The sequence below is a fragment of the Haematobia irritans genome, chromosome 3, assembly GCF_050003625.1.
Source record: "Haematobia irritans isolate KBUSLIRL chromosome 3, ASM5000362v1, whole genome shotgun sequence".
Classification (NCBI taxonomy): domain Eukaryota; kingdom Metazoa; phylum Arthropoda; class Insecta; order Diptera; family Muscidae; genus Haematobia; species Haematobia irritans.
In genome coordinates, this window is record NC_134399.1 from 190,069,451 (window position 1) to 190,141,539 (window position 72,089).

Genomic DNA, 72,089 nt, shown 5'->3' on the forward strand with positions numbered 1-72,089 from the left:
TGTATGAAATGCTCCAATTAGTAATAAATATTTACTGCTGCGATTACTTATGACACTGTACCACTTTGAATTTCATTTTGTTATACCCTCCATCATAGGATGGGGGTATATTAACTTTGTCATTCCGTTTGTAACACATCGAAATATTGCTCTAAGACCCCATAAAGTATATATATTCTGGGTCGTGGAGCCTCTAAGAGAAGCATATTTAATCCGATCCGGCTGAAATTTGGTGCATGGTGTTAGTATATGGTCTCTAACAATCATGCAAAAATTGGTCGACATCGGTCCATAATTATATATAACCCCCATATAAACCGATCCCCAGATTTGGCTTGCGAAGCCTCAAAGAGAAGCAAATTCCATCCGATCCGGCTGAAATTTGGTACATGATGTTTGTATATGGTCTCTAACAACCATGCAAAAATTGGTCCACATCGGTCCATAATTATATATAGCCCCCATATAAACCGATCCCCAGATTTGGCTTGTGGAGCCTCTAAGAGAAGCATATTTCATCCGATCCGGCTGAATTTTGGTACATGGAGTTGGTATATGGTTTCTAACAATCATGCAAAAATTGGTCCACATCGGTCCATAATTATATATAGCCCCCATATAAACCGGTCTCCAGATTTGGCTTGCGAAGCCTCAAAGAGAAGCAAATTGCATCCGATCCGGCTGAAATTTGGTATATGGTCTCTAGCAACCGTGCAAAAATTGGTCCACATCGGTCCATAATTATATATAGCGCACATATAAACCGATCCCCAGATTTGGGGTGCGGAGCCTCTAAGAGAAGCAAATTTCATCCGATCCGGCTGAAATTTGGTACATGGTATTGGTATATGGTCTCTAGCAACCGTGCAAAAATTGGTCCATATCGGTCCATAATTATATATAGCCCCCATATAAAACGTTATCCAGATTTGACCTCTGGAGCCTCTTGGAGGAGCAAAATTCATCCGATCCGGTTCAAATTAGGAACGTGGTGTTAGTATATGGTCGCTAACAACAATACCAAAATTGGTCCAATCACACAAAAATTGGTCCATATCGGTTCATAATCATGGTTGCCACTAGAGCCAAAAATAATCTACCAAAATTTTATTTTTATAGAAAAGTTTGTCAAAATTTTATTTCTAGAGAAAATTTTGTTAAAATTTTATTCGGTTCATAATAAAATTTTCATCATTGTCAAAATTTTATTTCTATAGAAAATTTTGTTCAAATTTTATTCGGTTCATAATTATGGTTGCCACTCGAGCCAAAAATAATCTACCAAGATTTTATTTCTATAGAAAATTTTGTCAAAAGTTTATTTCTATAGAAAATTTTGTTAAAATTTTGTTTCTGTAGACATTTTTGTCAAAATTTTCTTTCTATAGAAAATTTTGTGAAAATTTTTATTTCTATAGAAAATTTTATTTCTATAAAAAATTTTGTTAAAATTTTATTTCTGTAGAAAATTTTGTCAAAATTTTATGTCTACTTTGTCAAACTGAATTATATACGTATTGGATCGATCTTTTTTGATTTAATATATACCACGTATGGACTTACATACAATTTAGAAGATGGTGTTAGGAGGTTTTAAAATACCTTGCCATCGGCAAGCGTTACCGCAACTTAAGTAATTCGATTGTGGGTGGCAGTGTTTAGAAGAATATTCTACGCAATCCATGATGGAGGGTACATAAGCTTCGGCCTGACCGAACTTACGGCCGTATATACTTGTTTTTTTAATTTGTACATTTTTTAAATTAAATTGTTGGAACCATAACAGAACGTTTTAGCACACTCAACCACAAACGTCATTGAACATGAAGCATCGGAACGTCAATTAAAATATTTGTGATATGATCGTAATATCACACCAAGGCATAATATTCTAACTACTTCTCGAGACGTCCTTTGTTATTATGAATAAAAAGTGAAGAACAACGGCTCAAATCTGACCGGCGGTGAATTTTTTTATCAAATATTTTTCTAAAACATTATTTTGTTGTATTAAACCTATTTTGTTTTGTTATTTTCGGCCCATATTTTTGTATAAATATTTTTTTCCATTTAATCTCATCAGAAAATTGCAAATTTCGTAATATGCAAAATCTTCTCAAAAGAACTTCAACTTAAAAAGGTTCGAATCTCCGCGGGAGTTAATTTTTTCAATTTTATTTTCATTGTTTAGTTTACTTCTTTATTGATTTTTTATTCTTTTTGCCACATTTAATAGTTCAAAATTTAATTTTACAAAAGACATTCATCGAATGTGGAGAAAAATCGGTTTAGGATCCCGGGATGCACTTAAAAAGAAATGTTTGTGGAATAGCAACAACACTCGTAGTATTTCTTATGTATTTAATATTTCTGGCTTTCTGTCCGTCCGTCTTTAGATAGATTTATTGTTTGCAAAAAAAAATCCCAGCAAAAAGCATGTTTAATTTTCAGCAGTTTTGTAAGGGAAGTCAAAGTCAATTAGCGCTTACCTCTGTGAGGAATTCACTGATGAATTTATAAGGAAATGTCCCACTTAAATGCGCTTCTTCTTTGTATGAAATATAGCTCTTACAGAAGCAGTATATTTACATAACGAAATCATTGCAACTTTAGTGCGCTTAAGAATGCACATAATTACTTCAAATCTTGGATCCGTTATAGAGCTAAATAATACCAGATAGCGGTAATATACTGCCTTTAAAAATTATGAAATGAACACACATTTGTAACAGTCTTCCTTTTTATAATTATACTAACTGGACCCGGTCCTCGTTGATGGCCGCAAGAGTTATTCTTGCCTTGAATTAAATTAAACAATTTACAAAACAAGAGAACTCAAAATGAGTTGAATCGTCGCAAAGCACGTCTTTATACTTCAAACACAACTGATTTATTTTTATCCCTTCGCACAAAATCTTTCGTTCGTAAGAAGTCGTGATAAAAAAAAACATAAAAGCTATTGCTTACAGAAGTGCAACTTGATAAGCGAAAGAGGAAGCATCCGCTTACTCTAGTGCAACGAAATTGCGCTAATTTCAGCACTTCCATATTTTAACAAATTTTTGTTGGGTGTTCAATAAAAAATTATTAAGTGCGTCGCCCGCTATAAACGAAGATCTTGCTTACACCTTTAGAAGAAGTAGCGCTGAATTCTGCACTTACAACTTTGCAGAACAGTAGTTCCTACGGTATGAAAACTAATATTTAAGTGCTTCCAATTTTATAATTATTTTTTGCTGGGTTTGACTGTGTATTTTTTGTGGACCAAAGCACCAAAATATAGTATACTAACAGGTTGGCTGATAAGTCCCCGGTCTGACACATAGATGGCGTCGCTAGTATTAAATGCATATTATTTTTATATAGTATATAGTTAAATGAATGATTCGTGTCAAAATTTGACGTCTGTAAGCCAATTAGTTTGTGAGATAGAGCGTCTTTTGTGGAGCAACTTTGAAAAAAATGGAAAAAAGGAATTTCGTGTTTTAATAAAATACTGTTTTCTGAAGGGAAAAAATACGGTGGAAGCAAAAACTAGGCTTGATAATGAGTTTCCGGACTCTGCCCCGGGGAAATCAATAATAATTGATTGGTATGCAAAATTCAAGCATGGTGAAATGAGCACGGAGGACGGTGAACGCAGTGGACGCCCGAAAGAGATGGTTACCGACGAAAACAAAAAAAAATCCACAAAATGATTTTGAATGAAGTTGATCGAGATAGCAGAGGCCTTAAAGATATCAAAGGAACGTGTTGGTCATATCATTCATCAATATTTGGATATGCGGAAGCTCTGTGCAAAATGGGTGCCGCGCGAGCTCACATTTGACCAAAATCAACAACGTGTTGATGATTCTGAGCGGTGTTTGCAGCTGTTAACTCGTAATACACCCGAATTTTTTGCGTCGATATGTGACAATGCATGAAACATGGCTCCATCACTACACTCCTGAGTCCAATCGACAGTCGGCTGAGTGGACAGCGACCGGTGAACCGTCTCCGAAGCGTGGAAAGACTCAAAAGTACGCGGGCAAAGTAATGACCTCTGTTTTTTGGGATGCGCATGGAATAATTTTTATCGATTATCTTGAGAAGGGAAAAACCATCAACAGTGACTATTATATGGCGTTATTGCAGCGTTTGAAGGTCGAAATTGCGGCCCATATGAAGAAGAAAAAAGTGTTGTTCCACCAAGACAACGCACCGTGCCACAAGTCATTGAGAACGATGGCAAAAATTCATGAATTGGGCATCGAATTGCTTCCCCACCCACCGTACTCTCCAGATCTGGCCCCCAGCGACTTTTTCTTGTTCTCAGACCTCAAAAGGATGCTCGCAGGGAAAAATTTTGGCTGCAATGAAGAGGTGATCGCTGAAATTGAGGCCTATTTGGAGGCAAAACCGAAAGAGTACTACCAAAATGGTATCAAAAAATTGGAAGGTCGTTATAATCGTTGTATCGCTCTTGAAGGGAACTATGTTGAATAATAAAAACGAATTTTGACAAAAAAAATGTGTTTTTCTTTGTCAGACCGGGGACTTATCAGCACGGTTGGTCTGTCGCAAACTGTGACTTTTGCGACATACATTTGCGACGGTATAATACGTATGTCGCAAAAGTCGTAAACCTACTGTAGAAAACCAAATTTTGAATAGAAGAAATCCTGAACATTTTTTAATGTAGTTTGACAGCATTCGCTGTGAGTTTCTGCAGAAATTTGTGAAAGTTTTCCCATGGTCAAGCCTATTTTCTTAGGTGGTATCGAAATTCCCGTTGGTGAGTGTGGAAAATACCTTGGGGTTATATTGGACAGGAGACTGAACTTAAAGCTAAGAAAGGACGAGAAAATCCACGGTTACCCTGTACTCGTGCAAAAGGCAATAGGGAAAATGTGGGGACTAAAACCGAAAATTGTGAACATTCCTAAGAATTGAAACTTCTTCGCACATACCATCGTCTTGGATATCATCGAATTCGCTGCCCAGCTGACGCGACTGAAGTATTTTCAGTTTGCGACTTTTGTTACTTTTTCTACATTTACGACGTGTATGTGACGTTTACGACGTTTACAACTTTGCGACAGTCGCAAACCTAAAAAAGTTTGATACAGACCAGCTCTGCTTATCAGCCAACCTGTTATACCCAATGATATGCAAAACAAATAGCACTACTACCCAACATGCAATATATTTTGATTCTTTAAACTCGGTAATCTCTTCATTAATATGTCAATTTAATTTCCAAAAAATACTAGGGTTCTGTCACAGATACTCGTATGTAGCCACCCTTCTTAGATAGGGGATTTAATTTTAAACGATTTTTATATAAAAACAAATAATACATTCCCATTTATGTATACACTCTCACAAAAAATCGCTTCTGTAACATATACTCCCAAACATATTTTGCTTCAAGCATATACATTTTTGGGTATTGCCCAAACATTTATATGTTTGATCTCTTGCAATATATAATATGTTTGAAAGCATATTAGTCTAAACAATATATGTTTGGGTAGTCTAAGTTCAAAACATTTTGTATTTTTTCATCCAAATTCAATAATGTTGTCTTCCAAAAAACAATATGTTAATATGTGAACATATAATATGTTTGGAAGCATTTTGCACCCAAAAATATTATATGCTTAAAAAAATTCTCCCAAACAATATTGTGCTCAAAATTTTATTTATTTATTTATATATTTACAATCATAATGAATTACGAAAATAAACAGGTGCTATATATATATAACAAAATGGGTTTTCGACCTGAATGCTCAAAATTTTGTTTCTGCCTAATTGTATATTCCCCCACATCTTTCTCACTTCCACGAGATTTTTTAGTTCTTAGCACCTTTTTCTGTAATACAAACATTGCAGAAGAAATTATTCAATTTTATGATTTTTTTTATTTTAATTTTACCTTTTGCCGGACGGGGATTCGAACAGCGGACCACACAGTTTGTAAGGATCAAAGAAGTAGCTGATCAATTGCCCAAGGAAAAATAAAATGTTAATTTTGTAATAACAAGCAACAACCACCAACTTAATTCAATATCGCTCCCTGTTAAATAGCGCTCCAAGCTACTAAACACATATATGTTTATAGGCTATTTCTAAATTAATATATGTTTGCATCCAAGCATATTATATTTACAAACATTTTATGTCCCAAACATAATACGTTCTAACATATTAACATATATGTCCCAAACATGTTATGCTAGTTTATGAACATTATATGCTTGCACTCAAAAATATTGTGTTTAAAAATTTGTGTTCCAAACATATAATGTTTATAGCCAAACATATGAAAAACAGTCTTTTTCATCCGTGTATGTACACAGCACAAATGTATAAACAATTTTTTCAGTTAAGAACTTAATTGCATTTGAAAAACATTAAAAAGATAACTTATTTCATTAATTTTTTAATCAAAATGAAAATCAATCACAAGAATTAGTTGAATCAATGAAATTTGTAATTGGAACGAATAATTTTTTAATTGGCTTTGGTAATTGATATTATCATTTCCGTGATTAAAAAAAATCCAATTAAGATTTAATTGGTTCAATTAATTTCGTAATTTTTTTTCTGTGTATATATCAACAGTAATTTGTTTTGTAGTGTTTTTATATTGCTTCTAACCTATACAGTGTAAACCACATGCATGGATACTGGCAATTGTACATCAACATTAAGTATCTCGAAGTGATTTTTTTACGATTTTAGATGCCAAGGTCACACGTTTGCATAAATCATTTTAAATGGCAAAAAAGTAGAAAAAATAAAATATTAGTACGTTTGGGTTTTATAATAAATAGAAATATACATAACCAACAATATGGGATTTAGTTTTTTTTTATATGTGTTAGTTCTAAATGGTTCCTATATTGCTTGTGACAATTTGCTAAATGTTAATCCCATAAACCAATATTTTTGCATAACATACAGTTTTACGAAAGGTAAATACCATATAATAATAAATTCAAATTTTAATGTTTCAACATACATTGGAGGTCTATATTAAAAGTTGTTCAAAACAGGGGTACAAAAGTCGACATGTCGAAAAATCGATTCTGTAAAAATATCGAGTTGTCATCATTGAATTCGACTAATCGACTTTTGATGTTGTCCAACATCGATTAATCGATTGTTAATGAAAAAGTCGATATTAGGTTAAAAGGGGAATATAAAGCAAATATTCCTATGGGAACTCTGATAGTATATGCACCGACAAAACTATTGACTAAATTACAGGACACACAATTTACATTTACATTATTATTTATTTGAATTAAAAAAAAATTAATTAAAGTTCATAATCAAATTTTTCCTTAAAATAAAAACCTATATTTGATTAAAAAAGTAAATTTTAAATTACCTTCAATATTTAATCCTTGGATTAAAGAAAAAGCTTCAAATATAAAACAAGATGTATTGGGAGATTTGAAATTAATAAAAAGATAATTTGATTAGTTAATTTTGCTAATAAAAATTCGATAGATGAGATCTGTATCCTAATTTTAATTTCTTGAGTCCATATTTAAGGCTACATAGCTTCATAAAAAATGCCTTTATTTTAAAGAAGAGGCATCTTTAGCATAAAGGAACGTCAAAATCTTTGGACCGTTGTATACTTTTTTGAATGTGTAGACGAAATAATTTCAAACACTATTTTTAGAGGTATACTTTAGAAGCTAATAAAAAGGATTAAAGACAATCGTTGTATCGTTTGTCCCAAACTCGAGCTGTTTTGCTTTTATAGAATCTAATTTACGTTAATATGCAATTTTGTTCGTCAAAAATTTCGTTCCGGATGGAAGTATTTGTTCATAAGGTCTATGTGCCGACATACACTGAATACACGGACGAAAAAGACTGTTTTTTATATGTTTGGGTGTAAATTTTATATGTTAGGAACTCAATTTTTTTAACACAATATTTGTAAGTGCAAGCTTATAATGTTCATAAACTAGTATAACATGTTTGGGACATGCATGTTAATATGTTAGAACATATTATGTTTGGGACATAAAATGTTTGCAAATATAATATGCTTAGATGCAAACATATATTAATTTGGAAATAGCCTATAAACATATTACAGGTTGGCTGATAAGTCCCCGGTCTAACAAAGAACAACACATTTTTTTGTCAAAATTCGTTTTTATTATTCAACATAGTTCCCTTCAAGAGCGATACAACGATTATAACGACCTTCCAATTTTTATAACGACCTTCCAATACCATTTTGGTAGTACTCCTTCGGTTTTGCCTACAAATTGGGCCTGAGTTTCGGCGATCACCTCTTCAACGCAGCCAAATTTTTCCCTGCGAGCATGCTTTTGAGGTCTGAGAACAAGAAAAAGTCACTGGGGGCCAGATCTGGAGAATACGGTGGGTGTGGAAGCAATTCGAGGCCCAATTCATGAATTTTTGCCAACGTTCTCAATGACTTGTGGCACGGTGCGTTGCCTTGGTGGAACAACACTCTTTTCTACTTCATATGGGGCCGTTTTGCCGCGATTTCGACCTTCAAACGCTCCAATAACGCCATATAATAGTCACTGTTGATGGGTTTTTCCCTTCTCAAGATAATCTAACAAAATTATTCCATGCGCATCCCAAAAGACAGAGGCCATTACTTTGCCAGCGGACTTTTGAGTCTTTCCACGCTTCGGAGACGGTTCACCGGTCGCTGTCCACTCAGCCGACTGTCGATTGGACTCAGGAGTGTAGTGATGGAGCCACGTTTCATCCATTGTCACATATCGACGGAAAAACTCGGGTGTATTACGAGTTAAAAGCTGCAAACACCGCTCAGAATCATCAACATGTTGTTCCTTTTGGTCAAATGTGAGCTCGCGCGGCACCCATCTTGCACAGAGCTTCCGCATATTCAAATATTGATGAATGATATGACCAACACGTTCCTTTGATATCTTTAAGGCCTCTGATATCTCGATCAACCTAATTTTACGGTCATTCATGATCATTTTGTGGATTTTCTTTGGTTATTTCGTCGGTAACCACCTCTTTCGGGTGTCCACTGCGTTCACCGTCCTCCGTGCTCATTTCACCAAGCTTGAATTTTGCATACCAATCAATTATTGTTGATTTCCCTGGGACAGAGTCCGGAAACTCATTATCAAGCCAAGTTTTTGTTTCCACCGTATTTTTTCCCTTCAGAAAACAGTATTTTATCAAAACACGAAATTCCTTTTTTTCCAATTCCTTACAGACGTCAAATTTTGACACGAATCATTTGAAGGTTGGTAGTATATAAATATAATATGCATTTAATACTAGCGACGCCATCTATGTGTCAGACCGGGGTCTTATTATCATCCAACCTGTTATGTGTTTAGAGAGAGAGACCTAGAAAGTATGCTGCAAGTAAAATAATGGAAGTAACCAATTGGCGCCTGAAAAATATATCCACACAAAGAAAATTTCATTAAATTTTTTTTCTATCAGTGTATGCCCTAAGGTGAAACATAATATGTTTGAACAATACAAACAATATTTTGTTTGGACCAATCCTTAAAATATATATGCTTGAAGCAAAATGTGTTTGGGGTATATGTTACAGAAGCGATTTTTTTTTGAGGGTGTACGAATGAGTATAATTATCCTGTTTAACAGCAGTTCAAAAATTATTAAAAAATCGATTCATAGGGTCAAAAAATTATCATTTGAAAATGTCGTATACTCAAAAAATCGAGTTTTTCAATTTTTGAAAAAGTCGAAAACTCAACCAGGTTTAACCGTACCTCAAAAATTTTAAAAATTAGAAACGTCGTTTTTTTCACATTGCGAAAAAGTTGAAAACTCGACTATTCAAGATTTTAAAAAGTCTGTCGACTCATTTTTGAAAGAGTTAAGTACTCATTATTTTGATTTTTCTGAAATTCTAAAAAGTCAAAGACTCCAAAAGTCGACTTTTTCACATTTTAAAAATGTTGAAAAGGTGGCCTTTTGTTTCTGATCATAATCACTCGATCAAAGGTCGAAGGGTCAAAAAATAATCATTTGAAAATGTCGTATAGTCGAAAAGTCGAGTTTTCAAATTTATGAAAAAGTCGAAAACTCAACCAGGTTTAACTGTAGCTGAAAAATTTTAAAAAGTACAAACGTCGTTTTTTTCACATTGCGAAAAAGTTGAAAACTCGACTATTCAAAATTTTAAAAAGTCTGTCGACTCATTTTTAACAGAGTTAAATACTCATTAATTTGATTTTTCTGAAATTCTAAAAAGTCAAAGACTCCAAAAGTCGATTTTTTTACATTTTAAAAATGTTGAAAAGTTGGCCTTTTGTTTCTGATCATAATCACTCGATTAATACTGAAAGACCCAAAAATACGAACATACTATTCAAAAAAACTTGCACGGTTCCAAAGAGTGTGTCTTTGAAGCGGATAAATGAAGTAAGGACATAATTCCCTTTTAAATTTGAATTTTGAAATCCTTGATGCTACCCGCAGAGAGGTAATAGATTACAAAATGTAAGTTTTGGATGGGGAGAAAACCAAAAATTTGCCGCAAAAATGTTGTTTACTCACCAAACATACAATTTTCGTCGGAATCTGATACACAATGTCTGTGAAAATAACATGATAACGCGTTCAATGTCAAAAAAAAAAAATCCTATAGGAGCTGATTATATTCATTTTTCCCGCATTTTTTCTTCAGAGTCCTTTAAAAAAGTTTTAACGATAACATAAACTTCCAAATTCAGACTAGACTTCAAATTATGCTATGTTTCAAGTTAAAAACGTCTTTAACCCTAGACAGTCATCCTTCGTCAAAATGACGACGCGTAATTTAATTTTCGATTTAAAATGCATTTTAGTCTATTGGGAAATTGTAAATTTAAGTTATTCTAATTCGACAGTTTTTTGAAGTTTTGTTTTATACTAATTAAAAACAAATTGAATAAGAAAATAAATTCAAGTTTGGTTCACTTTTTCGCTCACGATGTTGACGAAGGATGACGTTAGTGTACAAAAAATAAGGATGACTGTCCAGGGTTAAAATAAAGTGTTGAAAACATTTCCTATTTCTGAAGGCTTTTTAGTCAAGATACAAAAATTTAACATCTTATAAAAAATTTAATTTATTTTGAAGAATTTTTTTTAGAAATATTAAAGTCAAGTTGATTTTAGTCACACAAAATTTTCTTTCGTGTAAAGATACCCATTTTTAAGTCGAAGCACTTAACTATAAAAACAAAGCGAATTCATAGAAAAGTGTATCGACTTTTGGAAAGGGAAAACGTATTTATATCAGTGAAATGCGTCGTCAGTGAAATGTATGTCCCAGGGAAAAAGACCTTTGTGGATTTTTCGCCTGCTCGGCATTATGTCTTCATCCACATGTTATTATAAAATTGCTCATATTTCACATAAAAACTATTTTGGATATACCAGCCTAAGAATGCTCATTATACTTTTTTAAGAGCACCATCCATTTTTGTTTGTTTGAACACATCTACACAGATGAAAAGATAATACGTTGCGCACGCGCTTCAGATTTTCATCTTTAAATCGTCGCCTAGATATGTTACAGTGTAAACGAGACCTCATCTCAAATGTGTTATCTTTTTCGGGGTAATTTAATATTGGCTTTACTCCAATGACTGCTTACTCTATGTCTTTGAAAATTTTAAATGTTTATTTATTTACACAAAAATCTGGTTTTATATACATCTACGAATATACAAATAACAAAAATACGAAACAAAAAAGAAACTCAAATACATTAACGCGAATGGTAATTAAACACTCTGCCAAGATGAATTTACATACAAGTTTTTGTTTTAATGAATTTGTTTTGTTGATTTTTGTTTGGAAATATTTTTTTTGTTTTTTGGTTTTGGCTTGATCAACACATTACCAATGTTTATGAAATTGATGAGAATATTTAGATAGAGACAAGGATAGATCAATGATTCGCCTTGCAAATCGAAAGATGAACAGAAATGACAACAAATTTAATTTCTATCAATTTTTATACCCCCCACCATAGGATGGAGGAATATTAACTTTGTCATTCCGTTTGTAACACATCGAAATATTGCTCTAAGACCCCATAAAGTATATATACTCTGAGTCGTGGTGAAATTCTGAGTCGATCTGAGCATGTCCGTCCGTCCGTCCGTCTGTTGAAATCACGCTAACTTCCGAACGAAACAAGCTATGGACTTGAAACTTGGCACAAGTAGTTATTATTGATGTAGGTCGGATGGTATTGCAAATGGGCCATTTCGGTCAACTTTTACGTATAGCCCCCATATAAACGTACCCCCAAATTTGGCTCGCGATTGCTTTAAGAGAAGCAAATTTCATCCGATCCGGCTGAAATTTGGTACATGGTGTTAGCATATGGTCTCTAACAACCATGCAAAAATTTGTCCACATCGGTCCATAATTATATATAGCCCCCTTATAAACCGATCCCCCGATTTGGCTTGCGGAGCCTCTAAGAGAAGCAAATTTCATCCGATCTGGCTGAAATTTGGTACATGGTGTTAGTATATGGTCTCTAATGACCATGCATAAATTGCTCCACATCGGTCCATAATTATATACATATAGCCCCTATATAAACCGATCACCAGATTTGACCTCCGGCGCCTCTTGGAAGACCAAAACTCATCTGATTCAGTTGAAATTTGGTACGTGGTGTTAATATATGGCCTCAAACACCCATGTAAACATTGGTCGAAATCGGTCCATAATTATATATAGGCCCCATATAAACCGATCCCCAGATTTTACCTCCGGAGCCCCTTGGAAGAGCAAAATTCATCCGATTCAGTTGAAATTTGGTACGTGATGTTAGTATATGGTATCCAACAACCATGCAGGAATTGGTTCATATCACTCCATAATTATATATAGTCCCCATATAAACCGACCTCCGGTACCTTTTGGAGAAGCAAAATTCATCCGATCTGGTTGAAATTTGGTACGTGGTGGTAGTATGTGATTTTTAACAACCATGCCAAAAGTGGTCCATATCAGTCCATAATCATATATAGCCCCCATATAAACCGATCCCCAGATTTGGTTTCGGAGCCTCTTGGAGGAGCAAATTTCATCCGAGTCAGTTTAAATTTGGTACATTGTGCTGGTATATGGCCGTTAACAACCATGCCAAACTAGGTCCATATCGGTCATTGTTATATATAGCCCTTAGATAAATCGATCCCCAATCACACAAAAATTGGTCCATATCAAGTTCATAATTGTCTATAGCCCACATACAAGCGACCCCCATATTTCAATTCTGACTCTATACGTATCGTGCAAAAAGTCCATATCGATTCGTAATTATTTGTAGACATACCTATACATAACTTGTTTGTCTAATATATACCACGTATGGACTAACTCACAATTTAGAAAACGATGTTAAGAAGTTTTAAGAGACCACAACCCAAGTAATTCGATTGTGGATGACAGTCTTTCGTAGAAGTTTCTACGCAATCCATGGTGGAGGGTACATAAGATTCGGCCTGGTCGAACTTACGGCCGTATATACTTGTTTTTTTTTTCAAAAATTTATTTCTACAGAAAATTTTGTCAAAAATTTATTTCTATTTCGTCAAATTTTTGTTTCTACAGAAAATTTTGTCCAAATTTTAATTCTATAGAAAATGTTGTCCAAATTTTTATTTCTATTGAAAATGTTGTCTAAATTTTATTTCTATAGACAATTTTGTCAAAATTTTATTTCTATAGAAATTTTTGTCAACATTTTATTTCTATAGAAAATATCGCAAAAATTTATTTTTGTAAAATTTTTTTTCTATAGAAAATTTGGTCAAAATTTTATTTTTATAGAAAATTTTGTCAAAATTTTATTTCTTGGGTCGAAAACCTTTGTTGTTAGTACCTATCTCATTTAATATCATAATTTATTATGGTTTTAAATTCTTTTATAAATAAATTTATTTAATAAATAAATTTTATTTCTAAATAATTTATTTCTATTTCGTAATTTTATTCCTATAGAAATTTTTGTAAAAATTTTATTTCTATAGAAAATTTTGTCAAAGTTTATTTTTATAGAAAATTATGTCAAAGTTTATTTTTATAGCAAATTTTTTCAAAACTTTATTTCTATAGAAAATTTTGTCATAATTTTATTTCTATAGAAAATGTTGTCAAAATTTTATTTCTATATATAATTTTGTCAAGATTTTATTTCTAATTTTATTTCTATAGAAAATTTTGTCAAAATTTTATTTCTATAGAATATTTTGTCAAAATTTTATTTCTATAGAAAATTTTGTCAAAATTTTATTTCTATTGAAAATTTTGTCAAAATTTTATTTCTATAGAAAATTTTGTCAAAATTTTATTTCTATAGAAACTTTTGTCAAAATTTTATTTTTATAGAAAATTTTGTCAAAATTTTATTTCTTAGGTCGAAAACCTTTGGTGTTAGTACCTATCTCATTTAATATCATAATTTATTATGGTTTTAAATTCTTTAATAAAAATAATTTATGTATTAAATAAATAATTTTATTTCTATAGAAAATTTTGTCAAAATTTTATTTCTATAGAAAATTTTGTCAAAATTTTAATTCTATAGAAAATTTTGTCCAAAATTTTATTTCTAAAGAAAATTTTGTCAAAATTTTATTTCTATAGAAAATTTTGTCAAAATGTTATTTCTATAGAAAAATTTGGCAAAATTTTATTTGTATTGAAAATTTTGTAAAAATTTTATTTCTATAGAAAATTTTGTCAAAATTTATATATATATATATATATATATATATATATATATATATAGAAAATTTTGTCAAAATTTTAATTCTATAGAATTAAATTGTCAAAATTTTAATTCTATGAAAATTTTTTGAAATTTTATTTTTATAGAAAATTTTGTCAAAATATTATTTTTATAGACAATTTTGTCAAAATTTTATTTTTATAGAAAATTTTGTAAAAATTTTATTTCTTAGGTCGAAAACCTTTGTTCTTAGTACCCATTTCATTTAATATCATAATTTATTATGGTTTTAAATTCTTTAGTAAATAAATTTATTTAATAAATAAATAATTTTATTTCTATAGAAAATTTTGTCAAAATTAATTTTGTCAATATATTATTTCTATAGAAAATTTTGTCAAAATTTTATTTCTATTGAAAATTTTGTAAAAATTTTATGTCTATAGAAAATTTTGTCAAAATTTTATTTCTATAGAAAATTTTGTCAAAATTTTATTTCTATAGAAGCTTTTGTCAAAATTTTATTTTTATAGAAAATTTTGTCAAAATTTTATTTCTTAGGTCGAAAACTTTTGTGTTAGTACCTATCTCATTTAATATCAAAATTTATTATGGTTTTAAATTCTTTAATAAAAATAATTTATGTATATATATAGAAAATTTTGTCAAAATTTTAATTCTATAGAATTAAATTGTCAAAATTTTATTTCTATGAAAATTTTTTGAAATTTTATTTTTATAGAAAATTTTGTCAAAATATTATTTTTATAGACAATTTTGTCAAAATTTTATTTTTATAGAAAATTTTGTAAAAATTTTATTTCTTAGGTCGAAAACCTATGTTCTTAGTACCCATTTCATTTAATATCATAATTTATTATGGTTTTAAATTCTTTAGTAAATAAATTTATTTAATAAATAAATAATTTTATTTCTTTAGAAAATTTTGTCAAAATTAATTTTGTCAATATATTATTTCTATAGAAAATTTTATAAACATTTTATTTCTATAGAAAATTTTATCAAAATTTTATTTCTATAGAAAAGTTTGTCCAAATTTTTATTTCTATAGAAAATGTTGTCCAAATTTTATTTCTATTAAAATTTTTGTCCAAATTTTATTTCTATAGAACATTTTGTCAAAATTTTTGTTTCTATAGAAAACTTGTCAAAATTTTACTTCTATAGAAAATATTGTAAAAATTTTATTTCTATAGACAATTTTGTCAAAATTTTATTTCTATAGAAAATTTTATTAAAATTTCATTTCTATAGAAAATTCTATCAAAATTTTATTTCTATAGAAAATTTTGTCAAAATTTTTATTTCTATAGAAAATTTTGTCCAAATTTTATTTCTATTAAAATTTTTGTCCAAATTTTATTTCTATAGAAAATTTTATCAAAATTTTATTTCTATATAAAATTTTGTCAAAATGTTATTTCTATAGACAATTTGGTCAACATTTTATTGCTATAGAAAATTTTATCAAAATTTTATTTCTATAGAAAATTTTATCAACATTTTATTTCTATAGACAATTTTATCAACATTTTATTTCTATAGAAGATTTTATCAAAATTTTATTTCTATAGAAAATTTTGTCAAAATTGTATTTCTGTAGAAAATTATGTCAAAATTTTATTTCTAATCTATGATGGGTGGCTTATGTTCTTTTTCAATTGAAAATTTGGGCACTGCTCACAAGGTTATTTTTAAATATTGACAATACCATATAACTTTGTTGATGTCACCACAAATATGAGTTAATAAATAAAAAGATATACACCAAAATTAATTACACAAGAACATTAATGCTTACCCTTTTTGCCATTAATTGAAGATGAGATGTCATTGAAAAAATAATAAAACTTTGTATTTGTTTGTTTTTTTTTTTTTTTTATATTAGTTCGTCTTTCTTTTTATTATTGTTTGATGTTGTGTTTATTTAAATGTTCGTTTTGTATTTAAAAATTACAAAGTTTTGTTTTCTGTTCTAAACTCGCACTTAACTAAGAAAAAATAAAACTAAAACAAAGGAAGGGCACAAAATAAGACTTAAAAATAATATTTAAATAAAATTTAAAATTTGTTTATTAAGCAGTAAATAAAGCAGCATAAATGAAATTGCTTGTGTGTCATCGGAGTCTTAAAATAAAAGAAACTAAAGGGGGGAATAATAAAAAGTTGGGTGGATATGTATATACTTGATTTTGAAGAAATATTCTTTTAAAATATTACAAAAAAAAAAACATACAGAAGCTGTAATAAGCAATTTCACAATATAAGGCTAAGCGATATTCATGCTTGAAATTATAACCCTGAATTGGAAAATTGATAATTGCAGTTTCTCTATCCTCATCGAAAAAAATCGAAAATTATTAAATATATAATAAAATAAATTTATATATATATATAAAAAAAACTATAAATGATTTTTAGTACAAAAAATAAAAGATAATTGAACCAAAAAAATTTTCTAAAAATTCGTGCTTATATTCTACAAGAAATTATAGATATCTAAAAATATATTTATATATGTATATAAGATAAACTAAATATTAAATGCTCTCTTTAAAATAGCAACTAATGAACTTAAAGGCCTTTGAAAAGAAAACCTTTGTGTTTACTTTTAAATAAAAAACAAACATTTACTATTTAATGCTTGTTTTGCGCTTTTGTTTTTTTTCGTATTTTTTTATTAAAATTTTAAAAATTCTATAATAAAAATTTAAAAAAAAAATCTAATATAAAATTGCTAAAATTATTTGATTGCTTAATCAATGATCACAACTCTTATTACAAATATAATTGTATTGTATATAGTAGATAGTAGTATGTATATATTTATAATTTATTGTATTATTTTCATCAACTTCTTTTTTCTATATATATATATATATAAAGATTTTCAAAAAAAAAATGTCTTTTGCTTTAGCAGATACGTTTGTTACATTCACGCATGCTTTCTCTTGCATTAAAATGATATCCTTCCTCAATACTTGTAGGATTGCTTGTATATATTTAGTTGTAATAATTGGCGTTTACGGTTTTCTTTCAAAAAAAGAAATTTTTTCTATTTCGTGTATATTTTCTTGGAATTTCGTTTACTTAAATTCGAGTAAACCTTTAGAAAATTTCACTTTAAAATCGGCTTATCAAAAATATTTCTCTTTTAGATAATTTATTTGTTTTATGGTTATATCAATAGTTCTGATGGCATTTTGATGATAATATCTCTATGGATTATACCACTCATTATGGTAGAAACTCTGGAGGCAGGCAGCTCACATAAAATCTGCAAATAAAAGAGAATATATTCGTTATTGCTTTTCGTTTCATCAATTTAGCAAAATTACTTATATAAATTTATTATAGTCTGCTATGAATACAATTGTAGAAATCGTCCTTGTTTGTCAGAAACAAATCGTAAATCTATATTGATTTTTAATTATCCTTAAATTTGAGTTAACGATGTTGACCAAAATAGAAGAAGTTTGATAGGCCGCAGTGGTACAATGTCTCCAACAAAATTTACCTTATAGAAGTAAAGTACGGTTGTAGGTTTACATAATAATGGAATCTAATATGTCCTACTAAATATTAAATCTGTGTAAATGTTTACCAAGACAGTTATACGTGTTGGATTCCAAGCGTTATAGTGTGATAACATATATTTGGCTGTGATCGCAAAGTAAATCGTTATAATGATACTGGTAGTGTTGTCAAACTCATTATTATACCCTGCACCACTTTGTAGATCTACTTTTCGATACATGAGATATTTTTGGGTGTAAAAATTATATGTTTGCAACTCAAATTTTTTAACACAATATTTTTAAGTGCAATCATATTATGTTCATGAACTAGCATAACATATTTGGGACGAATATGTTAGAACATATTATGTTTGGGGCATAAACTGTTTGTAAATATAATATGCTTAGAAGCAAACATATATTAACTTAGAAATAGCCAATAAACATATTTGTGTTTAGAAAGAGAGATCTAGAGAGTATGCTGCAAGTAAAATAATGGAAGTAACCAATTGCAATTGGAAGTAACCTGTGCAAAATTTCCCGTAAATGCGAGAAAAACGTTGGACTGTGTGACTAAATTTGCTACACACAAAAATTTTTTTTTCTGATTCAATCACCAAATTAATTGATCCAATTAATTTTTTAATTGAAATGTCTTCAATCACGAAAATGATAGTATCAGTTTTAATTGGGCATAGAAAAAATTCCTGATTAAAAAATTAATTGATTTTTTCAGCAAATTTCAATTAATTTTTTAATTGATTCAATTAAAAATTTAATTGATATTGATTGCAAAACTCAATTGATTTATTACTTATAAAAGGTAACTATTTTTAATTACTTTCTGAATTGGCATAAAGTTTTTATTTGGATTAACAAATGATTGTTTGAAATACATTTTTAATTAAAAATTTCAAAAATCAGCACTTTTTTAACTGAATTAGTCTTCCGAATTTGATTAAAAATTTAATTGTATCAATTAATTTTTTAATTAAAAATTTTAAAATTTTCAATCATTGACTTAATTAACTTATTGTTTCTATCATGATTAAAAAGTTAATTGTATCAATTAATTTATTAATTGAAAACATTTTTAACTTCAATTAACTTTATAATTGGAAATATTTCGTTGATTTTTTTTCTGTGTATAGGAATAAAATTTTGACAAAATTTTGTAAACAAAAAAAAATTGACAAAATTCTTTCTAGGAATAAAACGTTGACAAAATTGTCTATAGATATAAAATTTTTATAAAATTTTCTATATAAATAAAACATTGACACATTTACTTAAAAAAATTGACAAAATGTTCTATAGGAATAAAATGTTGACATATATTTTTCAAGGAATAAAATTAAAAAAAAATCTATAGGAATAAAATGTTGACAAAATTTTCGATACAAATAAAATGTTGACAAAATTTTCTATAGAAATAAAACTTTGACAAAAATTGCTATAGAAATAAAATATTTACAAAAATTTATATAGAAATACAATGTTGACAAAAATTTCTATAGAAATAAATTTTGGCAAACATTTTCTATAGAAATAAATGTTGGCAAAAATTTTCTATAGAAATAATTTTTGACAAAATTTTCTATAGAAATAAAACTTTGACAAAAATTTATATAGAAATAAAATGTTGACAAAAATTTATATAGAAATAAATTTTGACAAAAATTTTCTATAGAAATAAAATTTTGAAATTTTCTATAAAATAAAATGTTGACAAAATTTTCTCTAGGAATAAATTTTGACAAAATTTTCTATAGAAATAAAACTTTGACACAAATTTATATAGAAATAAAATGTTGACAAAAATTTCTATAGAAATAACATTTTGACAAAATTTTCTATAGAAATAAAATGTTGACAACATTTTCTCTATAAATAAATTTTGATAAAATTTTCTATAGAAATAAAACTTTGACAAAAATTTCTATAGAAATAAAATGTTGACAAAAATTTCTATAGAAACAAAATTTTGAAAAAACTTTCTATAGAAATCGAAATCTGCAAAATAAGATTTTTTATTTGGTAGTTTTTGGAAAAATTTTTGTAGATTGGTTTTGGATCGCGTGGCAACCGTGCCCAGGAGCCGGCCTTGAGCATTATATCCTAAGGCACCATGTGGGAGTTGCAAACATATGCACTAATTTATAATACCCTGTTTCACAATGTGGCGTAGGGTATTAAAAATCTGCGAAATTGTGAGGAATATAATCCTTTTTATTTTGTTATAAAAAAATTTGTAGATAGGTTTTAGTTGCATAGCCAAAAAATATAAATGTAATATATTATTAAAAAAATCCAAAACGTATATTTTTAATAATATTAATTTTTTTTATTAAAAGAAATTTAGATATGTTTAATTTTATATAGTTAAAAATGGATTTTTGCCTACACGGATGAAAAAGACTGTTTTTCATATGTTTGGCTATAAACATTATATGTTTGGAACACAAATTTTTAAACACAATATTTTTGAGTGCAAGCATATAATGTTCATAAACTAGCATAACATGTTTGGGACATATATGTTAATATGTTAGAACGTATTATGTTTGGGACATAAAATGTTTGTAAATATAATATGCTTGGATGCAAACATACATTAATTTAGAAATAGCCTATAAACATATATGTGTTTAGTAGCTTGGAGCGCTATTTAACAGGGAGCGATATTGAATTATGTTGGTGGTTGTTGCTTGTTATTACAAAATTAACATTTTATTTTTCCTTGGGCAATTGATCAGCTACTTCTTTGATCCTTACAAACTGTGTGGTCCGCTGTTCGAATCCCCGTCCGGCAAAAGGTAAAATTAAAATAAAAAAATCATAAAATTGAATAATTTCTTCTACAATGTTTGTATTACAGAAAAAGGTGCTAAGAACTAAAAAATCTCGTGGAAGTGAGAAAGATGTGGGGGAATATACAATTAGGCAGAAACAAAATTTTGAGCATTCAGGTCGAAAACCTATGTTGTTAGCACCTATATTACCTGTTTATTTTCATAATTCATTATGATTGTAAATATATAAATAAATAAATAAAATTTTGAGCACAATATTGTTTGGGAGAATTTTTTTTAAGCATATAATATTTTTGGGTGCAAAATGCTTCCAAACATATTATATGTTCACATAATAACATATTGTTTTTTGGAAGACAACATTATTGAATTTGGATGCAAAAATACAAAATGTTTGGAACTTAGACTACCCAAACATATATTGTTTAGACCAATATGCTTTCAAACATATTATATATTGGAACAGATCAAACATATAAATGTTTGGGCAATACCCAAAAATGTATATGCTTGAAGCAAAATATGTTTGGGAGTATATGTTACAGAAGCGATTTTTTGTGAGGGTGTATATAAAATTAAATGATATTTTATATCATTCCTTCTAGGTTTCATAGAAATGGATCCAAATCTATATTTAGTCATTTCCTCTCGCACGCATCGTCATACTTCCTTTTCAATCTAAAATATCTTCCCTTAGCAAAGCTATGCAATTGAAAACAATATCATTATTTTTATTATCGTCGTTAAGCTCAATATCAAAAATAATTAATTCATAATAAACTACCGTATAATGACCGCAGCCCGGTACCAGAGGCAACATAAACTATTTCCCTTAGAATGTTTACGGTTTGGGAATTTATTTCATACCTCAATTAAAAATAAATTTATACGTTGCTCGTTAATAATGCTAGTTTTTTTTTCTTTGCTAAACCATTGTACGACTAAATTATTATCTTACATAACTGAATTCTTAATGAAAACGTACTTGAACATTTTGTTTTATATGCCTGGCGGCTTAAGACATAGTCTATCTAATGGGCTTTCAATTAAGTTGTATTGAACAAATGATTACAAATAGCATTGATCAAGAAAGATTATTGGATGATATACAAGTAGAATATTGATTTAATTTAGATTAATTTTATTAAAATCATTTTATTTAATTGAATTTAAAACAATTAAAATTATTTTTGATTCAAACAAATAATTTTTGCGTACGTTAAATAAATGAATTAAAAAAAGTGTGTGGGGGGGGGTGGTAATTATACACAAATGAAGTATAAATATTTACTAAATTTGTGTCTCCCATAAAATAATTCAGAATTTCTTAAAATTTGTAAATTTTACCAATGCGCGCATTTTCTTGAGTTTTTCGAAAAATATTTACATAATTCACAAAATTCAGCGTTACATCTGCGTTTGTAATACAGTTTAGTTAAACTTTTCTAAAACTAACCTGTTTTCCAAAGTAAACCAAAAATTTCCTTCCTTCAAATGTACACGGATGAAAAAAACTGTTTTTCATATGTTTGGCTATAAACATTATATGTTTGGAACACAAATTTTTAAACACAATATTTTTGAGTGCAAGCATATAATGTTCATAAACTAGCATAACATGTTTGGGACATATATGTTAATATGTTAGAACATATTATGTTTGGGACATAAAATGTTTGTAAATATAATATGCTTGGATGCAAACATATATTAATTTAGAAATAGCCTATAAACATATATGTGTTTAGTAGCTTGGAGCGCTATTTAACAGGGAGCGATATTGAATTAAGTTGGTGGTTGTTGCTTGTTATTACAAAATTAACATTTTATTTTTCCTTGGGCAATTGATCAGCTACTTCTTTGATCCTTACAAACTGTGTGGTCCGCTGTTCGAATCCCCGTCCGGCAAAAGGTAAAATTAAAATAAAAAAACAATTGAATAATTCCTTCTACAATGTTTGTATTACAGAAAAAGGTGCTAAGAACTAAAAAATCTCGTGGAAGTGAGAAAGATTTGGGGGAATATACAATTGGGCAGAAACAAAATTTTGAGCATTCAGGTCGAAAACCTATGTTGTTAGCACCTATATTACCTGTTTATTTTCATAATTCATTATGATTGTAAATATATAAATAAATAAATAAAATTTTGAGCACAATATTGTTTGGGAGAATTTTTTTAAGCATATAATATTTTTGGGTGCAAAATGCTTCCAAACATATTATATGTTCACATAATAACATATTGTTTTTTGGAAGACAACATTATTGAATTTGGATGCAAACATACAAAATGTTTGGAACTTAGACTACCCAAACATATATTGTTTAGACCAATATGCTTTCAAACATATTATATATTGGAAGAGATCAAACATATAAATGTTTGGGCAATACCCAAAAATATATATGCTTGAAGCAAAATATGTTTGGGAGTATATGTTACAGAAGCGATTTTTTGTGAGCGTGTAGACTAAGACAAATTTTGAGAATTTTCCATCTTTGGTTTAAAGTTGGTTTTCGAAATTAAACAAGTATATACGAGTACAGAAGTAAGTTCGGCCGGGCCGTATCTGTAATACCCACCACCATGAATCAAATATTAGAGTTTCCTTTGAAATTTCAGGGGGTTTGATGACAGATCAAGCAGAGCAGTTCAACCAGTACACTTCACTATGATAATTTGAAAGATTTTACCTATGAAGACTATATCAGATTCTGAATTTAAAAGAACCATTTTTGTTTGAGAGGAATCATTAACATCTCTTGTAAGTGTGCAAGAAAATTATAAAATAACGGCTTGATTTGAAATCGTAAATCTGTAGATTTTCACCCGAGAAGTAAAATCTGGAAATTTTACATTGAGTTTCAAGCAATTTTCATGATCAGTGCGCCTTCTATACCTCCAAGAAGTGAAATCGGTCTATATGGAGGCCTTACCAAATGGACCGATAAAAACTAACTCCGATACTGAATATTTACACTTTCAGGCAAATCGGATAAACACTACGCTTTCTAGAAACCCAAGGAGTTAAATCGGGAGATCGTTCTTAAAGGGGCTATACTAAAACATGAAACGATACTCACAGTTTTCGATACACTTCTTTATGGCCCGAAAATACCTCTAGACATCCAACTTCAGTTAAATTGGATAAAAACTGTGGATTGTAGAAGCCCAAGAAGTAAAATCGGGAGATCGGTCTATATGGGGGCTACACCAAAACATGAGCCGATACTCACCATTTTCGGTACACCTCTTTATGGTCCTAAAATACCTCTAGATTTCCAATTTCAGGCAAATTGGATAAAAACTACGGTTTCTATAAGCACAAGAAGTAAAATCGGGAAATCGGTCTATATGGGGGCTATACCAAAACATGGACCGATACTCACCATTTTTGGCACACCTCTTTATGGTCCTAAAATACCTCTAGATTTCCAATTTCAGGCAAATTGGATAAAAACTACGGTTTCTATAAGACCAAGACCCCAAATCGGGAGTTCGGTTTATATGGGGACCATACCAAATCATGGACCGATGCTCGCCATTTTTGGCACACCTCTTTATGGTTTTAAAATACCTCTAGATATCCAACTTCAGATAAATTGGATAAAAACTGCGGATTGTAGAAGCCCAAGAAGTAAAATCGGAAGATCGGTCTATATGTGGGCTATACCAAAACATCGGCCGATACTCAAAATTTTTGGCACACATCTTTATGGTCCTAAAATACCTCTAGATTTCCAATTTCAGGCAAATTGGATAAAAACTACGGTTTCTATAAGTCCAAGACCCCAAATCGGGAGGTCGGTATATATGGGGACTATATCAAAACCTGGACCGATATAGCCCATCTTCGAACTTGACCTGCCTGCTGATAAAAGACGAGTTTGTGCAATATTTCAGCACGATTGCTTCATTATTGAAGACTGTAGCGTGATTGCAACAGACGGACATGTTTATATCGTCCTAGAATTTCTCCATGATCAAGAATATATATACTTTATATAGTCGGAAATCGATATTTCGATGTGTTACAAATGGAATGACAAGCTTATTATACTTATTATACCCCCATCACCATTCTATGGTGGTGGGTATAAAAATTAATGCTGCCCGGTTCTATGCCTAAATCAATGATAAGAAAATTTATTCTTGTAGCAGATTTTTGTGTTGATTCAGAGCCAAATATTCAAGTTCTTTACAATAAACATTTTTCAAAGAAGAAACTCCACTTTAGGTCAAGGTGTTATTTACCTAAATTAGGATAAATATCCCAATTATGAAATTTTCTAAATGAAGTGATAAATTCCAAAATTTTGATTTAAACAAGTAAGGAAATTCTAAAGTCGGGCGGGGCCGACTATATTATACCCTGCACCACTTTGTAGATCTAAATTTTCGATACCATATCACATCCGTCAAATGCGTTGGGGGCTATATATAACTGTTTGTCCCAAATACATACATTTGAATATCACTCGATTTGGACAGAATTCGATAGACTTTTACAAAATCTATAGACTCAAAATTTAAGTTGGCTAATGCACTAGGGTGGAACACAATTTTAGTAAAAAATATGGGAAACATTTAAATCTGAAGCAATTTTAAGGAAACTTCGCAAAAGTTTATTTATGATTTATCGCTCGATATATATGTATTAGAAGTTTAGGAAAATTAGAGCCATTTTTACAACTTTTCGACTAAGCAGTGGCGATTTAACAAGGAAAATGTTGGTATTTTGCCCATTTTTGTCGAAATCAGAAAAAACATATATATGGGAGCTATATCTAAATCTGTACCGATTTCAACCAAATTTGGCACGCATAGCAACAATGCCTATTATACTCCCTGTGCAAAATTTCAACTAAATCGCAGTAAAAAATTGGCCTCTGTGGTCATATGAGTGTAAATTGGGCGAAAGCTATATATGGGAGCTATATCTAAATCTGAACCGATTTCAATCAAATTTGTCACACTTGACTACACTACTAGTTGTACTCTTAGTGCAAAATTTCAATCAAATTGGGCCAAACCTCTGGCTTCTAGGACCATATTAGTCCATATCGGGCGAAAGATATATATGGGAGCTATATCTAAATCTGAACCGATTTCAATAAAGTTTAGCACACTGGACTACACTACTAATTGTACTCCGTGAGCAAAATTCCAACCAAATTGGGCCTATACTCTGGCTTCTGGGGCCATATAAGTCCATATCGGGCAAAAGATATATATGGGAGCTATATCTAAATCTGAACCGATTTCAATCAAGTTTTGCACACTCGACTATACTACCAATGGTACTTCTCGTGCAAAATTTCAAGCAAATCGGGATAAAACTCTGGCTTCTGGATCCATATAAGTGCATATCGGGCGAAAGATATATATGGGAGCTATATCTAAATCTGAACCGATTTCTTCCAAAATCAATAGGGTTCTATTCGGACCCAAAACAGGAACATGTGCCAAATTTGAAGTCGATTGGACTTAAACTGCGACCTAGACTTTGATCACAAAAGTGTGTTCACAGACAGACGGACGGACGGACGGACGGACAGACGGACATGGTTATATTGACTCAGGGACCTACCCTGAGCATTATTGCCAAAGACACCATGTGTCTATCTCGTCTCCTACTGGGTGTTACAAACATATGCACTAACTTATAATACCCTGTTCCACAGTGTGGCGCAGGGTATAAAAAGAAACCGCAATTTCACATTGGGAAAGTATTTCCTTACTTCAAAAATATTCGTTTTGTAAAAGCAGCATCACAAGTTCAATGAAAAATGTATTAACCAAAATATATATAAATATTTTTTTTTTTTTAGTGTGGGTATCATATAATTGTAACCCAGTGGAAAAGTTCCCCGAAAAAAATTCCCCCTAAAGTAAAAAAAAAATGTTTAAATGGAAACTCTAAGAATATTTCATTTAGAGAAGAGATATTATTCTTAATAAAAATTGCGCTTAATTGAGCGCTGTCTGTCAGCCAGAAAGACATATCATTTCATTCACAAACATCCCAGTCGAGACTTACAAATTGTGATGTGTACGAGTATTTCAAAATTAAAATGAAGAAGCTATCGCTTACGTTTGCAGTGGCAACGTCGTCGATGCTGCCAACAAAAAACAATGACGTGAAGATTTAAAAATTAGATCGTTTATTGTATGACGATTACTACGATCATGATGATTTGAAATATTTTTTTTGATCGTTTGGATGACGATGCGTGTTATAAAGGGGCGGTGGTTAGACATGTGTAAAAACTGGCACTTAATGTTGATTTCGTCCGTATCAGAATACCGCTTATACTCTGCGATCACTGAGAAAAGCAAAAGTAAAAGTGTTTTTGGTTATTGTGCGATGGGGTGTTGTCTGGAGTAATAAACGATAATTAAGTGTAAGATGTCATATTAAAATAAAGGCGGTCACACCCGATTTTTTTTTGCAAGTTATTGCCAATTATTTACTTATTAAGAAGACACGATACACGGGGATATATATATGATGAGATATAGGGAGTTAATAAAAATTTGAGTTTTTATTTAATTTCCATTAAGTTGTCACCTTTATGAGTATTTAATTAGTTGCAGAAATTAACAAAATTACAAACACAATAATTTTAATTTCTGATATAATTTTAAAATTAAAACAACTGTATTAAAAACATCATTTTCTTTACTGACTTTTTCATTATTTTGATTTATAATTTAAACTGATATATTTAATTTATATACCCTAAACCACATAGTGGTCAGGGTATAATAAGGTTGATCTGCCAAAAAATGTTCCTACCACAAATATTGATTTTAGACCCCATAAAATATATACCGATCGACTCAGAATCCCCTCATGAGTCGATCTAGCGCTTGGTGTCCGACCGTCCGTCTGTCCATGTATTTGTTGTTCACAGGATTCCGGTCGCAATTATTAACCGATTTTGATGAAATTTTGTACAGAGATTTTTTTGGGCACAAGGACGAACGCTATTGAATGTGGAAGATATCGGATCAAATTTAGATATAGCTCCCATATATATGTATCGCCCGATTTCGACAAATGGGGTCACGTTGCTCTTTTTTACTAACCGACCGTCGTCAAATTTAGCACAAAATAATCTTCTGCATCACCCTTAAGTCTGCAAAATTTCATCGAAATCGGTTCAGATTTAGATATAGCTCTCATATATATGTATCGCCCGATTTTGCCAAATTAGGTCATAAAACCCTTATTGATCAACCGATCTTACTCAAAGTTGGCTAAATGTAATCTTCTATAGCACTAACTATATGGGCAAAAAATTATCGATATCGGTTCAGATTGAGATATAGCTCCCATATATATGTATAGCCCGATTTTCCCAAATTTGGTCATAGAACCCTTATTTATTATCCCATCTAATTCAAAGTTGGCTAGATCCAGTCCTCTATAGTAGTAACGGTATGTGCAAAATTTCATCGAAATCGGTTCAGATTTAGATATAGCTCCCATATATATGTATCGCCCGATTTTGAAAAATTTGCCCCTAATAACCTTATGTTTGACCATAGAGGCCTCATTTCTTAAATGATCTTACTCAAATTTTGCACAAGGTAACCTTTTGTGATATTAATCAAACCCGCAAAATATTATGCAAATTGGTTCACATTTACATATAGCTTCCATATATATGCATCGCTCGATTTTCCCATATTTGGCCATAGTGCTCTTATTTATTAACCAATGTTACTCAAATTTCAAATTTTGATGTACTAGCCGATCGTATTTATTCGTACTTGTAGCTCTTACATAAGAATATTGCTCGATTTTTTATTTATAATATTTAGCGTCTTGTAGGGACGTAGGGCCACAACACACAAAGAAAATTTCATTAAAATTGAGCCAACGAAAATTTTTCATTGATACAACGACACATTTTCATTAAGAGAATGAAAATGTTCGTTAATAGTACGAAAGGTTTCGTTGACTAAAAGAAAATTCGTTATAATAACAAAAAATTTCGTTATATCAATGAAATTGTTTCATTGGCTCAATTTTAATGACACATTTCATTAATATAACGAAACTTTTTCCACCAGTGAATGTAGGGACATTTTCACTCAACACAATTTGTAATAATTTTTACATTTTGCTGGCTCTAGAGGAGGAAATTAGAAGCCGGCAATGCTTGATCTTTAACAATGTGTTGTAGCCACAGTTACTACTCGTGCAAAAAAAAAAAATCTATCAAAATTTGAAGATTACCACAAATTACCACAAATCTACCAAACAAATATTTCTATAGAAATTTTTGTCAAAACTTTATTCCTGTAGAAAATGTTGTCAAAATGTTTTTTTATAGAAAATTTTGTCAAAATTGTATTTCTATAGAATTTTTTTTTTAAATATTTCTGTAAATTTTTTTTTTTCAAAATGTTATCTCTATGGATTTTTTTCTCAAAATTTTATTTCTATAGAAAAATTTCTCAAAAAAAATAAGTTTATAGAAACTTTTTCCAAAATTAAAATTGAGCCAACGAAACTATTTCATTGATATAATGGAACATTTTCATTAATACAATGAAAACATTCGTTAATAGTATGAAATGTTACGTAGATTAACAGAAAATTCATCATATTAACGAAAAATTCCATTGTATTAACAAATTTGTTTCATTGGCTCACTTTTAATGACACATTTCGTTAACATAACGAATCTTTTTCTATCGGTGTACACAGAAAAAAACACCGAAATATTTTCCAATTATAATTTCAATTAAAACATTTACTGATACAATTAAATTTTTAATCAAAACGAAAAATACATATTTTTAATTATTACCATTAATTTAATTTTTAATCAAAGCGAAAAATACATATTTTTAATTATTACCATTAATATTAGATTTAAATAAAAAATATTGCAAATTAAAAATATAATTCAAAATTTTGTTCGCTGTATAGTTTAAAAAACAAAATATTTTCTGATTAAAATATCAATTAAAAAATTAACTGACACAATTAATTTTTTTATTATAAAAATAAAGACAGTTAGGTAAATAATTGTTGTTTTTGATTAAAATATTAATTATCACAAAAAAACGTAAAATTATCAATTTTTTTAATTGAACCTATCAAAAAATTAATAAAAACAAGTAAGGAAAGTCTAAAATCGGTCGGGGCCGACTACATATATTATACCCTGCACCACTTTGTAGATCTAAATTTTCGATACCATGTCGCATCCGTCAAATGTGTTGGATGCTATATATAAAGGTTTTTCCCAAATACATACATTTAAATATCACTCGATTTGGACAGAATTTGATAGACTTCTACAAAATCTATAGACTCAAAATTTAAGTCGGCTAATGTCCTAGGGTGGAACACAATGTTAGTAAAAAAATATGGGAAGCATTTAAATCTGAAGCAATTTTAAGGAAACTTCGCAAAAGTTTATTTATGATTTATCGCTCGATATATATGTATTAGAAGTTTAGGAAAATTAGAGTCATTTTTACAACTTTTCGACTAAGCAGTGGCGATTTTACAAGGAAAATGTTAATATTTTGACCATATTTGTCGAAATTAGACAAAAATATGGGAGCTATATCTAAATCTGAACCGATTTCAACCAAATTTGGCACGCATAGCTACAATGCTAATTCTACTCCCTGTGCCAAATTTCAACTAAATCGGAGCAAAAAATTGGCCTCTGTGGTCATATGAGTGTAAATCGGGCGAACGATATATATGGGAGATATATCTAAATCTGAACCGATTTCAACCAAATTTGGCACGCATAGCTACAATGCTAATTCTACTCCCTGTGCAAAATTTCAATTAAATCGGAGTGAAAGATTGGCCACTGTGGTCATATGAGTGTAAATCGGGCGAACGATATATATGGGAGCTATATCTAAATCTGAACCGATTTCAATAAAATTTGGCACACTTGACTACACTACTAATTGTACTCCTAGTGCAAAATTTAAAACAAATTGGGGTAAATCTCTGGCTTCTGGGTCCGTATTAGTCCATATCGGGCGAAATATATATATATATATGGGAGCTATATCTAAATCTGAAGCGATTTCTTCCAAAATCAATAGGGTTATAGTCTGAGCCAAAACACATACTTGTGCCAAATTTGAATTGTACTAAAACTGCGACCTAGACTTTGATTACAAAAATGTGTTCACGACAGACGGACATGGCTATATCGACTCAGGAGCCCACCCTGAGCATTTTTGCCAAAGACACCATATGTCTATCTCGTCTCCTTGTGGGAGTTGTAGACATATGCACTAACTTATAATACCCTGCTCCACAGTGTAGCGCCGGGTATAAAAAGAAGGTTATATTCAATTAAACAATAGATTGACTCAATCCAAAAAAAAAAATTATGTTTTACAATAAAAATAAAATTCAATTTTAAATCGATTAAGTAAAGTTTTAATTGAATCAATTTAAAATTAATTGAAAAAATTGGATCTATTAAATAATTAATTAAAAAAAGAAGGTTAAATTCAATTAAGCAATAGATTGACTCAATCTAAAAAAAAATAATTATGTTTTAGAAAAAAAAAATAAAATTCAATTTTAAATCGAATAATTAAAGTTTTAATTGAGTCAATTTAAATTTAATTGAAAAAAAAATATCAAATCAAATAAGTTTTTATCAATTAAAATTTGAAACAAATCAATGCGAAACTCTGGCCTCTGGGGACAAATTTGGCATACAAAGTAAGAATATTAACTATTTTCCCTGTTAAAGTAAATCGAAGTGAAACTTTGATCTCTGTAGACATACGAGTATAGATCGCGGCAAAGATATATATGAAAGCTTTATCTAAATCCGAACCGATTTCAACCAATTTTAGTACGCATTCTTAGAATGTTAATTCTGCACCCTGTGCAAAGTTTCACGTAAATCGGAGTAGATCTTTGGCTTATGTGGTCGAAAGATATATATGGCAGCTAACATATATCTAAATCTGAACCGATTTTAAGCGAATTTGGCACAGTTTACAGTACTTCTTGTGCAAAATTTAAAGCAAATCATGGTAAAACTCTAGCTTCTGGGGCCGTATGGGCCGAAATAGATTTATGGGAGCTATATCTAAATCTGAACCGATTTCTACCAAAATCAATTGGGTTCTATTTTGACCCAAAAAATATACTTATGCCAAATTTGAAGTCGATTGCGATCTATACTTTGATTACAAAAATGTGGCCATCGACTCAGGGCCGATCCTGTGCACTATTGCCAAAGACACCATGTGTCTATCTCGTCTCCTTCTGGGTGTTGCAAACTTATAAAACCCCGATCCCCTATATAAAAATAATTGAATCAATGATTTTGGGATTGAATTGAAAAAAAAATAATTCTGTGCAATTTTAATTTTACTGTGTTAATTGCAATTAAACCTATTTATCAATTTAAGTACAAGAATAGCTTAAGAAAAAAGGAAAATAGGTTTGTCTAATTGATTATTATTTATTTTATTTTTTATTTATTTTCATAAATTCAATTCAATTTATTTAAACAATATTTGCATACATGCTTTCCTGTATCTTCATTATGAATTCGCATAATGGGCTTTATCAAAATATATATCGCCTATTCCCTTATATTTCCCAACCCATAAAAATTAAAAGAGTCTAAAGAGCCCTTCCTTACTATGGTATAGAGGTTTCTTCTCTCTTGGTTTCCCTTTCAATAATCGGAATGATGAAAGACATGCGGACATAACCTATTTCATGATTGATTACTTATGATAAGTTCATATATTTACTTTTGTCTGTTGTATCAGATATCAGCAACCTCGTTTTCATTTCACAAATTAACTACAATACAAAAGGTGAATAAAAATCACAAAACATTTCATAACTATTCTGACAATTATTAAGCAATCACTTGTTGACTGTCTATTGCCTTATTTATATGTCTTGTTATTGATAAATTTATGCTAACGTTAAAGTATTTCGGTAGTTTCCAACATGGAAGACGACAGCATATAACACTTTTGTGATGATAAGATAAAATTTTCTTAAGGATTGTTTGTGATCTTATCTCTATACGCTTGTGTTTGTTATCGCTTGTTCGGAATCAGTTGCAGTAATATGATGCAGGACAGTGATGTTCTCAATAGACTAAGTGAAATTTAATTTTTAAGGTAATTTCATTCAACTATTTTTCTTATTTTAATTAAATTTAATTGATATTAATATTAAAACTTCGTTCAAAAATTTTAATGTAAATATTTTCAATTAAATTTATTTTATTTTAATTTAATTTGTTTTAATTAATTTAGATTGAATAGTATTTCGAAACTCAAAAAATTATTTTAAATGAAAACAAAAAATATGTATTATATAAAGAGATTAAAAGTAAAATATTAACTTTGAATAAAAGAAAATTATTATTAAACACGGGGTATTAATCTTTGAATTTTTCACCCCTCTAGTTAAAATCGAATAGCTTTGAAGCATGGCAAATTACCTTAAATATTGTAGAATGAAAAATATTCGAACTGAAAAAAAAAAATATATTTTTTATCGTTATTAACAAAACGAATTAATCCAATTATTTTTTTCTTAATTCAAAATGATTTAGACACGTTATTATTAATATCGATCAAAGATTAATTCAATTGAAAAACTATTTGTCTCTATCAATTTGTGTGATTTGTTTTGATTAAAGCATTATTTTATTATAAAATCTGTGATTTAAGCTATTGCACTGAAAAAAAAAATTTCGCTTGTTTCTTCATATGCTGTCAAAGTCCATTAAAAACGAGTCAACGACAACTTTATTTTCCAAATTCAAACTCGACTTCCAGTAGTAATTATGCTATGTTTCAAGTAAACAACGTCTTTAAAATAAAGTGTTGAAAAGCGTGTCCTACGAGGGCGGTTCGGAAACTTCTTAGCCTATCAATGAAAAAGAATAGTTAGATTTTCAAAAATATTTTTATTTTTCAATATAATCTCCTGAAACTTCAATACACTTAGTCTATCGCTTTTCTAGCAATTCTATCCCTTGATTAAAATAGTTTTCCTCAAGATCTTCAAAATAGTGGTTTACAACTGTAATTGCATCTTCCTTTGCCAGCAAGGATTTTTTGAACACCTGTTGCTATATGAAGGAGTTGCCAGATCGAAACAAAATTTAACATGTGTTCATAACAGAGATGCAAGTTTCCAAAACACTTAACTTTTTTCTGTTTATACCGCGCTTTTCGTGCTAGGCTAAGAAGTTTCCGAAATGCCCTCGTATATTTGAACGATTTTTTGCCTTGTAGTCAAGATGCAAAAAGGCAACAAATTTAAAGACAATTTCATTAAATTAAAGAGTATTTCTGAGTTATTAAAGTCAAGTTGACCTTAGCCCAAACATTTTTTCTTTAGTGTTATGATACCCTTTATTAAGTGAAATCACTTAATTATAAGGACAATACGACTTCAGTTTATCGACTTTTGGACAAAGAAATAAACTTTATATTAGAGAAAAAAATTTGTATTCGTATTTTAAAGACATGAAATCTTTGACCTCACGACAATATTTTTTTCAGTGTGAGAAGAAAACGTCCGTTACAAATTTGATTATACACACTGAAAAAAATGTTGACCTAATATGGATAGTTATACGACTTAAATTTTTACGGTTGGCTGATAATTCCCCGGTCTGACACATAGATGGCGTCGCTAGTATTAAATGCATATTATTTGTATATAGTACCAATCTTCAAATGAGTGATGAGATAGAACATCTTTTGTGAAGCAACTTTTGTTATTGTGAAAAAAATGGAAAAAAGGGATTTCGTGTTTTGATAAAATACTGTTTTCTGAAGGGAAAAAATACGGTGGAAGCAAAAACTTGGCTTGATAATGAGTTTCCGGACTCTGCTCCAGGGAAATCAACAATAATTAATTGGTATGCAAATTTCAAGTGTGGTGAAATGAGCACGGAGGACGGTGAACGCAGTGGACGCCCGAGAGAGGTGGTTACCGACGAAAACATCAAAAAATCCACAAAATGATTTTGAATGACCGTAAAATGAAATTGATCGAGATAGCAGAGGCCTTACGTGTTGGTCATATCATTCATCAATATTTGGATATGCGGAAGCTCTGTGCAAAATGGGTGCCGCGCGAGCTCACATTTGACCAAAAACAACAACGTGTTGATGATTCTGAGCGGTGTTTGCAGCTGTTAACTCATAATACACCCGAGTTTTTCCGTCGATATGTGACAATGGATGAAACATGGCTCCATCACTACACTCCTGAGTCCAATCGACAGTCAGCTGAGTGGACAGCGACCGGTGAACCGTCTCCGAAGCGTGCAAAGACTCAAAAGTCCGCTGGCAAAGTAATGGCCTCTGTTTTTTGGAATGCGCATGGAATAATTTTTATCGATTATCTTGAGAAGGGAAAAACCATCAACAGTGACTATTATATGGCGTTATTGGAGCGTTTGAAGGTCGAAATCGCGGTAAAACGGGCCCATATGAAGAAGAAAAAAGTGTTGTTCCACCAAGACAACGCACCGTGCCACAAGTCATTGAGAACGATGGCAAAAATTCATGAAGTGGCTTCGAATTGCTTCCCCACCCACCGTATTCCCCAGATCTGGCCCCAGCGACTTTTTCTTGTTCTCAGACCTCAAAAGGATGCTCGCAGGGAAAAAATTTGGCTGCAATGAAGAGGTGATCGCCGAAACTGAGGCCTATTTTGAGGCAAAACCAAAGGAGTACTACCAAAATGGTATCAAAAAATTGGAAGGTCGTTATAATCGTTGTGTCGCTCTTGAAGGGAACTATGTTGAATAATATTTTGACAAATTTTGACAAAAAAATGTGTGTTTCTTTGTTAGACCGGGGACGTATCAGCCAACCTGTTATGCATGTCAAATTTATTTGGGCAAAGCCCTATAGACTGCAAGGTGGTTGGATGTACAGCTGTTTCGGAATTACCACATTCCTCATCAGCCTCCTCTACTTGCAGCAAAACTATCAACCAAGTATCAGAACAAATTCTGGTAATTCACTCAACCCAAAGTGAACCTTCCGAAGAAAGGTTTGATAGTCGGCTACTGCCTAAACAAATTTGCAAGCATATCTCTTTTCCTTTGCCAAACTCAAATCATCGATTTGAATGTAGTTGGCTGGGTTTGTTTTTGTTTTATCTACCAAAAAATTCAATAAATATTTTTGACAAATTCAAGAAAAATTATTACAATAATAATATAAAAGAAAAATTTTATTACATAAAAAGAAAAAAAAGTTTTTAATCTTTGCTTCAAAGATATTTTTCATTAAATTTATGACACTAATCTTGGAAAGTTGAGTTTCTTAATTAAAGTCATACGTCTTTGAACTAAGCACAACTTTCCTTAAAGCGAAAAAAAAACTTTTTTGATTTAAAGAAATCGTCTTAAAATTAACTGTTATTTAAGTTTCAGATACAGGCTAAGGAATTTGCATCTTTGGTTTAAATATTTTTAATGTTTTCTTCAATTGTTTTATTTTTAACGTGATTTATTAGTCTATGTATTATATCATTATATTATTTCAGTTTCCTTGTGAAATTCTGCAGCACTCATTCTTATTTTTGGAATTTAAAAAAAAAATTAAGTATCTGTTCTATGTTAATTTGGATTTTAATCTGGCATTTTGTATGTGAATAGCTTTGTTAATATATCGAAAAGAGATTAAATAGTCGATAAATGAGATTTGTGTCTAGGGTGCCCAAAACCCGACACCGGTTAACCGGACTCAAATATCACAATGGACTGAATAGTCTAAGTGAACCTGAAACTTAATCGGGCTGCCACTTTAGCTTTTAACCGGTCACAAACCGAAATCCGATACTGAAGAAATTAGAATTTTCGATTAACCGCATAAACCATTTTAGACCATTGGTTAACCGGTTTTATGTATTACAGTGGGATGTTTACATTTTATATATTCGGTTTTGAACGGTTAACCAGTTTTGTGTAAAAAAAAGTGAAAAAAGTTAAAGTGTTTTAAAAAAATTGCATTTTTTGATACATTGAAAATAAAAAACAAAAGGGTATTTGGACACCCCACTTGTTTCTTAAATTTAGTTTTATTGATCCCACATTTGAAGTTATATAGGTCCCTACAAAATGTCCTTATTTTAAAAAAGCTGCATCTTTGACTCGGAACCAATACCAAAATCCTTAAAAGAAGATCAAAACCTTTAAATCTAAATATATATTTTTATACTTTAAACTTTTCGTTGCTTCGTCAAATTATTGAAGAATGACTGAAAAAATCTTTCCCGGTTCTAAAGATTTGGTCTTTATACTAACGACTTTGGTACACTCAAAACAATGAACCCTAAATGGTACTAAAGCCAATTTAATTATATTTTATATGTTTATGAACTAAAAAAGGGAGACATTATACACAGATAAAGTATAAAGATTTACAAAATTCTTAAAATTTGTACATTTTACAATAATGCGCCTATATTCAACTTCATATACACTAATAGAAAAATTGCGTTTCACAATCGTTAACGGACTTTGTCAAAATGAAATGGAAACGTTCACAAAAAATCAAAACGGAATGTTCACGATTTCGTTCACGGCCGTTCACGATTTCGTGCACGGCATTCGTTTTTCTTTGGCCATGAAAAGTCTTGAAATAATCGTCAGCCCTTGTTATGGCAACTCTGCCGTTGGTGCAATGTGCTAAGGCGACTGTTAACGCGTATCGTACAGGCAACACAGGTTCGAGTCACAGTAGCGGAAATCTTTTTTATAAATTTTGTTTAAAAATTCGAAACCATTGCGTTTTCAGATCATGAACGCTGGTTGTTGTTTTGACAACGTATGGTGTCATTTTTACGTTGTCAGATTGACCTCATCTGCTCTCAGTTTGACAACACATGTGTGTTGGTTCACTTTCAGGAACGGATCATTTCGAAATGACCACGCTATTCTTGATTTATTTCTATGGGTCTAGTACTAAAGAAATGTTTGTAATTTTGAACTCTAATATATACCCAGCAAAAACTAGGTAACCACATCTCATTACAAGTTACATTACCAGGAGTAAAGCTGTCATTACACATTGCATTACATTGCGGTGAGTTATAATGACTAACTTGTAATGGCAATAATAAATACTTCTCGGTAATTTTTGAATTGATATTCTCAAAATGTAATGCATTTGGCCGTTAATGACTTAATAAAATATAATAAATGAAATGGTGTCATTAGAGCATTTACTTAAAAAAAAGTATCAACTATAAATAAATAAAATAAAAAAAACTCAAAAAGAATATGTTATGTAACGGTAATTCTGAAGATTTTTCCGTTAAGGAATATTCTTCACGAATATTTCATAATAATTGTGTTTTAAATTAATGATATTACCATTTTAAATAAATGCTTTATTATACCTCATTCACATTACACTTTCAAAATCGACTTCAACTGCCATTTGCCTTATAAAAAGGATATATAAAATCCACTTTTAGTAGATTTCGAACATAATGTGAATCTAACTCCCTTAAACGACAACATTTATTTATATTTTAACTGTGAAAATAATTTGCCTGTAATCTTATTTAGATGATTTGTTACATTTTTGTTATACCCTCCACCATAGGATGGGGGTATATTAACTTTGTCATTCCGTTTGTAACACATCGAAATATTGCTCTAAGACCCCATAAAGTATATATATGTAGGTCGGATGGTATTGTAAATGGGCCATATCGGCCCACTTTTACGTATAGCCCCCATATAAACGAACCCCCAAATTTGGTTTGCGGGGACTCTAAGAGAAGGAAATTTCATCCGATCCGGCTGAAATTTGGTACATGATGTCAGCATATGACCTAACAACCATGCAAAAATTGGTCCACATCGGTCCATAATTATATATAGTTCCATATAAACCGATCCTCAGATTTGGCTTACGGAGCCTCTAAGAGAAGCAAATTTCATCCGATCCGGCTGAAATTTAGTACATGGTGTTAGTGTCTCTAATAACCATGCAAAAATTGGTCGAAGTCGGTCCATAATTATATATAGCCCCCATATAAACCGGTTACCAGATTTGACCTCCGGAGCCTCTTGGAAGACCAAAATTCATCCGATTCGGTTGAAATTTGGTACGTGATGTTAGTATATGTTATCCAACAACCATGCAGGAATTGGTTCATATCAGTCCATAATTAGATATAGTCCCCATATAAACCGATCCCCAGATTTGACCTCCGGTGCCTTTTGGAGAAACAAAATTCATCCGATCTGGTTGAAATTTGGTACGTGGTGGTAGTATATGATATTTAACAACCATGCCAAAAGTGGTCCATATCAGTCCATAATCATATATAGCCTCGATCCCGAGATTGGGTTTTGGAGCCTCATGGAGGAGCAAATTGCATCCGAGTCAGATGAAATTTGGTACATTGTGCTAGTATATGGCCGTTAACAACCATGCCTAACTAGGTCCATATCGGTCTATAGTTATATATAGCCCTCAGATAAATCGATCACAAAAAATTGGTCCATATCAAGTTCATAATTGTATATAGCCCCCATATAAGCGACCCCCATATTTCAATTCTGGGGGCTAATCACGGCATTCGATATCGAGAACTTTTGATCGAAATCTAAATTTTTCGGATCACGGGAGTCGATATCGAGTTTTTTTGATCGACAATTTTTTCGATTGGTAAATTGCAATCGTAAAACATTTTTCATTTGTTGTTTACATTGTTTTCGCCATATAGGAATAGTAAATATATTAGTTTTAGTTCGAATTGTTGCTAGTTTGTAGTAAATCTACATATAATGATCATATTTTGAATATTTAGGACTAATGCAACTCCAATAAAAGTTAAACAAGAATTGGTCATATTCGAGTTCGGCAGCGAGCATCCTAGCTTGGCAAAGAACCATATATAAAGTGCACATGATAGATCGATATCCAAGAGATTGTGATCAACCAAATACCGTACCATTCTGTGAGAACATAACGCTTCCGGACCACCTTGTAAGAATAGTGAATTATGAAGGCTTCCACTCACAAAGAGTTTTAAGACGGCAGACAATTGTAAAGTGATAGAATTGACGTTGACATGCCACCAAAAATTATTTTCCATCCTTCGTCAGCCGAAATCGTCTATTGAGCCAGCAAAAGGTGACTTTCTAACAGTGCACACCATTTCAAACCCATGTACTTACACCAATAACAATATGAACTTTTATTCCTTATTTGTCGCCGAATTATTTTATATTCATCTCATCCTCCAATTAGGAAGGAATTCGGAGGAATGTAAAAAGAGATATGGGTCCATAAGATATACTGCAATATAATTTACTTTTTACTTTGAAACCTCCAAAAAACATGTTTTTTCTACATTCTATTTTGTGACGCAAACTAATTTTGTCATTTCATTTTGTTCTGCTTCGTTTTTTGCTGTTGGCAACGCTTGAGAAATTGCTTCAAATTTCGATCGAATCCCGTGATCCAAACTTTTAATCGTATCGACAATTTTTTCGATACGGTTATGAATTCGATATCGAATGCCGTGATTAGCCCCCTGGCTCTCTACCACGTATGGACTAATTCACAATTTAGAAAACGATGTTAAGAAGTTTTAAGAGACCACAACCCAAGTAATTCGATTGTGGATGACAGTCTTTCGTAGAAGTTTCTACTCAATCCATGGTGGAGGGTACATAAGATTCGGCTTGGCCGAACTTACGGCCGTATATACTTGTTTATTTCTACAATATTCGTTTCTATCCACGTAATGTTCATATTACAGCATTACTCGCCATATTTTGATTCATTGTAATCGGTTAATAAGTGGGTTTTGGAGCCTCATGGAGGAGCAAATTGCATCCGAGTCAGATGAAATTTGGTACATTGTGCTAGTATATGGCCGTTAACAACCATGCCTAACTAGGTCCATATCAGTCTATAGTTATATATAGCCCTCAGATAAATCGATCCCCAATCACAAAAAATTGGTCCATATCAAGTTCATAATTGTATATAGCCCCCATATAAGCGACCCCCATATTTCAATTCTGGCTCTCTACCACGTATGGACTAATTCACAATTTAGAAAACGGTGTTAAGAAGTTTTACGATACCACAACCCAAGTAATTCGATTGTGGATGACAGTATTTCGTAGAAGTTTCTACGCAATCCATCGTGGAGGATACATAAGATTCGGCTTGGCCGAACTTACGGCCGTATATACTTGTTTATTTCTACAATATTCGTTTCTATTCAAGTAATGTTCATATTACAGCATTACTCGCCATATTTTGTTTCATTGTAATCGGCTAGAGAAGTCAATATTTTCGAGATTTGGTTGCCTGAGACAATAAGTGGTTATTTTGTAAACTTTGGTATATCAACGAATAAGTGATTACATATTAGGTGATTATATGCTTTAAAAGCACTAATTATTTCATGGTCAAAGGTATGCCTGGGGAGAAGTACTTTCCTCCTAGGGCATGCGTATGTAAATGTAATCCGTAGCGATGACAATTAATAAGTGGTCATTAATTTTTAAACAGGCTTACCTACAAGATTACCGGGTAATGAGAGTTTTTGCTGGGTACCTTCTAATTTTGAAAGTTTCTTTTACAAGTAAACAAAAAAAAAATATGTCTATTTATTTAGTTTAGTAAAATCTGCGAAAATTTCTCAAATTAACCCAAATGTTCCTTAATTTTCATGTGAAAATGGAGTCCTAAAAAGAAAGTCTTGAAAGATATTTATTTTTGGGCGGCTTTTAGCTTTGTAGTCATGATATAAAATGTCAACAAACTTGAAAACGATTTCATTAATTTTGAACAATTCTTCAGAAATATTAAAGCCGTCGAGTCGTTCGTAGTTCGACAAAATTTTCTTTCATGCAAAGATACCATTTCAAAGTAGAACCACCAAATTCTAAGAACGTTTTCGTTTCGCAAAAAAATATGTTGCCTTGGTGTTACACTACTTTTGTCCTCATTGCATTTTAAATGATAATTAAAAATTCAAAAATATCAGAAAATTTTCCTTAATTTAATCAATCTCAAAATTTGAAATAAACTTCAGTTCAATTTTCATACAAGATTGTTCATTTTTCCTATTTTTTCTGTGTGCAGAGAATTGCGTTTTCTATGCTACGCAAAAATGCTATTAGTATTTTAAGAACATGAAATCTTTATGCTTACGACCATATTTTTTCAGTGTAGAGTTTATAAAAGCTTTGAGTCCGCCAATATGTACTTAGAATATGAGACCATCAGTTAATTTCCCCATGATAAAATCAGGTAAAATGTGTCTCTTTTTCTGTTTGACAATAAATATTTCATTTTGGTAATCTTTAACATAATGTCATAACCTCTCTATAATCTCATAAAAGATGGCATACCCTAAAAGCCTCTATTCAAAATCCATTTAAATTAATTTGCTTATCTGCATAAAAGAGATTTCTACACATTTCGAAATCACCAAGCAGCAACGGTCTCCTCATTATTCAAAACTAATCTTCAAAAAAACAAAAAGAAGACAACATAAACTTGTTGCTGCTTCTTCGCCATCCCAAAACAAAAAAAGCATAAAAATAAACCTGTCCAACATGAATCCAAGTATTGTGTATATTTCAATACAGGTAGCCCTTATGGATGACTAGAGAGTGCTGAGACGACAACAACCTGTATTACGTTATTTTTCAAGATACTTCATACCAGAAAAAGGTCCATTTTATGCTAAAGAAGAAACCAGAAAAATGTTGGGAGCAGCATAGGGGTTTGTGTCTTTTTCTCTCTATACCAAACTAAACGAAAACTGATCATTTTTTAGAAATCCATTAAAATTATAGCCCTGAACTTGTTTTCCAACCTAAAAGATGCTGTGGGGAGAAGAAAAAAAAACAACTGAGATGGAAGTTGCAGGTTCAGAAACATAACCAAAATAACTTAACCAGCAAAAAAGCCTTTTGTTTTTTTTTTTTTATTATTTAAGGTATCTTCTTCTTGAAAAAGATAAACGAAGTAGAAGAAGAAGCTTGTTAAACCAGTTTTCGAAGTCTAAGTCTAAGTGGCATGCCGACGACATCGAACTTCCAAGATCTTTGGAAACTGATAATTCACCTGGAAACAAGCAAAATAGTTCTTACTCGAAAGATAGCTGCTTGGGTATAGCAGGCTATGGCTGATGGTAAAGAGAGCTACAACAACATAAAAGGGTATGTGGGGTTCCATTCATTTGTCTTTTTTTTTTGTAACTAGTTTTGTTTGACGTTCGTCTTTGTTTATTTTTTCTGACTTTTCTTTGTAAGGCGCAGGCGCGCCGCCGACCCGTAGCCATATTGATTTTTTTTCTTTTTGGATTCATAGAGATTTGAAAATGCCTTTACGGCCAGAGAGTGATATTTTATGGGGTTTCTTCAAACGAATAACAACAAAATAACAATACAAGTTTTCGAAAAATTAGAGGCATTTCGAAAATATATTTCTCTCTCTCTCTCGCTCTTTTTATTCACATATACACTCATACATTTATAATCATCCCTTTTGAGTTTAGAATGGAATATCTAGGTGTTAGTTAAACCCGGTAGTTTAGTTTGAGTAAAATTGTAAATTCTCTCTTTCTCTCACTCTCTATGAGTGATATGTTATCTTATTCTCTTTTCGATTTGTTTACTCATTTTCATTTGAAAAAAAAACAATTCGACTTCGAATTAATTTGGTTTTGTGGCTTTGTTTTGCCTTTGTAAATAAAAAAAAATTTTGAATTTGTTATTTTTCGATTTTTTTCTTTTAATTTATACAGTTTTTATTAAATGTTTTTTAAGGATCTTATTTTTTTAGATAAAAATAAGCTCTTTGCAATTTCGTTTTTCTAAAAATTATTTATAAAAAATATATAAATTTTTATTTTAGTTTTTAGAGGTCGTTATTTTTTGTTTTTTATATCTTCACTTAATACTTCTAACAAACATACAAATTCACAGCAAATATTGTGATATTTTCCCCATTGATTTCCAACAAAAAATTGGTCGTAGTAGTAATCTCGGTCTCCCGCCCCTTAACAACGGTTACGAGTTAAAGTAGTCATAGTCTTCATAAAGTCTTCCTTCATAATTAAATTAAATGTCTTAAATTATTTTGTTTTTATACGGAAATTATATATAAAAGAAATTCATACATATTTTCGTGTGGTGGTGGTGGTTGCGTTGATTTATGGTATTGGTATTTGAGTTTCATCCTTTGTTTATGCTTCCATACGTTGCTTGTGAGTCGTTGTAAGACCCAATTCACGTGAGAGATCAGTTATCACTTCTTTGTAGATCAAAGGATCAATATTCTTGCCCAATTGATAGAGCAAAAACCAATCGCCAATGTTACATTGTTTGGCCACGGCTTCAACTTCATCCACTTCCGCTAGACGGGAACGGGCACGTAATAGTAATTGCCTTAGTTTGGGACCCATGACAACAGCAATGCGATAGACCAAAGAGATACCAGAGAGTATGGACAAGATGATGAACCAGAACCATAAGAAGACATAGATTTTCTCATTGACAATATTCAGGGGCAGCACACAGAGACCATCGAATTTCTGCACCGAACCAGAAGGACCATATTTGTGGAATGTACATTTGGTGACTTTAGGAAATACTCGGGCCATGGGATCAATACGTTCATCAGGTTCCATTTCGGTGAACTTCAAAACATCACTGCCATAGGTGGAGAATTCACCATCCAAAAAGAAATCGACAAAATAGATTTGTCCTATCACATTGATGAAATTCAAAGCCTCGCACAAGAAGAAACGGAATGCATAGAAGTTATGGCGATTTAGATTATCCACAAAGTACTGGACCAAAATACGTTTACGATCCTTTTTACACTCATCATTGACAATGGGGCTGTTTAGGTCCATGACCAACATTTTCAAACGGCCTCCTTCCCATGATTTCCATAGATAGCGGGGTACATAGAACAGAATGGCTTGGAAGAATAATACAAAACAGACCCACTGATAGTATTTGTGGTATTTGACTTCATCTTCTCCCTCCACATGGGAACCCACACCGGGTTGTACTACATCTCGTCCGGTAGTACCGGTCAACAGCTCTGGTACCGTAAATGTTGAATAGATCCAGCAATATGTATCCATAACGCCCAAGGGGATCTCATCGACAATACAATCTATGGGGTCTCCAATATATTGACGTGAGGTAACCAATAGGGAGAAGGCAATCAATATGATTACCGTCGCTTTGTAATGCATGCGGAAGACATTGTTATCGATGCATACTTGATCGATCTTCAATAGCCCCTTAACGGAGCCAAAGACATCAAACATCTTGCCGGAACTTTGGTGACGGTGGTGATGATGAGTTCAATGGACACAAAAGGCACAAAATTCACAATATTTTCAAGTCAAATTATTATGTTTTCTAATACAAAAAACACAAAGTTCGTTGTTTAAGATATTCGCGATATTCCCGTTTTCCCTGCTTCTTCAAAAAAAAAACACAAAGATTTCTTCACTTAAACTTCATAATACTGAAGTATTTTCTCTTAGTATTTGCCTTAATGAGAATTGCACACACGTTTGGTTGGGGTTGGTCGTTAATTCGAGTATAAATGAAGCTGATGATTGTGGCGGCCCTACTTTAGCTTTTTGTATTTTGGAATTCATAAAGATTAGGAAATTATTCTCTAAAACGAGATAATCATTTTCTTTTTTTTTGCTGTGTGGCGTTACTGAGTTAATTTCACTTAGGCTTAGTTTTTTTGTTTTGTTGTAAAAACGACGACGTTAAACGACGCTATCACACCGTCACTTAAACGCTCTGTTCGAATAGAAGATTGAAACTGTCTGGCTGGATCTCTACGGAGTGGTTATTCGGCCTTTTTGCTTATCACATAAATTGAGTGAATTTTCGAATACTAAAACTCTCTCGTACTCACACCACTGTATAAAATGTCTTTGGCAGGGTAAAAAGCAGAGAGCTTGCTCTTTCAATGTGGTGGTTGAAAACACGAGCTGGTAGTGGTAAACCATTCGCAAGTATTGGTGAGGTTGTTGCAAGTACTCTTGAGTACTCTCTAAACATTGGTTAACAACAGGTATGAATGAAGCTATAACAAAATCTCGCTTAAACCGACCCTAACATTCTATGCACAAGCTCAAGACCCATGCATTTGCATTTTTACACCCTACCCATCCTCTCTCAATTGCATCTTAAGCTACAGACAGGCTTTGTCTGCATATGCATACTTGTTTGTTGTTGTTGTTGTTTCAGTGTAGGCGATATCTTGAGGTGAGTCTGTATGAGTGTAACGAGGATTTTTCCCATTTCGTTTCAGGTACGAAGAACAAAATCGTCACGAGTATCTTTTGTTGTAGGATTTTTGTTTGGCTTGGGTAATTTTCATGGTGTACATAAAACTTTTCTCCTCTTCTCATCATTGCCTTCACCGTTTCGACCATGTGTTTTTGTGGGGTGGATCTTGGTTCAGAGATGCTCTGTACACTGTGCGTATTTGTTTGTGTACCTGGTTGTTGTGTGTACCTCTCTTACGTACTGCACTTATAATCCTGTTAGCGCTTAATGTGACAGACGAATTACACTTTAGTTTTATTTTCCAGCCATATTATGTTGGTATTTACGAGGGCAGCTGGGAAAGTGTTCATAAAGGAGATGGGTTTCAGATCGGGATGTAGTTTATGTGACATTTTAACACTGGAAAGCTTAACCTACTGAAAGTCACGGGTAAGCTTAACATACGTCTACCACCGTGGTGCAATGGTTAGCATGCCCGCCTTGCATACACAAGGTCGTGGGTTCGATTCCTGCTTCGACCGAACACCAAAAAGTTTTTCAGCGGTGGATTATCCCACCTTCTCTAAGTGGTTTCACTGCAATGTGGAACGCCGTTCGGACTCGGCTATAAAAAGGAGGTCCCTTGTCATTGAGCTTAACATGGAATCGGGCAGCACTCAGTGATAAGAGAGAAGTTCACCAATGTGGTATCACAATGGACTGAATAGTCTAAGTGAGCCTGATACATCGGGCTGCCACCTAACCTAACCTACGTCTACGTCCCACAGACGTATGTTTAGCTTCCCAGCAAAAAAGCGTCGCCAAAATAGTAATGAAAATGTTCTTTTTGGATCTGGAAGTGGTGCAAAATTGACACAGAAGCGATGAATTTAACATGGGCTTGTCATAGGACGGAAGTTCTCAATTTCAACAGCCGTTGCACTGAATTTGCATCACTTCTTTTGGTGTGATCCGAATTCAATGTTTTGGATGTAAATTAAAAAGTTCTGTGATATTTTGCCAATAAATAATTTTTATAATTTTTTTTTTTATAATTTTTATGGGTTTCTAAAGCTTGTTGGAAACGTTTGACCGCAAATAACATATTTTCAAAAATTCACAATTTTTTCAGATTGGATTTAGCATTTTTTTCGACAAAATTTAAATGATTTGTACCATTTTATGAATTTTCAAACTGTTTTTAACCAATTTGAAACAAAAAAAGTTACAATTACCCACTAAAAGTATGAAAAAAAACCAAGTTATAAGAAATTGAATTAAAAGAACTTCCTGAGTAGTTAAAATAAAGAACATCATTGGGAGTGCATCTTCTGGAAGTGCTTTTAAAGTTGTGCCTTTGGAAGAACTTCCAAATTTTTTTGCTGGGTTATCATAGTTTGTCATCATGTGGACAAAATTTTGCGATTTTTTTTTAATTTTTGTACTTACACCGATTCTATATACAAATCCTTATCATTTAAACAAGTTTTTGGCTAAACTTTCATTTATTGTGTAACATAAAAATCACATTTTCGGTACTCATTTTTATGAGACAGCGCGAAAAACAAAAAAAAACGCATACGTCTTTTATGCGTAGATAAGCTGCCTAGGGTTAAGGGTAGATGGCATTTGGTAACACAAGTCTATAGTTACTTATGAAATTTTTACAAGCCATTAGATACATTTGTATCGGAGTTTATTTAAAAAGTAATTCATTCGTACTAGTAGAACAAATTATGTTCCAAAATCGTGAACGGACGGTAACAAAATGAGACGGAAGTGTTCACGAGAATTAAAACTACTCCGGCGACTTTTAACGCCTGTGGAGCAGAAAATCCAGGTTTGAGTCGTGTAGCTGAAGTAATTTTAACTCTGAAATGTGCAGGATTTGAAAACAAAATAATTGTATAATTTTTTTTATTACAAAAAAAAAATAGTACAATATTTCGGGATTGTAGAACAAAACCAAATATTAACCATTGAAAATTGCTTTATTGTTTTCCAAAATATTCTCATTAACCCTAGGCATCCCTAGTCATCCTTTGTCAAAATTACGATGCTTAATTTCATTTTCGATCTAAAATGAGTTTTTGATGATTGGGAAATTATTGTTTTATACTAGTTAAAAACAAATTGGATAAGAAAATAAACCCAATTTTGGTTCTCATTTTTACTCATGATGCAAATTATCACGTCTTAAAATAGGCCGTGGTCACAATGACGAAAGATGACTTTAATATAGACAAAATATGGATGAGGTTTAAGGTCGACATTAACCTTCTTTTGAGCGATTGACAAATTATGTGGGTTCAAACGCAAACATATTATTTGACGATCAATTTTTCATGTATAATTGAATGTATACTTGTCCCACTAATACCCAGCAAAAAAAGCGTCGCCAAAAAAGTAATGAAAATGTTCTTTTTGGATCCGGAAGTCGTGCAAAATTGACGCAGAAGCGATGAATTTAACATGGGCTTGTCATAGGACGGAAGTCCTCCATTTCAACAGCTGTTGCACTGAATTTGCATCACTTCTTTAGGTGTGATCTGAATTCAATATTTTGGATGTAAATTAAAAAATTCTGTGATATTTTGTCATATAAATAATTTTTATAATTCTTTATAATTTTTAATGGATTCTAACGCTTGTCGGAAACGTTTGACCTCATATATTTTCAAAAATTCTCAATTTTTGCGGATTGGATTTAGCATTTTTTCGACAAAATTTAAATGATTTGTAACATTTAATGAATTCTTACTCTGTTTTTAACCTATTTGAAACAAACAAGTTAAAATTACCCATTAAAAGTATGAAAACTCCACGTTATAAAAAATTTAATTAAAATAACTTTCTGGGTAGTTAAAATAAAGAACATCATTGGAAGCGCATCTTCTGGAAGTGCTTTAAAGTTGTGCCTTTAGAAGAACTTCCAATTTTGTTTGCTGGGTACCTAAGGTTATGTCAATCTCACGATAGGTCACATGACGACCTTCCAATATCAGTTGGCGCATAGCATCAATGTTTTCCGGAAGAACAAATAATTTTGGGCGATCTTCACGAAATTCGTCTTGGAGTGAACTACGACATCGGTTTAATTCACCGATCACGGGTCCATTGCCAAAGATTGAATTAAGTTCGTCGATGCACTGTTATAATGATACAATGCAGTTATAATAAAACAGGTAGCGTTGTTAAACGCACAGACGTGATATGTTTCCGAACATCGTCTTGCCTGATAAGAAAATGTCTCCTAACATTCCATCTCAAGCATGGATAGTCGATTGCCGATAACCTATCGTTGTCATCGAGTGGCTCTCTACCATTCACAGGCGCTTCAGTTTCTAATAATATTTATACCCTTCATTATAGGATAGGTGGTACACTTTTTTGTCATTTGATTTGGTAATACATCGAAATATTGGTCTCAGACCCCAAAAAGAATATATGTTTTGATGGTGATATTCTGAGTTAATGTGACAATGTTCTTCCGTCCTCTGTAGAAATCACGCTACCTTCCCAACGAGATAAGCTAACGACTTTAAACTTGCTACAAGTAGTTGTTATTGATCCAGGTCGGAAGGCAATTTTCATTCGATTTGTTTGAAATCGAGGGGTATGTAGCTCCCATATGGAGGGGGGTATGTAGCTCTCATATGGACAATTTGAAATCTAGAAATATTTTAAGTCAGATGAGAACTAACTTACTGAATGTATTTTATATCCAAAAGGAGCTGCTAAATTTAGTTTATATCGATCAACGTTTCGACTCTATACGACTCTGCCTATACGATTTCTTGGACCTATACCAACAGCAATTTTTGATTGATATGCGTTTAATTTATTTTGGGCACATAAAGGACACAAATACCATGTATTCCGCATATAATTATAATATTATATAATAATATATTCTAGTAATATAAATAGTGTAACTTTGTACACAAACCCTACTGGAGGATACCTAAAATTCTGCTTGGCCGAACTTTCGCCCATATATACTTGTTAAATTTTCATATTATTTATTAATTCCTATATTCTCTTGATAAAATGATATTCTCTTGATAAAATAATATTCTCTTGAAAAATTTTAGAATTAGTTTTTAGTGCCAACCTTAATCCTCAAAATGTCCCAAAAGTCCAAAGGATTGCTATACTGAGGTTATGGTGGCCATTGTGCTGTAGAAATGAAGCGAGGAATTTCCTTTTCAAATCATTGTTACTTGAGGCGTGCAGAGTGCGATGGTGATGGGTCCTGTTGGAATGTCCATGGTCTGCAGCCGAAATGTTTGTCTGCCTATGGCTTCAATAGTTTAGGACATTTTTCCGATAATATTCATCATAGCATTATGCTAGTATGAATGAAGAAAGCCATAGTCCTCTTCCAGCGTATTACATTCTAGTGATCATATCCAGCAAATGATACTAATGGAACTGTGGTAGTTGGAATTAGCAATATTTCGTGCCATCTACAATGTATACAATATGACTTCTTAATTGTTTGTCTCATACTTTCTGAAAACAACCCTCGTACTCAAAAGATATGTATTGCTTGTAGCCCTTTTGTACTTATTGTGTTCTTTAGCATGGAGAGTATTTAATCATAGAGAAGTTATTGAACCATTGTCGATCGTTCGAACTATTGAAATCCATAAGTCAATATATGAGATGGTCTTTGCGCTCCTTTGTTTTAGACCAGTTTTCTCCAAATGCTTGTATCACATAACGAAGATAAAAACAAATACACATACATACGAAATCGAGTGTTTATTGAGCCCGATCTGATGCATTTGCATGCATACTAAACGGCTTTACACAAAAAGGGCTTCAAGCTAAATTGCCAGACTTGTGTAAAGTAGTATTCAGTTGCCAGATTATAGAAATTCTCTAATGCAACGGGAATCCCAAACGTAGTATATTCAATAACTAAAACGCAATATTTTAACATGTTCTCTTAAAAAGGTTGGATTTTATTGAATGTATCAAAAGAATTAAATCAAAATCAAGTACATTTTTATATTTGCTGTGAATGATTCTATCATTTGAAGCAATTTCAGTTAAAAAATTAATTGGAAAAAAATAATCTTCAAGTAGATGTATGTTTCTTCATTCCACCGGTTTTTCCATTTGCGCATCGTTTTCAGTTTTAGGTTAAAGTGGCAGGCTTACTCAAACTATTCAGTCCATTGCGATAAAGATCCTTTCTAGCTTTGCTGCTTCCTATTTCGTGAATTGAGTCTCTTCTTTCGGATTCTCCGATGGCATATAATCGCATATTCGCTGAACTTGCCTCTCAATAACTCCATTGTTACGCGTGGCATGTCTTGTTGAAACCACATGTCAAGACAAGTTCTTGCATTTTGGGCGAAAAAAAGAGTTGGATATCACCTCTCGGTAGCACTCACCATTTATAGTTACGATTTGATTCGCATCGTTTTTGAAGAAGTACGGATGCCTCAAATATACTTTTTCTTTCATAAACATACGTTTGAGATAAGCGTTATGGCGTTTTTGGCCGTGTTTAGACTATCAGAGTCATGTTAACCCTCTAATGCCCCAATTTTTTTTGCCAGCTTACTAAATTTTTAATGTTAACGACACAAAAGCAAGAGAACTAAACAAGAAAAATTTATACCGTAAAATTCAGCATATGCTGCAAAGCCTCTTGAATAGTTTCAAATAATTTTTCTGTTTATTTTGCCCATTTTTGTTGTCTTAAGGTGTGTTTTACTAAAAGCTTGGGCATTAGAGGGTTAAGTTAACCATTTCGAATTTATTTCATAAATTTCACATGGCGATTTTTTGCGTTTTTCGTAGGCGACCTTCGTTTTCAGTATAACAATTATTTTGATCGAAAATGAGCCCTAAAGTAGACCAACCAAAAACGGATGGATTTGGATACACCGAGGATGATAATGTAGTCCGGCGTTTTATGTCCATGCCAACTTTTCGGAAGTATTTGATATTGATGTTGAGCTGATATATTCCTTTAAAATTATACTCATTACTACTTCCCAGCAAAAAAAAATTGGAAGTTGTTCCACAAACATTTCTTTTAAAGCCCATTCCAGAATCCCCCATCGAGTTTCTTCAACTTCCGATGCAGCCCTGTTGGACAAGTCCACAAACATTTCTTCTAAAGCGCATCCCAGAATCCCCCATCGAGTTTCTTCAACTTCCGATGCAGTCCTTTTGGACAAGTCCATAAACATTTCTTCTAAAGCGATCCCTCAATGATTTTTTTCTACTTCCGATGCAGGCTATTTTAAGTGCAAATTTTGGACTACTAAATTAAAAAAAATAGAAAACTAATAAAAAGTAAAAAAAAAAAAATAGAAAATTAATAAAAAAGTAAAAAAATAATAATAAAAAAATAAATTTCATCCCCGCTGGGATGTGAACCAATGTCGTTTGACTTTTCGCTTCCATGGAAGTTATTTTGAGAAGATTTGGCAAATTACGAGAATTTTTAATTTTTTTGTTAATTTTTAATGGAAAAAATATATTTATACGAAAATATATGCCGAAAATAAAAAATAAAAACGATGCATAACATAAAAAAATAATTTTTTAGAAAAATATTTGATAAAAAATTGCCGCTGGTGGGATTTGAACCTGCGTTTCTTATTTTTTCGTTCATACTAATAAAGAACTTCTCGAGAAGCAATTACAATTTTATTCCTTGGTGTCGTATTACGATCATATCACACATTTGAATTGACCTTTCGACGCTTTATGTTCAATGGCGTTTGTGGCTGAGTGTGCTAAGGCGTTCTGTTATGGTGCCAGCAAACCCAGGTTCAACCCCTGGTCGGAGCGAAAAAGTTTTTCAAATTGTAAAAATTAGATAATAGGAAAATAATAGTGTACTAAAACATATGGTGAAAAAAAAGTGAAACTGGTTCAAAAAAAATTTTCGCTTTTTAGATTTCTTCATTCAAATTAACTTCCAGGGCATAACTTCTAAAGCAATGCAAAGGATCCAAAAAGGGAGTACTTCCGTCCTATGACAAGCCCATGTAAAATTCATTGGAGATGATCCAAGTTTGCACTACTTCCGGATCACAGATTGGGGATCCAAACTACTTTTTTGGAAGCTCTTTTTTTTGCTGGATTGTTGTCAATCTCCATTGAATCTGAACCGATTTCGATGATTTTTTGCATATATAGTTAGTACTATAGGAGATTAGAATATTGTTGTCACCTATATTTCCTGTTTATTTTTATAATGATTGTAAATATATAAATAATTAAGGATATTAGAACAAGCCAACTTTTAGTAGGATTGGTTAATAAATAAGAGTTTTAAGCCCAAATTTGGGAAAATTGGCCGATATATATATGGGAGCTATATCTAAATCTGAACCGATTTCGATGAAATTTTGCATACTTAAAGGGTGGTACATTAGATTACTTTGTGCCAAATTTGACGACGATCGGTCACTAAAAAAGCGTCATGGGAATCCATTTATCGAAATCGGGCGATAATATGTATCGCTACATCTAAATTCGATCCGATTTCTTCCAAATTCAATAGCGTTCGTCCTTGTGTCAAAACAACATCGTGTACCAAATTTCATCAAAATTGGTTAATAAATGAGACCGGAATCCTGCGAACACCAAGTACATGGATGGACGGACACCGGTAGATCTAGCCCTAGGTGTCCGTCCGTCCATGTAGGAGGTGATTCTGAGTCGATCGGTATATATTTTATGGGGTCTAAAATCAATATTTCTGGTAGGCACCCTTTTTTGGCAGATCAAAGGTTATTATACCCTGGTATGATAACCCTTGATCTGGGTTAAAAATTTATAAATTGCAAAATCTTTTTTAAACTTTTCTCAAAGCTTAACGCCCAAAAAAGTTTAAAATCTTTTAAGTTTAATTTTTAATTTTTGTCATATAAATGGGTCAAATTACCTACACTCCAAAAAAAAAGTTTACTTGGATCCAAAGAGTTTGACCTTCCGTTAAGGATCTTGGTAACGATTCCGAGCCAAAGATGCGGCGACATATATTGCTTTAAAATTAAATTTAAAGATTCAATACTTCAGTTAATTTAAGGATGATTTCGTTAAATAAAAAAATGTGTTTCTTTACTTTAAGGAAAATTGGCTTTAGTTCAAAGATATACGACTTTAACGGAGGGAAGCAAATTTCCAAAATTTGTGTCCTAAATTTAATAAAAAAAATTTTTTTTGAAGCAAAAATTATAAACTTTATCCTAATGAAAATTTCAGTATTTTAAAGAAATTTGTCCTTAGTAATTTGTAAATTGCGCATCCTAAAATTTAAGTTGCGTAATCTTTTATATTACGTAAATATTTTTTTCAGTGCATAGTGCACAGGTTAGATTGTAGAGTATCATAACATTTCTTATATCGTATTGATGCCCATGTATTTTATCAATACACGAAATTCCTTTTTTTTCCATTTTTTTTCACAATAACAAAAGGTGCTTCACAAAAAACGCCCTCTCTCACAAACTAATTGACTTACAGGCGTCAAATTTTGACACGAATCATTTGAAGGTTGGTACTATATAAAAATAATATGCTTTTAATACTAGCGACTCCATCTATGTGTCAGACCGGGGACTTATCAGCCAACCTGTTATAGGTACTTAACTGTCTGTTGAAGAAATTTCTCTCTGAAAGATACTGCAATCGCTATCTAATGTCTATGACTCTCGTATTTCTAGTACTGTGTAATAAATGCCGTTACCAGTTTCTTTGCCTTCCGTCGTGCCAGTAGTGATGTAGCCCCGAAACTCGCATCGAAAGCCTTTTTCTTTGTCTTTCATACTCCTATGTTTGCTTTCGGCTAGAGTATGCTTCTTGTTCGAGAAGCTTGAGGTACTAGGTTAGGTTAGGTTAGGGACAGCCCGATGTATCAGGCTCACTTAGACCATTCAGTCCATTGTGATACCACGTTGGCGAACTTCTCTCTTATCACTGAGTGCTGCCCGATTCCATGCTAAGCTCAATGACAAGGGACCTCCTTTTTATAGCCGAGTCCGAATGGAGTTCCACATTGCAGTGAAACCATTTAGAGATGCTTTGAAACACTCAGAAATGTCACCACGACCTTGTGTATGCAAGGCGGGCATGCTAACCATTTCACCATGGTGGCTCCCTATGGTACTAGAAATTCGCAAGTCGAATATTAACACTATAAAAAGTCTTTTTTTTTTACAAAATTTTAATTAATCGATTTTCGACTTCTGTATTCCTAATGTTAACCTACAATATATGAGATTTTTACCATGTTACGCTTGGGAGAAAAATTTTCCCCTTTATGTAATTGCATATTAAATATCATTCGTTTTATTGTAATAATTGTAATCTTCTTCATTCTTCATGGATTGAATAGTTGATCCAACTAAGAGTTCTATAGTTATGCTAATGAAATCAGTAAATATAATTATAGAAGTTGCTTAAACATCTGATTCAGTTTGCCATAATCTTTACTTCTATTTAAAATGTAAATTGGTAATAATACATGTTTTAATTGTTCAAAAAGATTTCGCCGAATTTATCTTTACAACAAAGACTACCAAAATATTCCCACATTAAGAATGCAATGTAATAGTTTTTGCAATGGTAAACATACATCTTCATTGTACGTTCATGTGGTCACCTTAAGTTTTGGGGAAACAACTCAATCATTTGAATAACTAGTCTTTTATTCGTCATTTATTTGTCATTATTTGCAAAATTAATTTCAATTTGGGGGTTTTTTTAAAAGGAACAATAAATCGTAAGCATAAAATTCATATAAATGCTGATTGTGACACATTTATTTCTGATTAAATATGGCAGTTCATAAAAATGACAGACGGATGGTTGGACGATGATTGAATATATTCATATATCAACCATTGTAGGCAATTGACAATGGTCGAAATGTGTTAATAGTTCTCTTTTAACAGAAATTCACAGCCAATAACGTACATAGCAGTTGGTAGAGATTGAAAAGAGGGGATTACCATACTACAATCCTATTCAAATCAATTACAAGAAATTTGAGGACATAAATATGTACGTGAGAATTAGATTTATGACACTCACGTGCCCTTTTTCTGTTATCCCTTGAGGGGATTTAGAATTTGAACTATTTTTGTTAGAGATCTCTATTTTAATAAAATATCTTTTTGAGAAAGTGATTTTGTCCAATTCTCATATGATGAAATTCAATGTCTCCGATTTTATTTTGCTACATGTGTTAGTGTCCGATATCTTTCATTCTCTTTCACAGGTAGATGACACGGCATATTAAGCCGCTGTTTACACACCCGCGATGATAACGCATTTATATCACAATCAACAAATGTTTACGTTTTTCCCAAGAAATCCCTCCATAACCAACAAAAACGTGCATTTTTTTTTTAAAATGCTTGCTCACTTCAAACTATTCAATTCATAGCTACTTCTGTCAATTTTGAGTTTATTGTGAGAGATTTGTTGTCCAAAAACAAAAACAGAAAATAACCAAGTTGATGATAATAGGGCAAGTCACCAATAAAAATAAAGAAATACCAAATTTGGCACAGTATTCGAGAACTATACAAATGGGAGTGAACATTAAAAGTTGGACTTTTTTCAAAATATCCGAAAAAAATTGAAGAGACTGAACGAATAGAAGTATTGTCCATCGCTTAATTTTCTCATAAGAAGAAAATGCTGATATGGCAGTTCATACGTCATCGATCGGAGCAAGTGGTAATCAGAAGGAGTAATCTTTGGAATGTGAGCGCGGTTTGGACTCGGCTATAATAGTTATAGGAGAGAAGTTCACCACTGTGATATCACAAAGGACTGAATAGTCTATGTTAAATGACCCTGATATATCGGTTTGGCAACAAGTCCTCCAATGCCTCCAATTCAGCATCGTCGAACTTCTTCGGGTGTCCTAGACGTTCTTTGTCTTACTTTGTTTATGCTAACGATTGCACCACGGTATCTCCCTTCAACTTAAACAAGTCGTCAGTATTGTAGAAATCGGACTTAAATTCTACCATTTTTTAAACTTTACTTTGACAATAGAAGAAAAGTAGGTTGCGAATCTGATTCCTAGTTTGATTTAAAGTATAACGTTAAGATGAACTATGTAATGAATGTCTGATGCTCCGTTCAGTAGAAAAGGTAGGAGAATCGTATCTTCAGAAGTGCATAAGAATCTAATATATTCTTCGATATTCTGGAGATCATCGGTGGAAGGAAAGTTTCACAGAAAGATACATCTTAAAAAGGTACCTGCAATGGCGACGATAAGGTTGAAGATAATAGGAGCATGGATGGAAAATCGAAGCGTGACGAAACAACAGAAGATAGTAGAAAATGCTCGGTGGTGTACGGTTCTGACTCATGACGGACACTTTTAGAACTAAGGGATCCCACAACCCCTGAGAGAAAAAGTCGTCGTACCGTCAGGAACCAAACGTTGGGTTCTAAATTATCTGTGCGGGCGCCAGCCGTATGTGGAACTTAGGGACAAAAAGTCAAGACCCCTTAGAGTGAAACAGGGAGTTCCCCTCTTCTTGTCCTCTATTCCACCCCCTCCTGACTGCGCCGATATTGTATCATATGCCGACGATTGTACAATTATGGCATCCGGGCTCATTGTTGATGACATATGCGATCGATTGAACGTCTACCTAACTGATCTTACCAGTTTTTTCACTGCTAGAAAATTTAAAGATATCTCCCACCAAATCGTCAGCCTCACTATTCACTACATGGGCGGCGGAAATACGCAGACAGTTGAACGCCAAAGTCGACGGCGAAATAATTCCGACAATAAACAACCCCAAGATTCACGGGTCACATTCGAAAGCCTAAGTCGTCTGCCCATGCCACTGCAATTTGTGATAAGCTCCGCGGTAGAAACAAGGTCCTCAAGTCGCTTGCCGGCAGAATTTGGTGTGCGGACAAAGAAACCTTGTTTACTACATATAAGCAATTGGCCGATCAGTGGTAAACAATGCAGCGCCAGTGTGTATTGAGGTATCGACACGCAGTGGAATAACATAGAGACCTGTCACAACGCTGCCCTTATAACTGCACACAGGATGTCTCCGCAGTACACCCTGGATCGCCTTTATGCGGATATCAAAAATCATACCTGTGCGTGGACAAAATTAAATGTTGTCGAAGTAGTTGCTATCGAAGTTGCCATCCAAATCACCATCTTGTGGATAGGCATGCAATGTAAGGGTTGATTTTCACCTTCTAGGGAGCGAGATCCAGCGTTATAAAAGAGAGCCTATAGATGAGGCAGCATACCAGGTCTGAACAGAATTCATGAGGATACTGTAGCTGAAGCGGTGAGAAGCTGCAAGGTTAATCCTGTTCTCGGAGCTCGATTACCGTCTATAGCTCCGGAGGAGAGAGACATTCCACGGTAGACCAGGGTAGTTTTAGCCCAACTAAGATCAGGCAAGTGCAGCCGCCTCAATTCCTACCTATCAGTGATTGATAGTAGTATAGCTGACGTGTGTCCTATCTGTTTCAAGGTTCTTTATCTTTTCGCTTGCCTAGCTAAACCTTCCCGTCTCACCACCAGATCACTCTGGACACATCCCATCCTTATGTCAGAGTTCCTTGACGTGGATACTAACTGAAATATCAAACCATAGAACAAAATGAATGAAACTTCATTAAAACCTGTTAAAACATCAAATACAAGTCGCCTGTCAGACCACATCACAGTGATATAAGCAGTATTCCGAGCAATAGCGGAAAATAAGAAACACTATCAGGCGAACGTGAATCGATAACAGGAATGTGATAAGTGTACTGATAGATACCGCATCAATAGCCGCACCAATGAACCGCATTGGAATGGAATCAATGATCAAAGGTTATTCTCAACATGGCAGATCCTGCCGGTTGGGAGAATATAAAGGCAAATAGAGTGACGCCAAGGGTTAGGTGAGTGGTACACAAATCCCAAAGAGGGCATGCGGGCTGATTTGGGTAAAAGGATACTGAAGACACGTAGAGCGAAAAGAAACAGTACAACGATGACGAAGCAAAGCAAGGAAATTGAAGATAAGGAGAACTTAAAGCTTTCGCTTCTATACGCGTGAAGAAGAGATTTAGAACCAAAACGCAACAGCAACAATTACATAGCATCCTTTGGAGGATGAAATAAAAGGAAAGAAAGTAATGCTTCATGAAGACAATGCATTGTTTCGCAAGTTCATGACAGGTCTCTCATTTCCCGCATGAATGTTAACTGACAGCTGTCAAATGTCCACACTCGTCTTTTGAAGGATGGAGCTAACTAAAAATCTTATAGATTTAATCCTAGCAGAGTGTTTACAAGATAGATGATATGTTATTTAACAATGTAAGCGCTATTTATTTTTTTTATTTTGTATTTAATTTTATTGCCCAAAAGCTAAAATGTAAGAAGTAACATAAAATGTCGGAATAAGTTTAGACTGTGGCTCTGCGACATTTTGATCCATTCCCGGCGAGGCTCCGTCTTGAGGTAATCGATATGTTGGTATTACTCTCAAAAAAGCCTAGGCGAAAAAAATCGAACGAATTGAGATCCGGAAATTTTGAAATAAAGGAACCTTATTTTTAAGCCGCACACAAAAAAATTTCACGAAAATTTTTCCAATTAAAATTTTAATTGAGTTTTAAAAAATATTCAATTAAAAATTTAATTGATTCAACAAATTTTTTAATTGAAACAAAAATCAATCACAAAAATAATAGTATCAATTAATTTTTTAATTGGATCAATTAACTTTTTAATTGACCTTCAATTAATTTTTTAATTGATACTATCATTTCTGTGATTGAAGACAATTCAATTAAAAATTAATTGGATCAATTAATTTCGTGATTGAATCAGAAAAAATTTTTTTGTGTGCGCTCTTGAGTAGGATGCTATTGAGCCCATGTCTGCGGCCGAAATGTTTGTCTGCCCAGAGCTTCAACTTTGTCCTTAGGACATTTTCCAGATAATGCCGAATTTTATTTTGAGCCCACGTTCGATGAATATGAGCTGGAAGCTAACACAATTATCATCGGCAGCCCATGTCTTCTGGTGGCCAGATAACCTCTTTGGTAAGTAGACCGGATTATTTGTTTCTTTTTTTTACAAACTGCTCAATGGAATAGGAGGAAGCCAGATTAGTTAACTGGCCACTTTCGTGCAAGCGAATTTATTTGTATATCGGTGAGCTCTTTTACTTTTTGGAACTTCAATGGGTTTAGTCCAATATGTCTTGAATCCATTCTTGCGATACGATTAGCTCACGAGCGAGTTTTCCACCACTGCGGCTGGGTTTCGATCAAATCAATCAATCATTTACTTTTTTCTGGTACTGCTTACGTTTTGGATGGATTTCTTACGTTTTGGATACTGTTAGTATCACGGTAACGAGCAATGATACGTGAAACAAAAGATTTTCTCATATTCAAGTGTTGAAGACCTCCATCGATATCATTAGATTTCCATCGTTGAATTCCTTCGCGAAGAACTTTCTAATGAAATAGAGTAATATCTTCAACCTGGAATGGAAGACGAGCGGTTTAGATATGATAGGAACCTGCGCTTGATTACGATACATATCAGCCACCCTGTATAGTGAAACATGTGAAATTAACCTAAATTTCTACTACAATTAACTGAGGTTGTTAATCTTTGGATAAAAACTAAAAGAAATAAAACTTCAAATGTAGGCTAGGTTAGGTTATAGAGGATGACACCAAATCCGTAGAACAGAAAAATGGTGTCCACTTAGACCGTGGTCCATTGTGATTCCTCATGGTTGTTTCTTTCCTCTTCGACATCTGTCTTCCTCTGCCCGGGTCGGTAACATCTCCTTTCCGATTCTCTAGGTCTTCCATCCTGAAGCCTTGATAAAGGCGAGTATATCCTTTAAATTACAGTCCCGTACCTCAGTAATATACTGAAAGAAAAAAGAGCACAGTATCTTATTTCTTCTAAAAGATAATGCCGGACAATGGCACAGAAAATTGTAAGAGTCTTCTGTGGCCTCCGGGTCAAGGCACCATCTACAAATATCGTCGGCCATTAAGCCAATCCTTACCATATGCTTCCCAATTGTATTGTGTCCCGTTATGATGCCTCTCAACGGCCTCAAACCCTTTCTATTCGTCGCCATTAGAAATCCTGAGTTCCTATTACTCTTCCATATAAGCTTGGTCTGTTCGCAACCCACAGAGGAGGTCCATCGTTTCTTGCACAGATCATCATATTTAGCATTGACCCCGTAAGTATATAAAGATAGCAGGGGAAAAACGTCCGTGACGATGTTATCCATGCCGCGTGCACCTTCCGTAGCCAGTACATCTACCTCCTCAATGCCTCTTATTCCATACTGTCACGGTACCCAGCACAGAGTTATATTCAGCGAGAACTCTGAGTTCTCTACGACAGCGGCTGATTACCTTCGACGTTATGTTCGTATTATCCAAGGCCTTCATTGCTGCCTGGCTGTCGACGAAGAAGCAGATATCGCTTCTGAATATCGGCCTCATCAACAGGAGGAAATGTAGGCTAAGATTTGTTTTTAGTGTTTGGAATCCTTGGTTTAACTTATTTTAAATTAAGATTTTTTTTTACTTTCAAAATTTTTTTATAATTTGCATTTCTTTATTGACATTTTTTGTGCTGAATAGGTTTGTCAATACACCGCAAAAAAAGAGACTGAAAAGTCGGCGAATGGAATATGTATTCTAATTTTATTATTATACCCTGCGCCACACTGTGGAACAGGGTATTATAAGTTAGTGCATATGTTTGTAACACCCAGAAGGAGACGAGATAGACACATGGTGTCTTTGGCAATAATACTCAGGGTGGGTCCCTGAGTCGATATAATCATGTCCGTCCGTCCGTCCGTCTGTCTGTGAATACATTTTTGTGATCAAAGTCTAGGTCGCAATTTAAGTCCAATCGCCTTCAAATTTGGCACATGTTCCTAATTTGGGTCAGAATAGAACCCTATTGATTTTGGAAGAAATCGGTTCAGATTTAGATATAGCTCACATATATATCTTTCGCTCGATGTGCACTAATATGGACCCAGCAGCCAGAGTTTTATACTGATTTGCTTGAAATTTTGTACAAACATAACACTTAGTCGCGTAGTCAAGTGTGCAAAATTTGATTGAAATCGGTTCAGATTTAGATATAGCTCCCATATATATCTTTCGCCCGATTTGGACTAATATGGTCCTAAAAGCCAGAGTTTTGGCCCAATTTGGTTGACATTTTGCACAGGGAGTAGATTTAGCATTGTAGCTATGCGTGTCAAATTTGTTTGAAATCGATTCAGATTTAGATATAGCTCCCATATATATCTTTCGCCCGATATGGACCCAGAAGCCATAGTTTTATCCCGATTAGCTTGCAATTTTGCACAAGGAGTAAAATTGGTAGTATAGACATTTGTGCCAAATTTGATTGAAATCGGTTCAGATTTAGATATAGCTCCCATATATATCTTTCGTCCGATTTGGACTTATATGGCCTCAAAAGCCAAAGTTTTGCCCTGACTTGCTTCAAATTTTGCACCAGGAGTACGTTTAGTAGTATCGGTAATTGTACCAAATTCGGTTGAAATCGGTTCAGATTTAGATGTAGCTCCCATATATATTTTTCGCCCAATTTACACTCATATGACCACAGAGGCATATTTTTAACTCCGATTTAGATTAAATTTTGCACAGGGAGTAGAATTAGCATTCTAGCTATGCGTGCCAAATTTGGTTGAAATCGGTTCAGATTTAGATATAGCTCCCATATATATGTTTTTCTGATTTCGACAAAAATGGTCAAAATACCAACATTTTCCTTGTTAAATCGCCACTGCTTAGTCGAAAAGTTGTAAAAATGACTCTAATTTTCCTAAACTTCTAATACATATATATCGCGCGATAAATCATAAATAAACTTTTGCGATGTTTCCTTAAAATTGCTTCAGATTTAAATGTTACCCATATTTCTTTACTAAAATTGTGTTGCACCCTATTGCATTAGCCAACTTACATTTTGAGTCTATAGTTTTTGTAAAGATCTATCAAATTCTGGCCAAATCGAGTGATATTTAAAAGTATGTATTTGGGACAAACCTTTATATATAGCCCCCAACACATTTGACGGATGTGATATAGTATCGAAAATTATGATCTACAAAGTGGTGCAGGGTATAATATAGTCGGCCCCGCCCGACTTTAGACTTTCCTTACTTGTTTTTAAAGATAGATATCTCCCTGGAGCAGTCATTATTGCATAGGAGCCGCATCCTTCGCTCCGAATCAATACCAAAATCTATAAGGGAAGATCAAAATCTTTGGATCCAAGCAAACCTTTTTGAGTGTAAGAATTACGGCTAAAAGTCTACCATTAGGTTTAGGTTATGTGACAGCCCGATATATCAGGCTCACTTAGACTATTCAGTCCACATTGGTGAACTTCTCTCTTATCACAGAGTGCTGCCCGATTCCACGTTAAGCTCAATGACAAGGGACCTCTTTTTTATAGCTGAGTCCGAACGGCGTGCCACATTGCAGTGAAACCACTTAAAGATGCTTTGAAACCCTCAGAAATGTCACTAGCATTACTGAGGTGGGATAATCCACCGCTGAAAAAATATTTGGTTTTCGGTCGAAGCAGGAATCGAAGCCACGTCCTTGTGAATGCAAGGCGGCATGCTAACCATTGCACCACTGTGGCTCCCTACCATGGTTATGATGTTGAAAGATTATATCTTGCTCAATATTTAGAGTAAGGTGAACAGATTATTATTGTATTGGGCTTTTATTCTTTCAATTTTTTCTTGATTATTCGAAATAGACAGTATATGTAGGCTTAGCCTACTATGACAGTTTAAAGCAAAATGATTGACATGTATTGGCTACAAATCGAAATCCCAGATTGAATTTTCTTACGAGTTGTGGACAAAAAACACTGTGTTTCAAACGTCATTCTTTTAACATCATTGATTCATACCATTTAAGGTGTAACACTTTTATTTTATATGGTTTTGTTGTTTACACTTTTTTTTTGATACTTGTCGTTCATGTTGTGTGTATTTCTATCGACTTCTTCTGGAATTGGTTTCGAAACGAGGTCTCATTTTGGTTTGGTAATCGTGACATTTTTCATGTTTATATGTGAAATCATAAAAAGCGTTGGTTGGCTAGCTGTTCTTTTTATTGGGTTCTTTGACTTTGACTTTTGATTAATTTAAAATTTATATTTTAATATTTTTACGATATTCATTCAAGGCGTGTTTTGTATTTTTTTTTCTTATCATATTTCTTTGCTGGGCTTGCCTCATAGCTAGTTTTGGTTCTTGTGAACAGGTTTTTTTAGTTTTTTTTTTTTTTGTTGTTGTGGGGTTAAGATTTCTTTCAGTTAGACCTACTCCACAATACCTCCCTATGCCCCATAGAAAACAAAAACACTCTGTCAATTATTTAAATTTCTTTATCTAAATATGGGACATTTATCTTCGGGGTTTTTAACTTTAGTTCCATAGGAATTTTCAGTTTATTGTTTGTGTACCTGTATGCCTAAACTGGCAATGATTAAGAAATGAGACATGTAATAGAATTTTTGTTTACTATTTGTAATAGGGTCTCACTCAGGTGGTTTACAGTGGGTAAGAAATGAAAATTTTTTAAACTAGACGGAAGAAGACATCAAAAGAAAGTATTTATGTTATTTTTGATGTTATATTTTTTCGAATTAGCCAGCGATGCCACATGTATAGCCATCTGGCATTTTCTTCTCACAGAAAAAAATATTACCAAAATTTTTCCAATTAAAATTTCAATTGGATTTAAAAAAAAATCAATTAAAAATTTTCTTGTTTAAAAAAATTTTTTAATTGAAACAAAAATTAATTGTACCAATTAATTTTTTAATTGACGTTGGTGATTGATACTATCATTTCTGTGATTAAAATTTATTGAATCAATTAATTTCGAAACTGAAGACACAAACTATTTTTTTTTTGCCAAACGAAATGGTGCTGCTCCAAAAAAACACACCGGGTATCCACACCTTACTGATTTAGCGTTTTTATATTACAACCTCTACTTTAAAATAACATCGAGAAATGAATCGAAACTAAGTTGGAAGATAGAGTTTGGTATCGTTTTCGAATGTCTTCTGGAATAGACATCAGTTATTTTTATACGCTCCACCATAGGATGAGGGGTATATTAACTTCATTTCGTTTGTAACACATCGAAATATTGCTCTAAGACCCCATAAAGTAAATTCTGTGTCGATCTAAGCATGTCCGTCCGTCCGTCTGTTGAAATCATGCTAACTTCCGAACGAAACAAGCTATCGACTTGAAACTTGGCACAAGTAGTTGTTATTGATGTAGTGCGGATGGTATTGAAAATGGGCCATATCGGACCACTTTTACGTATAGCCCCCATATAAACCGACGCTCAGATTTGACTTCCGGAGCCTCTAAGAGAAGCAAATTTTATCCGATCCGGCTGAATTTTGGTACATGGTGTAAGTAAATGGTCTCTAATAACTATGCAAAAATTGGTCCACATCGGTCTATAGTTATATATAGCCACCACATAAACCGATCCCCCGATTTGGCTTGCGGAGCCTCAAAGAGAAGCAAATTTCATCCGATCCGGCTGAAATTTGGTACATGGTGTTAGTATATGGTCTCTAACAACCATGCACAAATTTGTTCACATCGGACCATAATTATATATAGCCCCAATATAAACAAATCCCCAGATTTGACCTCCGGAGCCCCTTGGAAGAGCCAAATTCACCCGATCCGGTTGAAATTTGGTACGTGGTGTTAGTATATGGTCTCTAATAACTATGCAAAAATTGGTCCACATCGGTCTATAGTTATATATAGCCACCACATAAACCGATCCCCCGATTTGGCTTGCGGAGCCTCAAAGAGAAGCAAATTTCATCCGATCCGGCTGAAATTTGGTACATGGTGTTAGTATATGGTCTCTAACAACCATGCACAAATTGGTTCACATCGGTCCATAATTATATATAGCCCCCATATAAACTAAACCCCAGATTTGACCTCCGGAGACCCTTGGAACCGTGCAAAAATTGGTCCACACCGGTCTTAATTATATATACCTCAATTTGAACCGATCCCCAGATTTGACGTCCGGAGCTATTGGAGGAGCAAAATTCATCCGACACGGTTGAAATTTGGTACGTGCTGAAATTTGGTATATTGCGCTAGTATATGGCCGCTAACATCCATGCCAAAATTGGTCCATATCGGTCTATAGTTATATATAGCCGATCCCCAAAAATAATCTACCAAAGTCTTATTTCTATAGGAAATTTTGTCAAAATTTTTTTACTACAGAAAATTTTGTCAAAATTTTATCACTACACACAAAAAAATTTCACGAAAATTTTTCCAATTAAAATTTTATTTGAGTTTTAAAAAATATTCAATTAAAAATTTAATCGATTCAACAAATTTTTTAATTGAAACAAAAATCAATCACAAAAATAATAATATCAATTCATTTTTTAATTGGATCAATTAACTTTTTAATTGACCTGCAATTAATTTTTAATTGATACTATCATTTCTGTGATTGAAGACATTTCAATTAAAAATTAATTGGATCAATTAATTTCGTGATTGAATCAGAAAAAAATTTTTTTGTGTGTATAGAAAATTTTGTCAACCTACATTTTATTACTATACCCAACAAAACTTATGATTGCTTGTGGTACCTTCAACTTTTGTGGATTTGGAAAATCTTACTCAGACTTCACATCATTGTTGTTGTTGTTGTTGCCATCAATCCCTGTAGTTGCTTTCTTCGGTTGTTGATATTCTTTTTGAGACAAAAACTAATAATTTAGCTCATATTTAAGTGGACAGAATCCCCCAGTCCTTCATTGGATTTTATTTCTATCGAAAATTTTGTCCAAATTTTATTTCTAGAGAAAATGTCAAAATTTTATTTGTATAGAAAATTTTGTCAAACTGAATTATTAACGTATTTAATCGGCCTTTTTTTTGTATAATATATGGCGTTAAGAAGTTTTAAGATATTTTGCCATCTTACCGCAACCCAAGTAATTTGATTGTGGATGACAGTCTTTAGTAGAAGTTTCTACGCAATCCATGATGGAGGGTACATAAAATTCGGCCTGGCCGAACTTACGGCCGGATATACTTGTTTTTTTTTTTTTTTTTCGATTACATTAATTAATTATCTAACAATTGGCAAATCCCCAAAATGGTCGGGACTTTAAGCCTACTATCATCTTAAGTAGTTTCATGTTATAGTTCGAGCCACGGAGACCGCCTATGACCACTTCAATCGTATTCATTGAGTAAGGTGATAAATCGCACAGTGAAATCAAAGAGAATTTAGTGCGGCGTCTCTTCTCCTTCGCCCGAACACACTGAATATTCGGGCGTTTTATTTGATGAGTCATCCTACTAGAAACTACACTGAAAAAAAGCATGCCCGGTTCCAAAGATTTTGTTTTTACTTTAAAAATGTTGGTATTGATTCCGAGCCAAAGAAGCGGAGAATACAAGTAAGGATACTTTTAAGACACAATTATCTTTTAAATTTGGGTTTTTTGTATTTGCTTCTAGGAAGCAAATTTAAATTTTTCGCTTTTTAGCTTTTTTTTCTTCATATTTTATCAAAGTCCTTTAAAAACTAGTTAACGACAACTTTATTTTCAAAATTAAGACTCGACTTCCAGTAGTAATTATGCTATGTTTCAAGTAAAAAGCGTCTTTAAAATGAAGTGTTGAAAAGCATGTCCTATATTTGAACGATTTTTTGCTTTGTAGTCAAGATGCAAAAAGACAACAAATTTAAAGACAATTTCATTAAATTTAAAGAATTTTTCTGAATTATTAAAGTCAAGTTGACCTCAGCCCTAACGTTTGTTCTTTCATGTTATGATACCCATTTTTAAGTCAAATCACTTAATTATAAGGACAATATGACTTCATTGAAAAGTTTATCGACTTTTGGACAAGGAAAAAAACTTTATATTAGAGAAATGCGTCTTCTATGCTAAGCAAAATTTGCATTCGTATTTTAAAGACATGCAATCTTTGACTCCAAGACAATATTTTTTTCAGTGTAGTGTAAATTGCCACTATCGCACCGATCACAGGACTAGTATCAGTTTTCGCCTCCATACGTTTTGACCAGGTTGACTGGTTTATACACACCAAGGAATAGTCCTGTACCGGTATTGGTGTAGATCCCTTTAAACTGCTAGGTATATAAATCCATCCATCTCCGATCAGCCAGATCAGTCAGCTAGTTTTTTTTATTGTTTCTATTTTTACTGCATGTTGAAGTCGTACCCACAGATTCTGTCGTGGGTTGGTGCGAAATCAATGAACCTCTGGTTGCTGTGTACAATGATTTTCCTTTTCCAATGACTATCGCCATCTAGCGAGTTTCACAGTGACCGCAAGTCAGTTTTTTAAACCTACAAAATTTCTTCTACATCCGACAAATTTTTCTGATATGGCTTTGAACGAGACGTATTTTGCAGGGCTAGAATCAACGTTTTTTTTTTACAATGCTAAAGCATTACTGGGTCAAATGCATCGAATTAGAATTCAGAAAGTTTAACGAGAGCATTTGTTCCGAAGAGTACCCACATCGAAAGCGCCCGATTTTCGCAAATAAAATTTTATACACACATTTATTAATAGATTTTATTCATATTTAATAGAAGATGATCTTCTCTGACATCTCGTAAATTTACAAAAAAATAATAATGTATTTACTATCCTCATTCCAATTGGACGGCTGATTGATGATCCATCCAAATTTTTTGTGTGCAGAATAAACAAAATTGACAAATATGTATGTAAAATCCGAAACAGTGCCGCCTTAATATAAAATAAAAAATATTCTTTATTAAAGTGTGAACTTGAAATATTTGTGTATAAATAGAATATATTTCAAAATGAGTTTCCAAATATATTCTGCATTTTTTAGGGTTATGTATAAAAAAATGCTTGAACTTGCTACAGGATTGCTCGTATTGTAAAGTTTCTTTTTTGGGTTTCCTTAACTTTTTTACAGATTTCCTCGGTCTTATACTATGGATGTTTTTTATTATAATCGATCTGTATTTACACTTTTGCAATTGATAATTGTTGATAGAAATGAGCTCGAGGTCTGTCGGTCATTGTAACAAATGAAGTGGTGACTATATGACCTTCAGCCCTACCATCCTACTGTTTTCGGCTTTACGTTTTAGTTGTTCCACAATTGTATTCCAAATCTAACAATTCAATTTCTCAGCATTTTTAAACATGTCTACTGTGCTCCGATTCGGCGAAAGTGAAATAGTATGAAATCATATTAGTCCGTCCGTTCTATTGTGTAAATGGGACTGACCGAGTAAATGACCAACCTTTAAAAATAAGGCAACTGTTTTTTTTTTTTTTGAAGTGATAACGAACAAAAGGTGCTTTATCAGCAATACGGGGTTTTGTCGTTTTTTAACGAAATGAAAACAATAACAAAAAAATTTAACAACGTTTTTCAATTTTCTAAAACAAGCGAAAAATAAATTCTCAAAAACAAGAATTTTATGAGAGTAAGCATTTCGAAAAAAAATACCTACTGCATTATTGATTGAAAATTTGTTATCTTTACGTATTGAATCAGATACCCAAAACAAAAAAGAACGCCAGAAGCATTCCCATACCTCTCAAAAAATACAGGTAGTTCAAAACATAGTGACCATTATTACCTATGTCAGCGAATAAAAATAATGGACATTCACCTGTATGGGTTACCAGGTTATTGTTTACTTCAATAACTCCTGAGGAAAAAATTATATTTTTCGTGAGTTCATTGCTGTGATCCCAATTTGACACAGCCACATATCCTTTTTTGTTTCTTTTGGGATGATAATAACATTGGTACGTGATTTAAGATCTTCTTGAAAGTCCATTATGAGTAGCCAACCAAAGTGCATTTAATGATTTCCAAGAATTTCGATCAATTTTTCATTTGTGTCTCTACCTACCAGTTTTACTGAGGAGATTTTGTGGAATTACTCACCTGCAAATTAAAGACAAGAAGTTAACTCTTTCTTGCTGTAATCAATCATTACTTGTAAATCGTTTATAATGTGGAACATTTAAGGTTGGATTATAAACGAAATGTGGTTTGTTATTTTCAAATGTTTTCTTATGAATATGAATCATGGTATCCATTGAGGCGCAATTAATTAATATTTTGAATAGATGTGAAATGTCCGTCTATCTAAAAGGATAAGAATATTTAAAAGATAATTGTATATTTTATAAATACAAATTATATTAAACTTGCCAGCAAAACCAGTGTGGCAGTTTACATGAGCTTGTTATAGAGCGTAAATCATATTTGACTTCGCATTAATTCTTAAGAAAATTCAGTATTTTTATACATTATCTCAAAAGAACTTCTTGTGAAATGCAAATTAAGTCCATCTCTAGAGGATTATTTTTGTATGAACATAAAGCCAGTAATAAATACTCATTCTATTATCAGTGATGCCAACTCCCGATAGGAAAAAAAGGCACTAAAAATATATTATAAATTCTAACATTCCAGTTCCCACCAGGGCTGTGGAGTCGGAGTCGTAAAAATTTTGCTCGACTCGGACTAAACTAAATTTTTTAAAACACCACATTTTTGTAACTAAACAAGTTTTTACGCAAATTAGTTTCCATTGCGTTATTCATTCGATCAATGTACGATATGACTGTAAATCAACTTCCAATTACGGAGATAATTTCATGTTTCCTAGAATGTTAGACTAGCAGATGCTCTATCTATTTTAGTGCCCACTACCATAACAATTTATTTGGAATATTTAAAACAATCTATTTTATTTTTTTAATTTTATTATAATTTAATTTTATAATTTTACTATATAAGACCATATGCATATATATGTTACATATGTCGAATATTGACAGAATTTTTTTCAATAGAAAAAGATTTTTTCAAAAATTTATATCTATAGAAAAGTTTGTCAAAATTTTATTTCTATAGATATTTTTTCTAAAATTTTATTTCTATAGAAAACTTTGTCAAAATTTTATTTCTATACAAAATTTTGTCAAAATTTTTATAGATATTTTTGTCAGGCCGAATCTTATGTACCCTCCACCATAGATTCCATACACGGATGAAAAAGACTGTTTTTCATATGTTTGGCTATAAACATTATATGTTTGGAACACAAATTTTTAAACACAATATTTTTAAGTGCAAGCAATAATGTTCATAAACTAGCATAACATGTTTGGGACATATATGTTAATATGTTAGAACATATTATGTTTGGGACATAAAATGTTTGTAAATATAATATGCTTGGATGCAAACATATATTAATTTAGAAATAGCCTATAAACATATATGTGTTTAGTAGCTTGGAGCGCTATTTAACAGGGAGCGATATTGAATTAAGTTGGTGGTTGTTGCTTGTTATTACAAAATTAACATTTTATTTTTCCTTGGGCAATTGATCAGCTACTTCTTTGATCCTTACAAACTGTGTGGTCCGCTGTTCGAATCCCCGTCCGGCAAAAGGTAAAATTAAAATAAAAAAATCATACAATTGGATAATTTCTTCTA

General features: G+C 32.4%; 1 protein-coding gene across 1 annotated transcript; it reads right to left on the bottom strand.

Annotated features, from left to right (window-relative positions):
• Nucleotides 1-16,993: 16,993 nt before the first annotated feature.
• On the bottom strand, nt 16,994-45,983 carry Inx2 (innexin 2). The gene is made up of 2 exons (XM_075300786.1): nt 44,300-45,983; nt 16,994-18,050 (listed from the first exon to the last, which is right to left on the bottom strand). Exon 1 carries the CDS (start codon nt 45,461-45,463, stop codon nt 44,366-44,368), a length of 1,098 nt encoding a protein of 365 aa, XP_075156901.1. The 5' UTR covers nt 45,464-45,983; the 3' UTR covers nt 16,994-18,050; nt 44,300-44,365.
• Between the last annotated feature and the right edge of the window lie 26,106 nt (nt 45,984-72,089).

What these genes read in the sequence shown, in the direction of transcription:
- Inx2 (XM_075300786.1), bottom strand. Translation starts at nt 45,463, where the DNA reads ATGTTTGATGTCTTTGGCTCCGTTAAGGGGCTATTGAAGATCGATCAA.